This window comes from Benincasa hispida, chromosome 12 (genome assembly GCF_009727055.1).
Source record: "Benincasa hispida cultivar B227 chromosome 12, ASM972705v1, whole genome shotgun sequence".
Classification (NCBI taxonomy): domain Eukaryota; kingdom Viridiplantae; phylum Streptophyta; class Magnoliopsida; order Cucurbitales; family Cucurbitaceae; genus Benincasa; species Benincasa hispida.
Genome location: NC_052360.1, coordinates 58409074 through 58478055, shown reverse-complemented (window position 1 = coordinate 58478055; position 68982 = coordinate 58409074). Strand labels below are relative to the sequence as shown.

Sequence of the window (68982 nt, the reverse complement as noted above, 5' to 3'; positions counted from 1 at the left end):
TGAAAGTTCATGCCTCAAACCAAGAAAATCAAGAATTCGACCTAATCTAAACGAGATTAAGCCTAATCTAAACAAAAAAAAAAAATAAAGATTAAGCCTAATCAAACCAAGAAAATGAAGATTTAAACCCAATGTCAACAAGAAAATCAAGATTAAGCCTAATCAATGTAGAAAAACCAAGACTTAAATCCAATCTAAACAAGAAAATCAAGATTAATCCTAATCAAACTAAAAAAATCAAGACGTAAACCCAATCTAAACAAGAAAATCAAGATTAAGCCTTAACTTTGAAAGTTCATGCCTCAAATCTACTTACCTCAATGAAGAATCTCTTCAAGATTGATGGAATAACAAAAAACCAAGAAGATTTCGAGTGTTTTGCGCAAAATCTCAATTGCATAGACTGCAAATCGACTGCTGAAATTTCTTTTCAATCTGTTTGATAGTGTCGCGACGGTACTAAAGGAGCGTTGCAATGCTGTTCAAGAGGCGCACAATTTTACTGTCAAAACCTGTAGCATTGCAACGCTATTGAGAGCGTTGCAATGCTACTCGTGAGTCGTGTGCGTTTTTCATTTTTCCGTCAAAATCCGTAGCGCTGTCTCTTATACACATCTAGATGTGTATAAGAGACAGGTTTTTTATTGTGTTCTAAGCATGCCGATAATTAGAATAATATACATAACTATATGTGTTGAATGTATGACGTTTATGTTTTGGTCACTGTGAAATCGGAGCAATCTAAGCCCTCTCATAGAACTCTCGGTATGAGATCCTTCATATCTAACTTTGGCAAGCATTTAATTAAAGAAAAGTAGCAAGTTCTCTAAAATTAAAGCCCTAACTCTGCCAAACTGACAATCCCAACTATGGAAAGTTCTTTAAAATTCAATCTCATTCAAGAACAATATGAAACAAGAGTTTATTATGAGATTCAAGAATATACATGAGATTAAACCCTAACTATGAAAGTTCAAGCCTCAAACAAAAAAATCAAGCCCTAACTTTGAAAGTTCATGCCTCAAACCAAGAAAATCAAGAATTCGACCTAATCTAAACGAGATTAAGCCTAATCTAAANCTCGTGAGTCGTGTGCGTTTTTCATTTTTCCGTCAAAATAGGTAGCGTTGCAACGCCACCCTGTATATTTTACAATTCTTCACATGTTTAAAACATCAAGAATCCATTAATTGAACTTGACATTTTTAAAATGTCAAGTACTGTATTTTCTACGAAAAATGCACAACTCCCACTTTTTAAAACAAATTCTTGACTTTTTTTCTTTAAAATCGCCTATTTCTTGACATTTTTTCATAAAAATGTTAAGTATTTAAAATTGAAAACGTCAAGAAATGTGGTTTTTCTTGTAGTGACTTTCTAATACAAATACAATATTTTGATGATGGTGTTACCATGAAAAACATTACAAAATTAGAATTCGCTACCGTTGACATTAATGGCAATAAATATTTGTCATGAGTGCTCGATGCAAAAATCCACTTGGATGCTATGAAATGGAGAGAAACAATTAAATAAGGAAATACGACATTTAATCAGGACAAATAAAAATCAATATTTTCCTTCATCATCATTTCCATGGGGGATTGAAAATGGAGTATCTTATAGTAAAAGATCCTCGAATCTTGTAGAAAAATTAAAAAAAAAAGGTATGATCATAAAAAAAACAATTATTCTTCTCAAAGCTCGTTATGAGTGGATATATTTAAGGCTACAAAATTTTGAATCAGTAAGTGATTACAATTATGTATTACTTAAAATCAATTCAAAATTGTTGTTACGCAAAGAAAAAATACTGATGTTTTTATGTTAGAGAATACATTTTTTACATTTCATGTCTCGAATATGCTACTGCAATAGCAATATCGAAAGAAATGTTTTAAACAGTATTCTGAACTAATTTCATCTCTTTTCGTGGCCGAACAAAATGATGAGTTATTGATGAAGAACAACAAATCTCGACCAACTTAAACAACACCATTTCTTGAAGTGAAGTGTTGTGAGTGTTAATAACCATTGTTGAGGTTGTAGTATGGTCGAGGATAGTCGTGGCCGAGGATATGATCGTGGCAGAGGAAGAAATAATTATTATTTTTGTGGTGGTCGTTCTAATCATTCAAATTTCAAAAGAACCACACGAAATGATAATCACAAAGGAAAATTGGCTCCACAAGATAAGCGTTCAAAGAGTGTTGAAAATAAATGCACCAGTTGATAGGACATCAAGTATTTCTTTTGACTTTAAGAATATCTAGACTTAATGTTGTTGTTTTCTTTTATCTATCTTCATGTTTTTTAAGTAAATGTTATCTTTTGTGTATTCCAAGTTTTTTTTTCTTATTATAATTATTCTCTTTTTATGAAGAAACATGGATCATTTCCATATGTTAGGTGATTAAAAAATGAGCAAAGAAGATTTATGTTTAGCAGACAGTGCAACTGCACACACAATACTTACAAATAAAAATTATTTTTCAAAATTTACAATGCTAAATGCAAAAGTAAATACAATATCAGATTCTACAAACTTAATTGAAGGTTTTGGAAAAAAAATATTTTGCCTAAAGGGACATAATTTACAATTTATAATGGATTGTTCTCTAGTCAATCAAAGAGAAATCTTCTAAGTTTTAAAGATATATGTTGTAATGGTTATCATATAGAGACTAATAGTAAGAATAATGTGGAATAGATATATATTATCTCTACTCTATCAAATGAAAAACATATATTGGAAAAGTTGTTTGCTTTATCTTTTAGATTGTACTATACTCATATACGAGTAATTGAAACATATGTAACAATGAACCTGAAGTTCATGAATCCAGGTATATTTGCTATTTGGCACGAAGTTGGGTCATCTAAGGTCTATAATAATGTGAAGAATTATTGAGAATTCAAATGGATATCTATTGAAGAATCAGAACATTCTTCAATATAATGAATTATCATGCAATGCTTACTCTCAAGGCAAATCAATTAGATCATCATCAGATAAAGTGGGAACTTAATCACCTGCATTTTTAAAACGAATTCATGGTGAAATATGTGGACTTATTAACCATAATTTAGATATTTTATGGTATTAATAGATGCTTGAAGTAGATGGTCACACGTATGCTTATTATCAAGTCGAAATCTTACATTTGCAAATTACTTGCTCAATTAATTAAGTTAAGATCATAAATTCTTGATTATACAATTAAGATCATTCGTCTTGATAATGCTGGTGAATTTACACCACAAGCTTTTGATAATTATTGTACATTAATTGGAATAAGTATTGAACATCCTGTAGCTCATGTTCATACACAAAATGGTTTATCACAATCATTTATAAAACGTTTGCAATTAATTGCAAGGCCATTATTTATTAGAGTTAAGCTTCCTACATCTGTACGGGGACATGCTATTTTGTATATAGTGTCACTTATATGCATTAAGCCAATAGCTTATCATAAGTACTCAGCATTACAATTAGCCTATTACTATGAGTCCTTGTCTAAGAATTTTTTAATGTACAATGTATGTTCCAATTGCATCAACACAACGTACTAAGATTCATCCTCATAGGAGGTCAGGAATATATGTTGGATATGATTCCCCATCAATTATTAAATACCTTGAACCCTTGATGGGTGATGTATTTATTGTTAGGTTTATTTATTGTCAATTTAATGAGACAAATTTTCCAACAATACGAGAAGGAATTAAGAAGTTGGAAAAAGAAATTACATGGAATGTATCGTTATTGTCTCATTTAGATCCCCGAACAAATCACTGTGAACTTGAAGTTTAGAAAATAATTAATTTGCAAAATATAGAAAATCAATTACCAAATTCATTTATAAATGTAAAGAAAGTAACTAAGTCACATATACCAGCTGCAAATGTCCCATGGAAAATTGATATCCTAACACAACAAGTTATTACTAATGAATCTATAACACACTAGAAGCGTGGTAGACCAATGAGTTCCAAAGAAAAAAATCCTCAAAAACGAGAAATAAATAATAGCAAAATGGATTTGGTTGAAGATGTAAAAATCCATGAAAAAAATCCTTAATATGACTAGTGAGGAAGGTGAAATATCTGAAGATAATAATAAGATTTTAATAAACTGTGTCATGTCAGGAAAAAGATAAAATCAAACAAATGTAGTTATTGACAACATTTTTTCATATAATGTTGCTCTTGATATTTTATCTGAAAATGAGGATCATGAATCAAAATCTGTTGAAGAATATCGACATTGAAAAAATTTGCTTCAGTGGAAAGAAGCAATTATGGCAAAATTAAACTCACTTTCAAAATGTTAAGTTTTTGGACAAGTAGTTCAAACATCAGAAGATGTCAAACCTGTGGGATACAAATGGGTATTTGTGGAAAAAAATAAATGCAAATAATGAGGTCATAAGATATAAAGCAAGACTAGTTGCACAAGTTTTTTCACAAAGACCTGGTATTGATTATGAGGTGACATATTCTCTAGTGGAGGATGCAATTATACTAAGTTATTTAATTGGTCTAACTGTGTACGAAATTCTGGATATGCATCTGACGGATGTAGTCACAATATATTTATGGATCTCTTGATAATTATATTTATATGAGAATTCCATAAGGACTTAAGGTACCTAAAACATATAGATCAAATTTCTGGAAATTATATTCAATAAAGTTAAATAGATCACTATATAGATTGAAACAATCTGGACAGATGTGGTACAATCACCTGGGTGGATATTTGTTGAAAAAAAGATATCAAAATAATCTAATATGTCCGTGTGATTTTATAAAAAAAATCACAATCAGGATTCGCTATTATTACTGTATAAGTGGATGATGAAAATATAATTGGAACTCCTGAAGAACTTTCAAAGTCAATAGAATATCTTATGAAAGAATTTGAGATGAAAGGTCTTGGAAAAACAAAATTTTGCCTTGTTTTGCAAATTGAGCATTTAGCAGATGAGATATTTATTCATCAGTCAAGTTATACAGGAAAAAATTTGAAAATATTTTATATGGACAAAGCACATCCATTGAACATTTTAATGGATGTTCGTTCACTAGATGTGAAGAAAGATATATTTTGTCCTCGAGATAATAATGAAGAACTTCTTGGTCCTGAAGTACCATATCTTAGTGCAATCGGTGCACTTATGTATCTTTCTAATAATACAAGACCAAATATTGCATTTTCAGTAAATTAATTAGTTGTATATAGTTCTTCTCCAATAAAAAGACGTTGAAATGGAATTAAGCATATGCTTCGTTATCTCCAAGGAACAATCGATATGGGCTTGTTTTAGTCAAATAAATCAAATTTTGATCTAGTTGGTTATGCAGATTCTAGATATTTATCTGATCTACATAAAGCTTGATCTCAAATCATGTTGAAATTCTTGCAATTTATGAGGCTAGTCAAGATTTGTATGGTTAAGATTAATGACACAGTACATTCGTGAAATATGTTGCTTGTCTTCTAGTAAATCTTCCAACGATATTATACGGAGACAACACAACATGTATAGCCTAAATCAAAGGAAGGTATATTAAAGGAGATAGAACAAAACATATTTCGTCAAAACTTTTGTACACTCATGATCTCGGAGAAAATGGTGACATCACTGTACAACAAATTTGTTCTTGTTGAAAAAAACAGCATGCATAGTGAAAGCAAATGATCAATCACACTCTAATTACAGTAATAAACTAGGATTAAGCATGCAAAAGGGTTAGAAATGAAGGATCTCATACCGAGAGTTCCATGAGCGGGTTCAGATCGCTCCAATTTCACAGTGACTGAAACATAAAAGATATACATTCAACATGAATAGTTATGCATATAAACCTAATTATAGGCATGCTCATAGCACAATGAATAACAGGGAAAGGGTTCATACCAATTGAAGACTCTCTTCGCACGTCTGAACCTTAAGCAGTGGAAACCTTCCAACAGTTCTACCAACACCTGACGGGTATATCACTACAACAGCACGAACACTACAGTAGGGATGACGACACCACCACTAGTGAAACCCAGGTATCCGTGGCATGAAAACCCAAAGAGTGGGCTTTGGTGAGGTTGGTAGAGGACGAAGGACAACATTCGTGTAGACGATAAGCAAGTGGGAGATTAAAGTGTGCTATCATATAGCGGAAGTGCTTATCGTATAGAAGAGCTACACGATCGTGTATGAAAAGTTAAACGATCATTTAAAAAAAACGTATATGATCATTTTGAGAAATCGTGCGGTAGACGATTGTTTAGACGGAAGAGCTTCTATCGCATAGGTTCTCGCGATCGTTTTCACGAATTCTTTTGGGCGGACGAAAATTATGAATTCACGATATGAAAAATGAAAACGATTTTCATTTTTTAACCCACCGGTTACCATAACCAACGTAGCCCACTTCCCACGTCCGAAAGTGGACAAATTAGTTAATTATCATATAATTAATCAATTAATTTGATTAATAAATATAATAATATTATATTTATATCCTATAGTTTGATATCACATATTTACTATAGTATTTTCTCCTATACTTGATATAAATCGTATTTATATCTAATTTCCTCCAAATTAATGTATCTCATACATTTAGCCAATTATATCATATATAATTAACAAGTCCAATTATATCATATATAATTGAACTTCCTCTTGTCAATTTGAACATTTCAAATTAACCCAAACACTGGTTCTTAACTTATCCAAGCTACCCAGGTGACCTAATGAACCTATGGCTCGAAGCTTCAATGGTATGTGAATAGCTGACTAAACTCTTTAGCCACGAGATCCACCATCCATTAACTGTCAGTAATTCCACTAAAGAACAACAGCTGAACTCTTCTTACCATATATATATTTCTGTGTCCATCGGATATAACCAATCATGAGTACGATGACCCTTCACAGATGCTCGTAAGTACAGTTGGCCCAATTTACCGTTTTGCCCCTATAGTTACATCTCACTCCTTAAGTACCACTAGTTCCTCTAATGAACAATACAACATAGTCCAACTATGTGTTAACATCTCTTGGGCCAAGAGAAGGTGTGTGGCATCACATCGTTCAAGCCCCGGAATCAGCCCTTAAGGGAACCATCTATCTAATTACCCCTGCCTCGAGGAAGAAGTGAATTAGATCTTGTGTAGCTAAGTTCCTAGCTCCCAAATCAGACAAATCCCCAAAATGGTAGGTTTGAATCGGCAACCTGGTCACTCACACCCATACAAATCAAAGGATTGCCCTTAATGGCAGGAGTTCCCAACTCACTCAGGATTGAGGTTATGTTACCTATGGTCATCCTAGTGAAGTGAAGTCTCTGTCATGAACGATGTTATATAACGAGACGTTAATACTTCGTGGTCAGGTTTTATACAAACTCTTTGTATAGAACGCCCCTGCTCGCATGTCCCTAATACGAATGATAAGGATCAGACCATCTGTGACAAGTCACAACACTTGTGATCGTTCCACAAAGCGGGTCCTGCCCGTAGTATTACCAGGATAAGGATTCCCTCCTTTATCCATTTACTACAGACTATTTTGGTTATCACTCAAGACATAATCCACTTGTATGTCACCACATACATGCTTGAGTCATATACAGATAACTAGGGATTTTATGTTTATTGGTTTGTGGTAAAGCAAATAAAAGAATTAACCGAGCAAAAAACAAGATGTGAAGTAAATATCATATATTAACAACACAAGTGTTCGTACATACTGTTTACAAACTATAGGACACGAGACTTTATGGTTGAAGAACACGACTGTGAGATGTCGGCAACACCAATGAAAAATCCTCGTTATTCTCAGGTTGAAGAACACGACTGTGGGACCAAATATTAAGTGAAAGATAGGGAATTTCACTTATTAATTTGGAAAGTAAAATAGATTTCATGCAAGATTATGGTTAAAAATCAAGGAAGCATAAGTTTTTCTAACATTTGAAAAACAAAAACTATTTATAAACCAAAATACATGGAAAAACTCTTCTTGTATGACCTCCATCTAAAACTCCATTTGATTTTTCCACTAACTACTTTTTTATTAAAATTATTTCCATGAAACAAAAACTATTTGCATGAAACACTTCGTATCCCACTTAGTTAGTGGGAAAATCCAACAATTTGATTTTTCCACTAACTAATTTTTTATTAAAATAAATTTATAATAAATCAATTTTTCTGACAAAATATGAAAAACATTTTTCATATATTAGAAATTACATAATTAAAATAGTTTTAATTAAATAAAATAAGTAATTTAATAATACATATTAAATTGGTTTTGACACTTAATTTTTATTAATCATATTAATTAATTTTTTTATTTAATATCTTATAAAATATACTCCCCAAAAAATAAATAAATAATTATTTAATTGTAAATTATATCTTATATAAAATACAATTTTTCCTAAAGACCGAATTTGAACATTTCAAATTTTCACTTTACTAGTTCTTCAATTGTCCGTAGTGAGCTAGCAAAGAGACCCGATGGACCTACAGATCATGGACTTCAACGATCTGAGACTAACCAGTCAAACTCTTTAACCTAGTTAATCAACATTCATTAACTAATAGGATTGTCCATTATAGCCTGTACTTGTACTCCACTCACTGTAGATATATTTTGTGTCCATTTGATATAACCGTCATTGATAACTTGATCCTTCATAGGTTGTTCGTAACCTCAGCTAGGTCAATTACTGTATGTACCCCTAAGTTACATTTTTTCTCTTTAAGTAATATTGTCCCTCTAATGAACAATTAATTTAGGATCTTAATCACTAAATCCATTCCCTCTCAGGCCAGTGAGAGGATGGGGCCCCTTGTTCAAGACTCGAGATTAGCCCTTAAGGGAACAACCTTGCTGAGCCGTTCATAACATTTTTTGAAATTTCTTCTAATACCACTTTACTGCGGGGTTTATGATCTCGTATGTGGTCTTCCTCTAGGAATATGGCATTTATCGATACAATTACCTTATCATCTTGAGGATCATAAACAAGACCATCTCTCGTTCCTTTAGGGTAACCCACAAACAGGCATAATTTTGAGCAATGTTCCAATTTCTCTGGATTTTACACCAACACGTGTGTTGGGCAACTATAGATCCAGAAATGATGTAAACTAGCTTTACGCCCTATCCAAAACTCATATGGTGTTTCTGAAATACTCTTAGAGGGAATGTTATTCAAAATGTAAGATGCAGTCTCTACTTCATACCCCCACAACGAGTTAGGCAACCGAGCATAACTCATCATGGACAGAACCATGTCTTATAAGGTTCTGTTTCTCTGTTCAGATACACTGTTCTACTGAGACGTTCCCGGTGCAGAGTTATGACTGAATCTCGTGTTCTATCATATAGTCCTAGAATTTCAAGTCCAAATACTCCCTACCTCTATCTGATCGAAGTGTTTTAATTGATTTACCTACTTGGCTTTCAACATTGGTCTTAAATTCCTTGAAGTTTTCAAGAGCTTCAAACTTATAATGAATTAGGTAAATGTAACCATACCTTGAATAATCATCAATAAAGCTAATGAAGTATTCATAACCTCCCCGTGCTTTAACATTCATTGGTCCACAGATGTAACGACCCGACCCCCTAGGACTTAAGTTAGGCCAATACTAAATACATGCATGCATGGAACTCAAAACGACACTCGGTTATGGCGAAATAAATTCTAATTAAATAAGGTAAGTTCAAAGACTTTCATTAATTTCAAATATTAAAACAATAGTAGGGTACCCATAAATCATAAAGGATAATAAATAAGTCTGAAAAACGATTCTTAAAAATAAGTTTTAAACATCAAAACTAAAAGTTGAGAGAAACATGAAAAAAACTCTAAATTTCATGATGCGGAAGCATAAAAACTAGTCCCAGTGGCTCGATCACAAATTCCGTTTGTCCATCGCCAGTGCATCTCTACCCTTACCTGAAACAACATGAGAAAAAATGAGTATAAAATACTCTGTAAGTAACCCTACTACTGGGGTCAGGCTGGGCATCTATGTCCTCTAGATACCCACCTCTAGTGAAACATATAAAGTCTCTAGTCCTTATGGGACACATATGCACATGAAACAAGAAGGAGACTGAGTCCTATCCTACTGTAGTTAAGTATGCCCACTACCTCTGGTGAATCCCGAATGAGACACAAACTGGTGAATCCCGAAGGGGACACAAACTGGTGAATTCCGAAGGAGACACAATCTAGTGAGTCCTGAAGGAGACACAATCTGGTGAATCCCGAAGGAGATACAATCTTATAAATCCCGAAGGAGAAACAAACTGGTGAATCCCGAAGGAGACACAAACTGGTGAATCCCGAAGGAGACACACACTGGTGAATCCCGAAGGAAACACAGACTAGTGAATCCTGAAGGAAACACAAAATCTAATGGGCATCTAATTAATCAGTAAGGACATTTGCACAGTCTCAACATCATAATCATCACTGTACAAATCATGACATACATATAAACCTCAACATCATGGCTCTACAACATTCACATACCTCAACATCTTGGTTCTACAACATACATGTATACCTCAACATCATCAGATCAAATACAACCATGGAAGCACATACCATCTCATACTAGCATTCAAGTGTCTATGTGCATAAATAAATAATTCGGATCTCGTAACAGAACATACTTTAATCATGTTATACTATCAATCTTTCATGCTGCCATTCTGCCATAACCTTCATTTAACATGCTAACATACATCTAATGCCTGGCCCGTGGGCAGTTCTAGTAGTAAGATTACTTACCTTGATATTAGGTCGAACCAAAAAGCAATTGAATCTTTGTGAAATTCTTGAATCCTTAATCAAGCCTAAACATAAACGAAGCTTTAAAATTAATAATTAAGGCCAAATTCCAAACACCCAAATATTACAAAATATTTCCATATAACCTTACCTAAGGTGTGGTCTAATTCGAATTCACCTTCTAAACCTTTAAGTCCAAATAATTAGCAAACCAAACTCTTCTTCATCTTGAATGAAATTCTTGAATCAACCCTCTAATCATAATTTGAAATTAGGCTTACATGATTAAAACTTGAATCAAATACATACTTCACTACCAATGTCTCGAATAAATTATCCATATGTAGCTTCGTCAAAAAATCACTTCCAAATGACTTTACCAAAATTTCTCAACAACCAAAATTAATCCACAAGAGGGTAATCAAAGTATAAAACTTACCAAAACTCGCTAAAACGAACTCCAACTTCATTGAAAAACACCTCAATACCTTCACAAACTTGAATCCAAAGTTGAAACACAATGGGTATCAACCAATTGATGCCAAAAGTAAATAATATTCAAGAATCAACCCAAAACAAACCCCAACGGCATAAATCTTACCCAAATCGATAGATCCAGTGACGGCAAAAGCGAACAACGCTTGAGTAGTGGTGGACGGAGGTCATGAAAAAGAAACTAACGTGACGGCTTTGGGGGGCGTCGGATGGGCTCACGAACGTGAGGAAGAAAATGGGGGGTGGGGTTTGACTTTTATAAAAAACAATAATAATAATAATAATATTAATAATAATAATAATAATAAAACAAAAAAGGAATTAAATATAATTACATTTAATTTCTTTCTATTTTATACTATTAAATTCCTTTCCGTTTCAAAAGAAAATTAATTTCTGTCATCAATTTTCAATTTAAATTTCAAATTGAATAATTTCAAGCCAACAATTAAATTCTCGTACTTATACTTGAAGTCCAAAATTCCAAAAATTCCCTCCAACTAATGACAATTACTGAAATTCCAAATCATGAAGTTACTGAAATTATATTATTACTAAAAAAATATGTGGGGTGTTATAGCAGAGGTCTGGATGCATGAGCTCTAAGGTTTCTTTGGCTCGAAGACCTTTTCCAGAAAAAGATCTTTTTGTCATTTTTCATTCGAGACATGACTCACACGGTGGAAAAGAGATTATTCTAACTTGTTTAGAAGTCCACTTTTAAACAATCTCTCAATTTGAGATTAATTTGACCAAGTCTCAAGTCCCAAAGATAGATACTTTGAGAAATGTGTTGCCTTTTTCTTTGAGTTTCAGCTATTTTAGACATTTCTGTGTTATATACAACTTCAATTTTATATGGTTTAACTTGTATAAGTTACTTTCTATGTTTGTAGAACAGATTTGCACACCTCTTTTTGTAATGAACGCTTCATTATGACTAAAATTTACATTGTACAGACGTTCCAACAAATAAGAAATATATATCAAATTACTTCATAAAGAACATTTTCTAAATACAGATATCTATTTCCAAAAATTAACTTAATTTCTCCCACTGCTTTCGCTGAGATGCACTCCCCTGAACCCACCCGGAGAGTAATCACATCTATTTCAAGCTGCCTCCAGGAACTAGTTTCCTGAGAAGAAAAACATACATGATTAGTGGCTCCTGAATCCAATATCCAGGTAGAATCTTCACTCTCCACTATACATGTTTCAATAACTAGTAAAACTAATTTACCTTGTTTTTCTTTTTCAGCTTTCTTCTCGGTAAGATATTTAGGGCAATTTCTTTTTCCAATGCCCATTTTCATTGCAATGGAAACATATTCCTTTAGTAACTACCTTCTTCTTCCCTTTTTGTGCAGTTGGAGCCTTCCCCTTCCCAATTTCCTTCTTTTTCTTTTTAATATCTTTATTCTTGGAAAAATAAGGGCCAGATTTACTCCCAGAAGATGATTCTTTTCAGGGTATCCTTTGAACCTTTATTTTTCAATAAAAGATCGTAAATCTAGAGTGCATTGAGAAGCGTCGTCAGATTGTACTCTATCTTATTCATCATAACATTTTTTTTTAATTGAAAAATGCTCTTCGGAAGAAATTGCATGATGAATCCAACTTAACTCTTCTCATTCATGACAACTTCGTTCACTTTGGCAATATCAAAGTGAACCACCATGTTCAAAACATGTTCCCTTACAGAGGTTCCTTCATTCTGCAGTTGTTAATGAATTTAATTACGTTATGCATGATAGAGTGGACGGTTGTCCAAACAGGCCCTGCAAAGAGTCCATGATCTGTCTTGTAGTAGCTAACTTCTCATGTTTCTTAGATAGTACATCAGATATACTAGCTAAAATATAAACCCGAGCCTTCTCATTAGCTTTGAACCATCTGTCATACGCATCCCGAACTGTTCCATTTGCATTGGGACTAGGGGTTGGAGGATATTTCTTCATTAAAATGAATCAGAGATTATCTATTACTAATATCGTGTTCATATTTGATTTCCATGTTCTGTAATTATCACCATTATGTTTTTCTGAAGCTACCAGTTGTATAATTGATGTTGTCATTGTTGAAAAGTAAACAAATTATTAGTGAATTGATCAACTCTAGTTTTTAATCCAATTTATTAAGCAAATAATAATTTAGCCATACTCATTATTCTTTTGCTATGATACTTTAGTGAGTCAGAATAGCTCTTACCGAAGGATAGTCGTCTACTCCATCATTAAATCAAGACATTCTTCACTACATACTAATACCAGAATAACTCTTATCCTTATAGTACTTAGTCTTCGTTTATTTGATAAATAACTTTACTAACACTTAGTAAGTTTTGTAAGTGTAAACCCGCCATTTTCGAATTACAGAGATCGGAATCAAACAACCCATCGAAGGAAAAACAATTGTTTGGAAATGGACCTAAGTAACCCTATCCATTTTTGGAGTTCACTATGTTCCAAATCCTATGTTACAACCCTCCGAAGGGATCACCATGGTTAACGACTAGCTAGTGCCACCTAAAAACAATAGCAAACGCAAGATAGAAATCTCACGATGTGACCTAATGGAAGAGGCCATAGGACGTGTTGACACACACCCTTCACCTACTTACTATGAACTACTTGTCACACCCCCTCCCAAGCCTTAAACCCCTAAGACCGGGAAGGGAGCGTGAAGGTAATTAATAGCCTTCTAAGAAAATACTCATGGTCAATATTTTCCCCATATTTATTATAAATTTTAATAGGTTCACAGTATTCCCCCTATCCATCTATACATATAATTAAATTTTCTTTCTATTCTTTGTTACATGGTCTGAGTCGTGCCTTGAGAGTTTACCAAATTCTTAGATGGTGGTGGTGGGTGGTAGACTCTTTCCTCGAATGCTCCGCTTTGCTACCTGGTGGGGGAATAAGAAAACATTTTGAAGAGTGTGAGCTACTAAGCTCAGTGAGTGGTTCTTTTAAGACAGAAATCACTTTGAAAATCATCATTTTTGGGAAATCAATCTTATGATAACACTCACATTGTAACTCACGCATAGTCATGCAATGATTAACCTTTATTCCAAAATGCTATACGTGGCATGCACATCATATCATCAATCATCACAATCGCCTATGGAAACCTCCTATGACCCAATTCTCGCCAATGTGCGCACTGACTATTTTATTTATCCCGGTAGTCATGCTTAGGTACTTGAATATATTTCCCACCGGTCATCACCGACTATTATTTCCCGCCGACCGAAGCCGACTATTATTTTCCACCGACCGAGGCCGACTATATTTTCCTGCCAAGCACCTTTTTGTTAAGCATGCTAACTATATCCCGGGCATAATCTCAGTTTCCATAGTCATTACACAGAAAATATCACGGCGATCATCATATCATCAAAAGCATGTAGTTTCCATCTACATATGCATATATTTCTATATCAGAGTATAAAGCTAATATATTTCTATATTAGAGTATAAAGCTAAGTAAATACTCATAACATGCATTTATTATCAAAGCTGTATAAACACTCACAATATACTTTATTTATCAAAGCTATATAATATAATATTCACAATATGCTTTTATTTATTAAAGTTGTATAACATTAACAATATTTACCAAAGCTATATACTACTCATGATATATCACAACTATATCACATTCACAATACGTATCAAGCTATAATAACACTCCTATTATGAATTTAATTATTAAAACTATATAAACAGTCACAGTATATCAAAGCTATAATAACACTCACAATACGTCAAAACTATAAAGCTATGTAACACTCACAGTTTGCTAGTTCCCCTTTCGTAATTTGTCCCTGCATTTTCGTAGTAGCAAGGAAAATTTCCCAATTAATATTATTTTTTAAATATAATTAAAAATACTTTTTAAAGAAACTACCGGCTTACCCTACTCAAACCGAATATGAATTTGTGCAGCACCTCCTTCGAATTCCTTGCCTCCAAGAGCAAGGGCAGCCTACCCACTAAAATACTCACTCTCTACTTAAGATTTTTACTACTGGAATTGTTTGGAATGAGTTTAACCTTCATGCCGAGGCCTTCTATTTATAGTTGTTCCTAGCTTCTTTCCGTGCGAAAACTCACCATACAAATGGCTCTTTCTTAAGCTGCCCACGCTAACATAGGCTAACCGAGCTTTGAGTTTTCTAATTCTGGGTTTGCCAGCCAAAATTATCTTAATTTGCATATAATCTCAACCGTACACCACCTACTTAAGTTGATAAAAAACTTCTTGCATGTAATCTCCTTTTGCCACTTCATCTGCTTAATTTTTGAATTATTTATCCAAATCACTAATGAACGCATCCAGCTCTTCTTCTAATGCGTCCATCTGTCCTAATCTCGCTGGTTTCGCTCTCGTGGCTCTCGCTCTCTCCAACTTTTTGGTTTTGCTCTCGTGGCTCTCGCTCTCTCCCACTTTCTCGCTGGTCTCGCTCTCTCCATTCTCGCTTTCTCCCACTTTCTCGCTCAAAATCTCGCTCTCTCCACTCTCACTAAAACTGCTCTCTCCAATCTCGCTCTCTCCCATTTTCTCTCCAAAATCTCATTCTCTTCAATCTTGCTTGGCATCATGCGTAGGACAGTGGTTTGGTCTAATGCTTCCTTTACCGCATGCAACACGTGGACTTAAACCATCGCGTCATTTCGTACTTAATTCATTTTTCTTTGGTTTTGCCACGTCTAAATTCCTCTTAATTTAATTATATTTCTTGTTTTTAATATCCTATTTCCTCATGCCTTCCAAATTAGAGTTAGGGTATTACATTTACCACCCCCTTAAATAAAATTTCGTCCTCGAAATTTGAACGAAACTTATTCCACAACAGGGTTTTTATTTAATAATTTACAGTTTTATTATACCACAATCTTTATTCTACTCTCCAAAAACTTTTTCTTTCTCTTTTCCTACCACTGACATATTGCCTTCTCTTTCTTGATTTAATCCAGATAGTTGTCCCGACGTCGTTTTCCCCGTTTCTTCTTTTCTTCCTCCCACAATTCGTCCTCCGTCATTGGTCATTGATTTTCCTCCTAGGTTGTTGGATTGTTGTATATTTCTAGTATCCATCAATTGAGGGCATTCTCGTTTAAAGTGTCCTGGTTTGCCACATTTGAAACAAATGTGTGGCCGCTCTTGGGTTTGTTCCCAACATCTGCCCCGGTGATATTTATTACAAACTGGGCATCTTGGTCTTTGATTAACGCTCATCATTGATTCCCTTAATTGGCTCTCCCATTCAGGGTCTGCTTTGGTGTTGGTGACTCCTCTTCTTTTCCATCCACTCCTATTTTCCACCCTGGGGACAAAATTTCTTGATTCTTCTTTCCGCCATCGACTCACTAAGGATTCTTTTTCCGGTTCTATTTCTTCTGCTGTTAAACTTCTTTCTAGTCACGTTGCAGCTTCTGTTAATTTGGAAAACTGTCCCCATTCTACTGTTGCTATAACCAGAGTTCAAATTTCTTGCTTCAATCCTGTTTCAAACCTCCGATAGCGTTCCTTTTCGTCCGCTACTATGTTTAAAGCATACTTAGATAATTCTATATACTTTAATTCATACTTTGCTACAATCATATTCCCTTGCATGAGCTACAGGAATTTATCTTGCTTCATATCCCTGTACGATCGGGGATAAAATATTTCGAAAAATGCTTTTCAAAATTCTTCCCAACATATCTCCTCCTGCTCGCCCCTTCTATTCTTCAGTAGCTTCCACCAATCTTCTGCCTGTTTTTGCAGTAAGAATGTGGCAAGACTTACCTTACGGTTTTCAGGACATCTCATCACCTGAAAACATTTTTCTAGTTGTTTCATCTAAGTTTCTGCATCTACAGGGTCTTTAGTTCCTTCAAAGTTTGTGGCCCTCAAAGCTTTTAATCGTTCTATCCCATAGTTCTTTTCGGGATCAGGTCGTATAAGTTATAAGCTTGTCTGAAGTTTTTGGGTAAATTTTTCCATTTGTTCCTCCTCTCTAGATTTTCTTTTGGGTGACTCGAGGTACTTTCATTCTCGTTTCCAGAAGGTTGTCTGATTCCACGTTTCCCACTTCTCGGCATTTTGTTTACAATCATTCATATATAGGTTAAACACATGTTATTAACATACAATTTTATTTATAAACATCAGTCATATTTACATATTATTTACAGTGGTAGATTTCTTTTTCTCAGGTTTCTGTTTTTTTTTCCTAGTGATATACGTATTTCTAGATAATCCTAGGTTCTGAAAATTTTGTTGGATTCTTTCATTTCTCCAGATACACCATTCCTAAACATGCCCTAGCTGCTTGCAGAAGATGCAGAATTTGTAAGTTTCTTCTTCTTGCAACTTATAGGGGGATTGTTCCTCAAACTCTATCACAATTCTCCGTGGGATATTTTGCTTTCCTGCACGGGCCCACTCCTGATCTTCTGTTAGTTTAGGCAGTACATTGCTACTCGCCAAACTTGACTTGCCAGTTAGCTTCCGTCGATATCTCGCTTCTCTCGATCTCTTTTGGAAGGTATAACAATTTTTACGGATATGGTTTATCTTGCCACACCCGTAGCAGATTTTGGTTCCTCTCAAAAATATTCCTCCATGTTTTTTTCCACAACGTGGACATCCCATATCAGATTGGGATACCACTAGATTTTTATTGTTCACAGTAATAGTACTATTATTTATGCTATTCTCAAAGTTTTCATGGTTATCCCCTGAGCTAGCATCGTGGTTTCCATTATGCATTCTAGAGTCGTTTCCCCACCAATTGCTTATGCTCAGATTCATTTCCTACAGTAGACATTTTTCAGGTTGTTACTTACTAGTTATTTTTCCACTTCTCCCTTTTTCCAAGTTTTCCTATGACCACTTATTATTTCTTTTTCCCTAACCTTTTCCCATTTTATCCTAGGTTCTCCTAGTATAGTTTATCACACACACACACACACCACCACACACATTCACACACATATTATATATAATATAATATATATATTCAAGGGTGGTGATTACCCTAACTTCTATTAATTGGCTTTCTCTACCTTAGGTAAGCCTTTTCTTGAGACCGTTGTGGCTATAAACTTATCCCCTTTTATTATATTTTTGTCCTATTTTCCTAGACCCATTTATACCTAGGCTAGACTCAACTTCCATTTTTAATCCTTTCCCAAGTTTTACATAAATCTTTTGCCCTGATATCAAGTTGGTATCAACTTAAATTTTATACTCAACCTCCTCCCAGGTGTTACGTATACCTTTGCTATGATACCAAACTGTCACACCCCCTCCCAAGCCTTAAACCCCTAAGACCGAGAATGGAGCGTGAAGGTAATTAATAGCCTTCTAAGATAATACTCATGGTCAATATTTCCCCCATATTTATTATAAATTTTAATAGGTTCACAGTACTCCCCCTATCCATCTATACATATAATTAAATTTTCTTTCTATTCTTTGTTACATGGTCTGAGTCGTGCCCTGAGAGTTTACCGAATTCTTAGATGGTAGTGGTGGGTGGTGGACTCTTTCCTCGAATGCTCTGTTTTGCTACCTGATGGGGGAATAAGAAAACATTTTGAAGAGTGTGAGCTACTAAGCCCAGTGAGTGGTTCTTTTAAGACAAAAATCACTTTGAAAATCATCATTTTTAAGAAATCAATCTTATGATAACACTCACATTGTAACTCACGCATGGTCAAAGACATAGTCATTCAATGATTAACCTTTATTTCAAAATGCTATACGTGGCATGCACATCATATCATCAATCATCACAATCACCTAACGAAACCTCCTATGACTCAATTCCCACCAATGTGCACACTGACTATTTATTTATCCCGCTAGTCATGCTTAGGTACTTGACTATATTTCCCACCGGTCGTCACCGACTATTATTTTTCACCGACCGAAGCCGACTATTATTTTCCACCGACCGAGGTCAACTATATTTTCCTGCCAAGCACCTTTTTGTTAAGCATGCTAACTATATCCCGGGCATAATCTCAGTTCCCATAGTCATTACATAGACAATATCATGGCGATCATCATATCATCAAAACCATGTAGTTTCCATCATATATTTTTATATCAAAGTATAAAGATAAGTAAATACTCATAACATGCATTTATTATCAAAGCTGTATAAACACTCACAATATACTTTATTTATCAAAGCTATATAATAAAATATTCACAATATGCTTTTATTAATTAAAGTTGTATAACATTCACAATACGTACCAAAGCTATATACTACTCATGATATATCACAACTATATCACATTCACAATACGTATCAAGCTATAATAACACTCCTATTATGCATTTAGTTACTAAAACTATATAAACAGTAACAGTATATCAAAGCTATAATAACACTCACAATACGTCAAAACTATAAAGCTACATAACGCTCACAGTTTGTTAGTTCGCTTTTCGTAATTTGTCCCTGTCATTTTTGTAGTAGCAAGGAAAATTTCCCAATTAATATTATTTTTTAAATATAATTAAAAATACTTTTTAAAGAAACTACCGGCTTACCCTACTCAAACCGAATATGAATTTGTGCAGCACCTCCTTCGAATTCCTTGCCTCCAAGAGCAAGGGCAGCCTACCCACTAAAATACTCACTCTCTACTTAAGATTTTTACTACTGGAATTGTTTGGAATGAGTTTAACCTTCATGCCGAGGCCTCCTATTTATAGTTGTTCCTAGCTTCTTTCCGTGCGAAAACTCACCATACAAATGGCTCTTCCTTAAGCTGCCCACACTAACTTAGGATAATCGAGCTTTGTGTTTTCTAATTCGGGGTTTGCCAGCCAAAATTATCTTAATTTGCATATAATCTCAACCGTACACCACCTACTTAAGTTGATAAAAATCTTCTTGCATGTAATCTCCTTTTGCCACTTCATCTGCTTAATTTTTGAATTATTTATCCAAATCACTAATGAACGCATCCAGCTCTTCTTCAAATGCGTCCATCTGTCCCAATCTCGTTGGTTTTGCTCTCGTGGCTCTCGCTCTTTCCAACTTTCTGGTTTTGCTCTCGTGGCTCTCGCTCTCTCCCACTTTCTCGCTGGTCTCGCTCTCTCCACTCTCGCTCTCTCCCATTTTCTCTCCAAAATCTCATTCTCTCCAATCTTGCTTGGCATCAAGCGTAGGATAGTGGTTTGGTCCAATGCTTCCTTTACCGCATGCAACACGTGGACTTAAACCATCGTGTCATTTCATACTTAATTCATTTTTCTTTGGTTTTCCCACATCTAAATTCCTCTTAATTTAATTATTTTCTTGTTTTTAATATCCTATTTCCTCATGCCTTCCAAATTAGGGTTAGGGTATTACACTACTTCCCCTATTCACCTTTATATTAACCCATGCAAACACTTTCCGAACGGAGGTTGCCCAAATAGCTACTCAAAACCGAGCATGGATCTAACGATGTGAACTCTTAGGAACGTGAGAGCCAGAAACGATATATGTCATATATTATTAATCTTCGACTGAAGTGTTCTATTTTATAAATTGGGTACCGACTTGGTTATTAACCAGCTAATTTTATAGAACATAAGTCTAGGTAAATTTTCCTAGTATAACTCTTATACCAGGATTTAACCTACGATGTTTAGGTGATAAACCAATTTAATTACCTTAAATCACTCATGCATGCTCATAAAACTAGGGTTATTGACTTAGATGCCAATTTGATTTCAAGGTAGGCGCATCGTAAACCATCAACTGTACCCCCAACCATAGACAAGATCTCCTCGGGTAAGTAAACAACTCTTGTTTTACAAGTAATTTACCTATTTTAATTCTTTAAAAAATCGATTGAATTGCACCAATTAACCCTAGATGAGCATGCAATGTATCTTTCTTTAATAGTCTAGGTTATTTTATAACAATTATAAAATAAAAAACAACAATTATAATCCTAAAACATTCATCTATAACATCTGTCTTTAATAAAAAATCATGCTTTAATATAACACTTATATAAAATTATGAAAAATTGAGCATGAATACTATATACATTATAACACATAACATATAACAAATGCATGCCACATGCTTATCCTATGATGGGATTTTTTTTTTAAAAAAAAAAAAAAACTATATGACATACTTTATGCACACATATTAAAAACAATATCATACATCACATGCATAATAATTAAACACTAAATGGGACCAGTTTTGGCATTAAAACAAACATTATTACTTAATTCAACAAACAACTCCCTCAAAATGGCTACAATCTTTTGAACCAACCTAAATTGGCAAAAAAAAAAAAAAAAACACTCAAACCGGCTTGGATGCGAAGCGGGTCGAGTACATGGGTCTGGGAGGCTGAATCGGTTTTGAAGCTCAAATTCTTCTCCAATTTTCATGGCCGGCTTGAGTTCTATCACTTCTTTTGAACAATTGAATGCCTAAAAGAACCCTAATGACACCATAAAATTACAGACCCTTTGCAACAAATTAATTCTCTTATACATGTGAGCAATTACAATTTTAACAATAATATAATGACAAAACTATTGCCAAAACCGTAGTATATCCACTTTAGCCCACAAAGCATTCATCATATGAAAAACACTCACCAAATGCAACAGAACATTATAATCATGCTCGGATACCAATTGTTGGAAAAAATAGCATGCACAACAGAAGTACTTGATCAATAACGCTCTAATTACAATAACAAACTAGGATTAAACATGCGAAAGGGTTAGAAATACAACCTTTGTTGTTTCCACAAGGATCTTCCTCTCCGTGAGTAGTCGGCACCACACCAACGGAAAATCTTCGCTGTTCTCGGGTTGAAGAACACGGTTGTGGGGCCGAATATTTAGTGAAAGATAGGAAATTTCACTTAATAATTTGGAGAGTAAAAGATATTTTGTGGAAGATTATGGTAAAAAAAAATCAAGGAAGCATAAGTTTTTTTAGCATTTGAAAAATAAAAACTATTTTAAACCAAAACACATGCAAAAATTCTTCTTTGCATGGCCTCCACCTCAACCTCCATTAGCATGAAAAATTAGATGTCATGTTTTACATGAAACACTTCATAGCCCACTTAATTAGTGGAAAAATCAAACAATTGAATTTTTCTTCCACTAACTAAATTTTTATTAAAATAAATTTATAATAAATCAAATCTTTTGACAAAATATGAAATACATTTTTCATATTTTAGAAATTATTTAATTAAAATAATTTTTTTTAAATTAAATTAATAATTTAATATCACATATTGAATTGTCTTTGACACTTAATTTTGATTAATCACATTAATCATTTAAAACATTTTATGCTAATATTTTATTTAATGTCTTATAAAATATACTCTCTAAAAAATAATTAATTAATTATGTAATTGTAAATTATATCTTATATAAAATACAATTTATTTCTAAAGACCGAATTTGGATATTTCAAATTCTCACTTCACCTAGTTTTTCAATTTTGTCCATTGTGAGCTAGCAAGACCCGATGGACCTACAGATCATGAGCTTCAACGATCCAAGACTAACCGGTCAAACTCTTTAACCTAGTTAATCGACATTCATTGACTAACAGGACTGTCAACTATAGCCTGTAGTTGCACTTCACTCACTGTAGAATATTTTATGTCCATTTGATATAACTGTCATTGATGAGTTAACATTCACAAGTTGTTCGTAAACTCAACTAGGTCAATTACCGTTTTACTCCTGGGTTACATCTTTTCTCCTTAAGTACCACTGTTCCTTTGATGAACAATTGATTTAGGATCTTAATCACTAAATCCATTCCCTCTAAGGCCAGCGAGAGGATGGGATGTGTATTCAAAACCCAAGATCAGCCCTTAAGGGAAGGGCCATTCTACTATCCCTAAAATGGGTAGGAGTGAATTCTATCTTGCAAATTCTATGTCCCCAGCTATCTACCCGATCTTATCCTTGAAATGGGAGGCATCTTGAGCAGCATTGTGGAGCTTACCCTCACCTATAAAGATCAAGGGACAATACCAAATAAATAGGAGGTCATAGACAGCTCAGGATTCAGATCAAATCATCTAGGTCATCAAGAAGTGAAATTAATCAGTGTTAATAATAAACGGTATTAATACGTAACAGTGATTATTTCGTGGTCAGTCTTACACAATCTAGAACACCCCCGCTCACATGTCTCTACATGAACGAACTGATCATATTATTTATGACACTTTACAACATTTGTAACAATCATAAAACAGAGCATATTCAATAGTATCTCCAGAAATAGGTACCCAACCTAATTCAAGTGCTACGAACTTGATCCAGTTTTTGTCTCCACATAAAATCTAAGTATTCATGACAATAGTCAAAGGTTCGTAGTTTATGGGATTTAGAGTTATCAAGCAATCAATTCATTTTTATTTAACAACATTTGTCTAAAAAAACTTCATATATGTTTACTATTTACAAATTACAAGTTTTAGGACATACAACCCAACAGTTCGAATCAAAACCTAGCCGGCATATTTACAAAGGCATTACCTACAGTAACCTTCTGAAAAATTGGTGTGCAAAATTGGAATGTGGTGATTCAGAGATCTCAATTGATGTTTCCACGAGGGGAAGAAAATATATTGTTTCTTTTAAGATTATTGAATGGTATGAAATAGGTACTTTTCTTCCTTCACTAGGATTTTTTTTTAGTAAGGTTTTCAATGAGGCATATTTTATATATATGGACATCTAATAGGGAGTATTATGAATAATATAGAAATAGATGTCCAATGCTTAGTATCTTAAAAGTCATGTGTTCCCCCACCCCGGATATACTACTGTTTCATAAAGATATATATTGTTTTTTAATAAATTATTTACATACCGAATATATGTATATTCGTGCCCCCCAAAAGATAACCACTTCGGCCCTTCCTTCAGCGGTGGAGGTGATGTTCTGCAAATGTTTGAATCCCCTGGTAGGTTTTAGTATTATCTTTTATTTATTTATTTATTTTATTAAATGTTACCAATTTTTGCTGCTTAAAATTTTATTCATTCATATATATCAAAAACTTCATTTTATTTTTATTTTTTTCACATATGTGATCAGATTTATATACACATGTTTTTTAAATTTTAGACTTGTTTAGTAATTATTTGGGTCTGTTTGATAAACATTTCGGTTTTATTTTTTTATTTTTGAAAACTAAGCCTATTTTCTTCCAACTTTTTACCATAATTTGCATATTTTTGAAATATAATTGTTGAACTCTTAGCCGACTTCCAAAAATCAAAAAAAGGTTTTAAAAAAATAGTTAACAAATAAAGAAATTTAGATGTGAAAGTATTATCTACAGGCTTAATTTTCAAAAACCAAAATCTAAAAAGGAAATGGTTACCAAATGGAGCCTTCATTATTGACTTTTAGGTTTTTTGAAAACTAAGGTATATAAACACCATTTTCACATACGCATATAAACGCCATTTTCATAAACAAATTTTTTTGCTTTGTTATTTACTAATTACTCTACCATTATTCTAAAATTACATTCAAGTCAGTACAAGTTTAATTATTCGTTTTTACAATTATGACTAATAAGTATCTAAACTTTTTAATTTAACGTTGATAAGTTCCTTAAAAATGTCTAAAAAATATAAAGACTTTCGATTTAGTATCTAAAAGTGTCATAAAGTATTAAAATTTTTAAAAAAATTATTGATCGTATTAGACAAAAAGATTATTTTTGTTTCTAATTAACCTTACAATATCAATTTTGTAGCCAATAGTTACATTTTTTTTAATGTATGGTACAACGGTATATAGTTTTTAAACTTCAAGAACTATATATGACACAAATGTTGATGTTTTATGGACTAAAATTCATGTTAGTTAGCATGCAGTTAGTTATGATCCTTTTGAGGATATTATATTATCTGAACATTATATCGATGCATCTAAAAATTATATTCATATGAACTTGTGCCTCCCATACATAAAATCCTAACTCCACCATTGCTTGGAGTTTTTCATGCTTGGTGTCCATGTAAGACCACATCCTACATGGTGTCCATAATTAGACCACATCCTACTTGGTGTCCATGATCAGACCACATCCTACTTGGACACATCCTACTTGGTGTCCATGGTCAGACCACGTCCTACTTGGTGTCCATTTATGAGACCACATCCTACTTGGTGTCCATTGTCAGACCACATTTTTTAGACACTTCAACATTCCACTCAAAACTTCATATTATCCAATTTTCATAATAACTATTTTATATTTTATTTATCTATTTATTATTATATTTATATATTATTATATGGTATTTTCTCTAAGTTGCTGTTATCTTTCATTGTGCTCCTCAATTTCAAAACAAATTGCAAATTTTTTAAAAGTTAACCCTCTTCTTTTGCTTTAAACCAAAACATCAAAAATAATAATAATAATAAAAAAAAAAAAAAACTAATTCTAAGCCCTAATCTCACATATTTTGTTCAACGATAATATTATATCCAAAGTGATTAACTAAACGAAGAATGTCGTATCTTAAATCTAAAATTTTATAAAATTGGTGGTACAAATATTTTTGTGTTCTATTTGCAAGATACGATATTTAATGTTCCACTACTTGTAAAAATTAAAGGACAAGTTGCAAAAATCATTCTAAGCTATGGTAATAATTATAATTATAATCAAATTTTCAATTGTAAAAATGATAATATAATAACAAAAGTAATTCAAAATCCTACCTTCCTTTTATTTGGAGATATAGCTAAAACTATATTATATGAGATATTTAAAGATTTGCTTGGTTAATTGCAAATGAATTGATGTCTTTCTTTGTTTTGAAGCTGAAATTTAGAAAATGGGAATTTAAATTAAAGAGTAAACGTCAGAAGCTTAATTTCATTTTCACTTGTTGATCATAAGTCAAATGTTTTGGAAAGAATTTTTCACAAAAAGGAAAAAAATAGAAAAAATAGAAAAAATGAATGGACAGAAAATTCTAATTATAATTAAGGTGTTCTATATAAGTTTGTTTTAATTTTTTTTTATTTATTGTAATTGATTCTAAAAAGAAAAGTTGAAAATTTTGGTCAAATGTTCCTAAAATAAATCTAAATAGTTTTTGAAATTTTAATTATCCTTTCATTTTTATTTTAAAAGTATAATAAATTCTATATCGAAATAGATCCGAATTAATATATTTAGGAGATTTTGACTTTAATTGCGTATCAAAATTTCTATCAAAGCTTAAGTTAAATAATAATAATAATATAATAATAGTAATAACTGAACTTCTAAAATATAAAGCTAAAAAACATTATAAATTTTATGAACTTCTCATTCCTTCCAAAACTTCGGGGAGAGATACGAAATTCAAAGATTCTATTTGACAAATATATCTAGACTTTTTTTTATTCTTCGATATAATCTTCTTTTTCTTGGTGAAAAGATTATAGAAACAAAAAAAATCCTTATTGATCATACATAATATCTCTCCATCTTCAAATGTTTTGATAAGCTCAAGCCACTTCCAATCATTTGGTATATCATCAATAACAAATACTCTAATCCATGATTCATTCTCTCGCATCCTCCAAACTTGAAAGGTCTTACTAACGGTTGCCCAGTTAATGTGGAAAGTTGCATAAATGGTACCATTAAATTGATATAGCCTGCCACGCCCTACCTCCACGTCAATTACTTCTTGCAAGACAGCACTTAATTCAATTTGTTCAGTTTCAACATCAAGAGCATATATAACATACATTAATTTATTATCTTTTCCTTTTTCTCTTACCAACCAGTAGATGACTCCATTCAAGTAAGCACCATTACAAACCTTTTCTGTTTCAAAAGAAAGGGTGTGAAGATGCCTCCATTGATAAGGATTAGGGTTAGTTCCACTTCTACCAAAAGTCAAAACATCCATTATGGACTTAGATTCTTGGGTGTTAGGGACAATGGTCCTAGAGCTTTCTGAGTAAGCAATTGAGTCAGCAACTCTAAATAGTTTGTATTGTTTGGTAGTAGGGCTGAAACCAAATCCGAAGTCATAAATATCATCATAAAACTCAGGAACCTGGATGAACTCATTAGTCATGGGGTTGAATATGCCATCGCATTTACAGTAAAAAGTATTTTTGGAAATAAACACCAAGCCATTACATTGATTCCTCAGTATGACATAGGACCAGCCCCCATCAAATTGCAATGAGCCTGATTTGGTAAATTCCAATTCAAAATCAAAATCTACATTTAGAAGTTTTTTAGTATCAAGATTAATACAATGCATCTTGAAATTGCGTGTACCAGTAAACTGGCAATTGGGGACTCGATCTGAGGTAAACAAAAGAAAAGCATTTGTAAGGAATTGAAATTTAGAAGACGAAGCGTAACCTAAAACTATTTCATTCCAAGTCTTACAAACAAGCCTACAGGAAGGAAGATTAGAGATAACAAGTTTAGAGAAGATTGTTTTACCAATTAAAGATGGAAGATCCCTTCCCCACTTCATAATCATTCTCCTCTTGCTCATATCCACATTCTCCATGGGACACATCTAATGCGAACTAAGCTCTGGTTTTTCTTTGTTAAGAAAATGGCTATATATGCGGAAATATAATCCCACAAACCCGGATTTCAGTTTTAATTTTAAAAATGGGTATTAGATTGAAAATTATTTAGTTCCTACGTTTTAGTAAAACCATCCTAAAAATAAAACATCCATTTATTATTATTATTTTTTAAATTCCTTTATTTATTTTTTTTTAAATCTGGGGAAATCGTTAAAATTATTTATGTTTAAATTTTTGTTTTATAATTGGATTTTTATAGATTATTTATAATTTGTTTTTTTAGGAATTATTTTTTAATTTATTGAATGCACAAAAAAATATCTCGAACATAAATAAGATTTAATAGATAAGCCTTCTTATAGAAAATATTATCTAAATTTTATTTTTCTTGCTTTTTGACATGCAAAATTATGTATTAAACTTTGATAAACCAAGTCCATTAATATATCATTTTCAATGAATAATATCATTAATCCTTTTAATCTTTTTTGCGACATATAGTTGAGTTGACATTTAATTAATTTAAAATTTAAAAAGCTTATTTTAGCAAAATCAAATTAGTATTGTTAATAATATTGTGGAAGCAATATATGCATTTGGAAAAACATTTACTTTTTAAATATAATTTAATATTTCAATAGGACAATTAATTTCATTTTGCAAGATTTCCCTCTTAGTATTTTTAACTCAAAAAATAAATCTAAACCATTAATATCAGAAAATGTATCTAATGTATTTTATAGATTAATACAATATTTACCATTTTTGTTTCACCTTTCGATTTGTCTATATCTATGATTTCTTCTATTATTTCATGAGTTTTATTATTTTTACTTTTAATAATTTATCAAAAGCACATTTTTTAGATTCAATCAATTTTTCTTCTCTTCTCTTCTTTTGGAATTTTTTTGTATCCATATTCATATTTTACAATAGACATATTCATATTCTAAGTACGCAAATATAAACAAATCTTAGATTTTAAGAGTTAATCAAACTTGAACATGTGAGGCCATACAAAATATCCATTAAAATCTGAGAGTTGAGAGAGATTTAGAGAAGGAGTGTATTCAACTTAAAATGTTTTAATTCTGAAAAAATAAATAAATAAGAAATATAAAAAGTATTCAACTCTCTCGATGTAAACTTAGAGTTTTGATGGAGTTATATTAATGGTTGAGATTTTTAAAAAAATTTAAAATGAATTTTGAATAAAAAGATAAAAAAAATTAATAATTTTGAAATGTAAGAGTGTTCGTTATGGTTTTCAAAATTATAAGAAAAATTTTATGAAAAGTAATAAGTTTATTATTTTATATTTTAAATTTAATTTCATTCAAAATTAAATTAAATATATACCAATATTCTTATTTATATATAAATGTATATGTATGTATATATATACAACATATTAGATTTTACTAAAATGGGAGCCTTAAGCGATCGCCTCAATCGCCTATAACTTAAGTTGGCAGTGTTTGGCCCTTCACCTCTTAAACTTGGTCAAATCCGTGAATTCAAAGCTACCAGTAAAAACATTACTGTAGAAATCTTTTATATAGCCACATTCTAATATACATTCAAATATTATTTGACATTTCATAATTTACTTTTGAACCAGAGTTCAAAACTAATCAACACAATAATAAGTTATAATATCATTTTGGAAATTTAATCAACACAATAATAGGTTATAATATCATTTTGGTCTGTGTACTTTAAAGTTTATTAAAATTTAGTTCTTACACTTTCAAATGTCCAATTTAGTTCATGCACTTTAAAAAAAAAATCTTAAGTGTAGTCCCTACAATTAATTTATTGTTGACTTTTGCAAAAACATTTAATTATATATATCTAACAGAAACTAATAATGAATTATTTCTCTATCCCAACTCTCTATCTTTGTCTCTAACACATTCGACATTGTACTTTTGGAGGAAGTAGACATTAAACTAAAAGAAAGTAACAAAGCTGAAAATGGAACTTAGAACTTGAAAGTCCATCAGTCTAGTACGTACTTGTTGACTTACCTTGACCCTTTGTTTCTTTATGCTTGACTTGAAGAAGAAAAGCACCGAACATTCTTGAAGTAGAATGGAACTTAGAACTTGAAAGTCCATCATTCTAATACATACTCGTTGACATACCTTGATCCTCTGCTTCTCTCTTGGTTGAGTGGATTATTCTTGAAGTAGAAGTTTTGGAATGTTCTTTGTGTAGTCGCTTGTTGATGAATTATCTATCGTTGGCCGTTAGAATGAGCAGAACTTCTTTATTTATAGATATCTCTAATGGGCTTCATAGGCTTGGACCTGACCCATGGGTCTAGGCTTGGTTGGCCCATTGCCCTGGCCTTTGGGCCTAATTAATTGGACTTGAGTCTGATCTTTGGGCTCAATTAATTGGATTTGGGTTTATTTTGGCATTCCCAAATTAAGGTCATATTTGGGCATTGGTCATATAATATCAAATTGGGCGAAATTAATTTTCTTCAACCCAATATTCGTGATGAAAACACATGAGGTTATCAGAATTCATCTTCAATTTCATTTTGGGACACATGTTAACTCTTAACTGGTTCCAAATTTAATTTGGTCTTGACTTTGATGCTCCCAGTTTAATTAAACGGTGAATTTAGTGCACAAGTTTGACTAAATTTTGTAATAGAGGACGACCAAACTTTTAATTTAAGAAAAATCTCAACATTTATCTTAGACTTAATTTGATTTGGAGAGATAAAACATAGAAATTTTTAAATTTTTAAAAAAGAAAATTCAAGTTTCATCCCTAATTTAATTTGAGTTTGAAGATTAAAACTTAAAAAATTTGGTTCTAAGAAAGAAATTTAGGATATGGCCACATTTACGAAAAACTTTGAGCTTTGTCTCCAATTTAATTTAATTTTAAAGAGAAAATTAAAAAATTTTGGATTTAAAATGAAAATTCAAGTTTCATCCCCAATTTAATTCGATTTGGAGGTAAAACTTAGAAATTTGGAATTAAAAATGAAAATTCAAGTTTCACCCCAATTTAATTTTACTTGGAGATGAAAACTTAAAAATTTTGAATTTAAATGGAAATTCAAGTTTCATCCTCATTTTAATTTGATTTGGAGATTAAAACTTAAAAACTTGGTTCTAAGAAAGAAATTTAGGATATGACCAAATTTATGAAAAACTTTGAGCTTTGTCCTCAATTTAATTTGATTTTAGGGATGAAATTAAAAAATTTGGATTTAAAATGAAAATTTAAGTTTCATCCTCGATTTAATTTGGTTTGGAGATAAAACTTAAACTTTGGAATTAAAAATAAAAATTCAAGTTTCACTCCAATTTAATTTGATTTGGAAATGAAAACTTAAAAATTTTGAATTTAAAATTAAAATTAAAATTTCATTCCCACGTTAATTTGATTTAGAGATGTAACTTAATCAATGAAAAGGGTTTGGTACATGGCCAACGGTTTTAGAAATAGGAGGAAGAAAAATAATAAAAAAAGGAATAGGACTCAAAGCCTTATCTCATCCCAATCAATTGAGGTAAAGAAATCCTCTCTCTTTTTTTCTATTCTTTTTGTTCACTGCCCGAGCCGCCGGAGCCACGAGCCGCCACGTCGTTCACGAAGCCCAGCCGCTTCATGCAGTCGCTTGATGGAGTTGAACCGATCCACGAGTCCAGTCGCATTGGACGATCATCTGCCAACTGTTGAACGCCTCCACATCGTTCGCGAAGCCCAGCCGCCTATCGCCACTCGACGCATCCGTTGTTCATCTCGTCGTCTGCCAGCCGTCATTTGCCGGGCTCGTGGGTTCTAGCGCCCCATCCTAATCCTTTTTCCCTTTTTTTTTTTTTTTTTCTTTTTTCTTTTCAACAGAAATTCTCTGTTTCCTTTTTCTTTTTCTTTTTTTCTTTTTTTCAATTTTTTTTTTGTTTTCTTTTTTTTCCAACAATTTTTTTTTGTTTTTTTCTCTTTTTTTCAGCAATTTTTTTTCCAGTTTTTTTTCCCTTTTTCTTCTCTTTTTTTTAATGGAAAAATTTTTCCCTTCCATTTTTTCTTTTATTTCAGAGAACTTTTGTCTTTATTTTATTTTATTTTTGTCTTTTTTTTTTTTCGTTTTTTCTTTCTTTTTTTAATTATTCAAAATTCCAAATGAAAATTATCTTCTTACTAACTTGCCTTTATTTTTGTTTTTTAGGAACCCCAGTCACCTATAACTTGCAATTCGAGGGAGCAACACCCTTTTGTAGTGACCAAAACGCCAGGTGGTATGAGGGGTTGATCTCAACATCCTTTCCACAAATCCAATCTCAGTCCGTGACCTGAAGACTCAACCCTAAGTCCTTGAGGACTTCGATACTTTGTTGACTTCGATCTTAGTATGCGGCTTGAGGGTTCCGTCTTAGCCTCAGTCTTTGACTTGGGCATTCTGTTGGTTTTCAACTCAGTGCTCTAATGGCTCTGATCTCTGCCCCTTCTTGGCTTCGATCTTAGTACACGGCCTGAGGATTCCATCGGTCCCAGCCTCAGTCTTTGACTTGAGAATCCCGTGGGTTTCCAACTCACTGCTGTAACGGCTCGAATCTCTGCCCCTTATTGGCTTTGATCCTTGTACACAACTTGAGGATTCCGTCGGTCCTAGCCTCAGTCTTTGACTTGAGCATTTTGCCGGTTTCCAACTCAGTGCTCTAATAGCTCTGATCTCCGCCCCCTAATGGCTTCGATCATAGTACGCGACCTGATGGTTCCATCGGTCCTAGCATCAGTCTTTGACTTGAGCATTCCATCAGTTTCCAACTCAATGCTCTAACGGCTCTGATCTTCGCCCCTTATTTATTTATATATTCATTTATTATTATCATAATTATTATTATTTTGAAATTTATGCGGTCGAGACTCACCCACTTTTTTTAAAGAACTCTTATTCAAGAGTACTTATGAGCGGAAGCGAATCTTTCCAATTCATTGTGACATAATATCCACATATACATTCAAACATACTAATATGCATTCATAATGTGAAATTATTGACATGCTCAAAGGAACAATAAATAAGAGATCGAGAGATTATACCGGTTGAAGACTTATTCTTTACAACAAATCTTGTTTTTGCTGAGACGGTAAGAAATCTAGCAAAACCCAATCATCTACCCAGAACAGTCTCCACACGAATAGAAGGAAACAGGGAAGACACAACCACTAAGAGCCCTCAGTATTATTTGTATAAGAATCCAAAGGGTGGGCTTTGTTCGGATTTGGTAGAGGGAAGGAGGAAGGGAGATTGTATACAACGTTCAAGCAAGTGGGAGATAGGCTCGTCTATCGTATAGACAAAAATACTTGATCGTTTAGGTGAAGTATACGATCGTGTAGGAAAAGGTAAGCAATCGTCTAAACGATCGTTTAGGAAAAGCTAAACAATTGTCTATTCGATCGTTTAGTAAATATCGGATGCTAAACGATCGCTTAGGAAAAGGTAAACGATCGTTTAGTAAATAGCGCGTGCGGGTGTAATCGTTAAGTGATCACTTAGCACTATCGTATAGGTAAGCGATCATTTAAGCAATATCGTATAGGCACAGGTTTTGCTCTGGGCATGCAATCTTAACACACCGTGCGCTATTTAAGCGTCTCAAAGTGATTTTTCAACTACTCATTTGTTATGAAAACAGAAGAGACACTGTCCTATTACCCCTTTAACCGTCCAATTAATAGACAATGAATATCAATAAATTATATTCATTACCTATGAATTAATATCATATATTAATCATAGTATTTTCCCTTCACTAGATATAAATCATATTTATATCCAATTCCTGCAAATTAATGTATCTCATACATAAAGTTAATTATATAATTAACTAGTTAAATTATATCATATATAATCAAACTCCCCTTGTCAATTTGAAAATTTCAAACTGACCGAAGAACTGACTCTCAACTTGTATCCAAGTTACTAAGGGGACCTTATGGACCTATGGCTCGAAGCTCCAACCGTACGTGAATAGTTGACCAAACTCTTTAGCCACGATATCCACCATCCGTTAACTTCCAAGCATTCCACTAAAGACCGACAATTGAACTCTTCTTACCATATATATATTTCTATGTCCATTGGATATATCCAATCATCAGTACGATGACCCTTCAAAGATGCTTGTAAGTACAATTGGCCAGTTTACTATTTTGCCTCTGTAGTTACATCTTACTCCTTAAGTACCATTGATCCCTCTAATGAACAATACAACATAGTCCTACTATGTGTGAACACCTCTCAGGCCATGAGAAGATGTGTGGCGTCACATCATTCAAGCCCTGAAATCAGCCTTGAAGAGAGCAATCTATCTACTTACCCCTGCTTTGGGGAACGAGCGAACTCCATCTTGCAAAGCTAAGTTCCTTACTCCCAAATCAGACGAATCCCCAAAGTGGTAGGTTTGAGTTGACGCTCTGGCCACTCGCACCCATGCAAATCAAAGGACCACCCTCAATGGCAGGAGTTTCCAACTCACTTAGGATTGAGATCATGTTACCTACGGTCATCCTAATGAAGTGAAGTCTCTGTCATGAACGGAGTTATATGACGAGACGTTAACACTTCGAGGTCAAGTCTTATACAAACTCTTTTATAGGATGCCTAATGCTTGATTTTATTAGGTGAATTATGGATGATATGCGATGGTGAAATTGCGTTGAACATTCAAGTTTCCTCAGCGGAATCCAAGTGTAAACTTCACTGAGTTTCCTGGTAAGTCTAGAGTTGAACTAAGGGACTTGTGAAAACCGGTTGCGTTGGTAACTTTTAGGAAACTTTGCAGTAACCAAATAAATCAGTAATTGTTGAAGTTGTTGTTTGCGTTAATGAAAAATAAACAAATCCGGTGGAGTTTGAAAAGAGTAGATAAACGGAAGATACGATGAATATGCGGTGAACGGGTTGAGAAAGGGTTTAGCTAACACTTCCTACTTTGCAATCATGCAACATGCGTACAATAGTAAACCACCTCTCGATGCGAATGCCACGACTTCTAAGGCTAGAACGCATGCGATGTACGTGCAAAGGTGTCTATAGGACCTACACATAAACCTCTAATTCTTGTCTATGCGATGATGCACAAATAAGGCGACCACATATCATCATTCCTATCTTTAGGATGCATGCGATGCAAGTTGGCAAATAGAGCTTATCTCTAAGTCCCTATCTCTTGTTTATGCAGTTCTAATCTGACTCTCCCGAGCCTATATTCTGACCTGACCTTCTCAAGCCTAGATTCCATCCTTAGACTACCCTCCCGAGTATCTCTAATGGACAAAGATAAGCTCTTGCTTAGTTCTTCTTTTTTATGAAATGAAGATCCTAGGTCATGCTAGTTTAGTTCTTCTCAACCCATTCGATTAATTTAGCTACTCATGCATGCTAAGAGAATGAACAACTGTAGAATAAGAACTTCCATTGTATAGATATAAAGATGAAGTACAAGACAAAAATGCATTAATAGAATAAAGAGCCTGGTAGCAATCTCTTACTTCCCCGGCTTTTACACCGTCTTTTGTACTCGTGTTCAAAAGATAGTCTCGCTCTCGCGAGAGTCAGCCCACTCTCTGCTTCTTCGCCTTAAGGTTCTCTCCCAAGCTGTACTGAGTGATCTTCCTGCGTATCGACTCTTCCCTTGCTCTACCCTTAAAGATAAAAGAAAACTATGGACAAGGCTACATTCTATAGAAAATTTTCTAAGTAACCGAACTGCTTTTCTGAAGGATGCCTTCTGTATTTATAGGGCTTCGGGGTGAAGGCAGCTTCTTTCTTGTGATTGCACAGATGGGATGGGTTTAATTCCCTGACTGATGCGCCAAATATTTGTCACCGAAAAGCTAAATGTACTTGTTATCATTAGCGATTGTCAGCTTAATTCGGATTCGAACGGCATCAGCTTTCTATCCCATTGTGATTAATTATGCCTTTCACCCAGATGCGCCCATCAAGTTGTGCCGACCAAGTTGCGGCAATCCTTCTCGAGCAAATGTTTGTGAATAGGATCACCACAAAGCCTTGCGGTAATGCTGCGCTCGGCCAATGATTTCCTATGATCGCAATTTTTACTTTACGTCAACGCATATTCTGCACAAAAATACAAAAATCAACTGTTTCTATGCAATGAACGCATGCGACTGTAATATTATGAATTTTATGCTTTTTTGACGCAATTTAACATGTTTTATCAATGCAAGCCAACATTGTTTAAGAACTTAGTACTTTGATAACGTGCATTTCTGCCCGTATCAACGCCCCCGCTCGCATGTCCCCTACACGAATGATCAGGATCAGACCATCTGTGACAAGCCACAACACTTGTAACTATTCCACAAAGCGGGCCGCGTCCGTAGGGTTACCAAGATAAAGTTTCTCTCCTATATCCATATACTACATACCATTTTGGTTGTCACTTAAGACATGATCCACTTGTATGTCACTACATATATGCTTAAGTTACATAAAGACAACCAAGGATATTGAGTTTATTGGTTTGTAGTAAAATAAAAACATCTAAAAGTGCAAAGTCAAGAAGTGAAGTAAATATCATATATACCATACATCACAAGTGTTTGCACAAAGTTGTTTACAAACTATAGGACACGAGACTTTAGGGCACAAACCCTAAATTTTTTATGCAGCATCATGGTCTACTTTATCGAGCGCGTTTTTTCTAGAAAGCGGTATCTCGTGTTCTTTTCAAATAGAGAGTAACCTAATGAGGATGGACTTAGCCTTTCTGTGGAGGAGTAATTGATGGTCCCTTTGCGAATATTTGGCCTAATTTGAATGACGATGCGATAGCTACTGAACTATCGGTGGAGTTGTCTTTGACTTCAGATAAGAAAGTGTGGACTTAAAAGTCTACCATCCACAGCGAGGCTCTTAACTATGATAGAGTGTTAAATCTCGGGTGTCGTTTGATTGAAAATGAAGTTCGTTGGAATGCGGTAACAAAGGTCCCTAGAGGGTTTACCTTTACTGATTACTACTGGAAGTGGCTAGAGTTTGTCGTTGGTCGAAAATAATGACGCCTTTATGACACTCATTTATCCATTGCAGTGATGGCCTCTTTGTACACGTATGACGGCAATAGCGATGTTGCGTAAGCATTTTGCGAAGACTGATGCCCATCCACCAACACCTTTCACACCATGATGGGTGAATTGTTAATATCTTTGTAGGATTTATGGTCCTTCGAGGGTCTTCCTATTAAAGGAAGGTTCTACGAGGAAGTTATCTCAAGCTTCAAGGAATTAACTGGCTCACGAAAGATATCTGTCAAAGACCTGCAAGCATTTTTTTCGTGCGTACTACTTGATAGTTTGTTAAGAAAGGATCGTACGAAGTATTCCAAAAATGACCGTGGGACACGCACCAAAAGTGATTCTCTGGTGACCATCAGTGCATGGATTTCGTTTTGGTTCCTTGGTACTCGAAAGCACGACAGGCCTCCAAACAGAAAGCAAAAGAGAGCCTCTCATCCCCAATCTACTCATAATCCAAGTGGTGTAGTGATCACATTTCGAGCATGGTCAGCTACAGAGAGCATTTTTTTAGGAACTCGGGGTGGAAGATAATCTGTGAGACAAAACGTACCTAGTAGCTTTTTTGTCTTGTTGGCTATGTTTTTTTGTGTTTCCCCAGAAAAGGGCCTATCTTCATCCCGATGTCTTCAAAATTGCCAATTTAATGGCTGATAGGAATATCTTTGCCATTCCCATCCTAGCAAACATATATCATGGATTAGAAGTGATAACCGAAGCTTCAAACCCAAACAGGCGCAAGAATTTCTGCTTCCCTATGCACTATGTCCATGGTTGGGCTGCCAATTATTTTAACACTCACTACCCTAGAAATTCGGGGTCCTAAGATGTCCAAATTTTCTTGTGAAGGTGGGGCGATCTACTTTGGGGAATATGAAGCTCGAGATTTGATCCACAAGGGGGCAAGCATTCAGTGGCATGTGAATATTTAGGGCAGGAATAAACACGAGCAAGTAATTGATAATGAGTGTCTCTCGTTTAGTGGGTCTTCAAATTTTCAAGTATGTGTTCCTGTTACGTATCATCACAATGTGGAAGCATCTCAATTATTGAATCGTATAGCCCTTACCGTTTCGACAAACAATTTGGCTTCTACAAAGACCTTTCTAACGACATTGGGGAATCCCTCCTATTGCCACCCTCCGGAATGTACTTGATGTGTAAAATTATGATGTGATGATGTGAGATTGCGATGATGTGTGTTATGTGGTGACCATGCAAGTTTTCCCAACAAAAGCCAAGTATAAGCCTTCTTAGGTTTCCTGGTAAGTCCAAGGTCGAACACAGAGACTACTAAGTAGATATGCGACAAACTTTTTTAATTCTATGCAGTGGTGAAACAAATAGAATGGATAGTGTTTTGTTTTAGATTTTTCCTATGCGACGGAGTTGAACGCGGAGTGATGAAAGCGTAGAGTTACAAAAGGTATGAGATGAAGTGTTTGAGAAGGGGTTTAGCTCACATTTCTTAAGATTGTGCACAAGTTATGCGATCATGCTACACACAAATATCAGTACTACATCTCTCAATGCAGAATGCTCTAATTCCTATTTCTAGGACGCATGCGATGCATATGCAAAAATGTCGATAGAAATTATTTCTAAGTTTCTATTCTTGCTTTTGCGATCTAACCCGACTCTCTCAAGCCTAGATACTATCTTTAGACTACTCTCTCAAGTATGTCCAAATGATGAATGACGCACACATAAGACAAGGTGATTGCATACCACCAATCCTATTTCTACTCTCTCAAGTATGTCCAAATGATGTGTAAATAGCAGATAGAACTTATGTCTAAGTTTCTACTCTTGCTTATACGATCTAATATGACTATTTCAAGCCTAGATTCTATCTTTAGACTACTCTCTCAAGTACGTCCAAAGGTAATGATGCATACATAAGACAAGATGATCGCATAAAATGTAAATCTTAAGTCATGCTAGCTAAGTACTTCTCACCCCATTCAAAAGTTTAGCTACTTATGCATGGTGTGGAGAGATTGAACATAAATCGAAATGAAGATTCCATTTTCTGCAAATAAAGTACTGCATACAAAATAACAAATGGATTTGATAGATAACAAGTCCGATGAGCAATGTCTTGCTTCCTGTGTCCTTTTACACTGCTTTTTATCACTTCAACTCTGTTCTAGTTGTGGATTCTTGCTCTCGCAAGGGTTGGCCCTCTCTCTTTTGTATTGCTTTCCGAAAATCTCTCGATCTGTCCGGGAGCGGCTTCTTTCGGCTTCGCCTTGTCTCTTTGCTCTCTCCATCCTCTATGTATATGTATATGTATGTGCGTGAATCGATTAACTCCTTTCTCTCTAGTGGCCTTCGGTATTTATAGATTTCAAGGTGAAGCAGCGTTTCTTACAAATGATTGCAATGATGGGTGACATTAATTTTCCTACTCTGTTGCGCCGTTTAAAAGTCACCGAAAGTTCAATGTACTTGCTACAGTGTGGCTTTTAACGGCTTGCCAACTAAATTTGGAATCAACCATTATCAGCTTTACGTCCCATTAAGATTTATTTTGTTTTCGCCTTGATGCAAGGTCTTTATGCGATCACCTTTTCAAGAAAACTTTTCACGATCGCATGACTTTCGTTCGCAACTACAAGCGCGTTGATGCATTGTGCCTTTGGATCGCAATTTCATATGCACCATTGCTTTTTACCTGCACAAAATAGGTAAATTAACTGCTTTTATGCGATGCACGCTCGCGATCGCAATTCCTTTCGGACATGGTATTTTGTATTTTACCATCACATTCTCTCATTGTTTTACTTATTTGAGTTGTAATAACTTGTATTTCTACCAGTTATCACACCCCCAAATTTAAAACAATGCTTGTCCTCAAGCATAAACTAAAGATTTTCTTTAAAATTTCAACTGCCTTTACCCTACTAGACTTCTCAAGGTGCCTTATTCAAATTTCATGAACCAATGCCTTCTTAATTTCTATTCTGATCACTTCCTAAAATATTTCTAATCTTTAGGGACCGCAAATTTAACCTTAAAAAAACTTTACTCGTTTCCAGGACATCGCATGATTTATTTCAAACTTTCTCAAACCAGGGTGTTCAAGTGATTTTCACCCTTGCGCGATTCAGATATTCGTTTTGTGATCTTGTGCTGATCCGAGTGCCCAGCCTTCGTTTTGGCTTGCCCCCATAGGTGTCATGCGTGAAGGAAATCGGAAGCGAGATTTCCATGAGAAGCGGAACAAGACTATTCCAAATTATTATCATGAATTAACATAACATTTACAGTCGACTTCAAACATAAATGGTTATGCAAATCATACCGAAATTACAGCATGAAAGTCCCAAAAGCACAAAGGGAAAACTATACAAACAATGGCAGAAGCATTTCCACGCTTCGTTGCGCAATAGCTCGAACAATCAGCAATCACGAACGCTTGATCTACACGACCGCAACACCGCAACGAACACAGCACGAACACTTCGCGTTCGTCCTCAACGATCTCCTCGGTCACGAACTTTTTCAAAACACGAACAGCCTCCACAACACCATGATTGACCTCCAAAAAACTTCGACGGTGTCGAGTTGAGTCTGACACCACTAACAAGGCTACCTTGGTATTCTTAGTGTGAGAATCTAGAGGGTGGGCTCTGTTCGGACTTGGTATGAGGCTGACGAAGATAGAAACAACGATCACATACACGACTGGGCAAGTGGGAGATGGAGGAGACCTATCGTATAGGTCGATGCCCAATCGTTTAGAGAAAGCTATGCCATCATCTAGTAAAAGCAATGTGATCATTTAGTCTATTGTTTAGCTCAGTCTGTCGCCTACAAGCACTACACGACCGTTTACCTTGGGCCAGCAACCATTTAGCAAAGCTATGCGATCGTTTAGTAAACACTGCACGATCGTTTAGCTCGCCCAGCTGTCGTTTAGTAAATCTAAATTTACTTAACGACTACGTGAGTTTCTTTTGTGTGAAGAGAAAACTCAAAACCTTTTCAAACTTTTGTAAAAACTTGTCTTTTTTTTTTTTTTCTTTTTTGAAAATAGGAAACCACTTTCCTTTTAAACTCACGGTTACCATGATCCAATAACCACTCACTACTTTGGTTATTTAAAAGAAAAAGAATTAATTATTCAATAATTAATATTATTATAAACATAAATGATAACCAACTTATCCTACTATATTTATAACCTGTAGTTTTAATATTTCATCTCATGAAACATATAAACCATAGTTCTTTTTCTATTCCATGGTACATAATGTAAATTTCATTTACATCAATCCTCCACTAGATGTATCTCATACATCATACCTATTATATCATATATAATCTAAATACCTCTTGTCAATTTGAACATTTCAAATCAACACCAAGAACTGATCCTCAACTGAATCCATTGAGCTACCAAGGGGATCTCATGGACATGTAGCTCAAAGCTCCAACGGTACGTGAATAACTGACTAAACTCTTCAGTCACGGGATCCACCACCCGTTAACTGGCAGGCACTCCACTTAAGACCGACAGTTGAACTCTCCTTCCCATAGATATATTATGTGTCCATCTTAACCAATCAGCAGTGCGACAACCCTTCACAGATCGCTCGTAAGTATAGCTGGGCCAATAACCATTATGCCCTTGTAGTTACATCTATCTCCTTAACTACCACTGATCCCTCTAATGAACATAAGTCATAGTCTTACTATGACTGAGTCTTCTCTTCCAAAGAGAAGTTGTGGCCACTATGTTCAAGCCCCAGAATCAACCCTTAGGGAGCAATCTCTCTACTTATCCCTACTTTAGGAAACGAGTGAATTCCATCTTGTGGATTGAGTTCCCAGCTCCCAGATCAGATAAGTCCCCAAAAAGGTAGTCATATTGAGTTGGCAATTTGGCCACTCTCACCCACACTAATCAAAGGACCGCCCTCAAAGGCATGAGTTTCCAAACCACTCAGGATTGAGGTCGTGTCACCTAGGTCGTTTAGGTGAGATGCAAGTCTCTAGTATCAACGACATTATATACAGAATCTAGTCATCTCGTGGTTTAGGTCTTAGACAAACTCTTTGTTTATGACACCTCCGCTCCACATCTCCACGTGAATGGTCAAGATCTACCATCTGTAGTAGTTTACAACACTTGTAAACCTCTACAAAGTGGGCCGTATCCATAGTGTCACCGGGATCAAGTATCCCACCTTAATTCTTATACTAAAGACCTATTTAGGTTATCACTTAAGGCATGATCCACTTGTATATCACATATACATGCTTAAGTTCACATAAAATAACCAAGGAGCTTTATTTATTGGATATCAGTAAATGCCATAATTAAATAACATTTATTTATTCATTGAACAATGTGTATCTTTACAAAACAACAATACTCCGGGAGAATTAGGACACCAATTCCAACAATGCAGACATCCAACTACGAGCAAGGCATTCTTTCTCAGTAAAAAATTATGCCCATCTCTTTATTTGGCAGTGGAGTTACAATCACTTAGTTTATGCGTTGATCACGATTCCCATCTTCGTTTTGGCTTGCCCCCACGAGTTTCATGCGGACATCCTACTACGAGTAGGATCCGAAATCAACGTTATATAAATTTTTTTTTTTATTGAAATTGAATTTCTAAAAGTAACAAGGCTAAAAATAACATTATTAGTACCCCCAAATTTACACACAGCAATGTCCTCATTGCTGAGAGTCAAAATAACTCATGCGATGGGCTTAGGAAATTTCATCAAAATAGTTTTGAAGGAAAGCTGGTAGACCGCTAAATTTCAGAAATGTTTCATGTCCTAAAATTAATTTGACTCTAGTACATGCGGTAAGAAATAAAGGCATGAATTTCATCATTGAAGTCATAATTGGCACAGGGTGAATGCGATGACTAAATAAAGTAATAAAAAATTCCAGATTGAGTCAAACTAAAGAGGATGCGATAGTACAATTTAGCAATATTAAATTGAAATGCGGGAAGTGCTAAATTGAAATAAGATGAGGCAAGAAAAGACACAACCCCTAGATTTGCTTTGTCGTCCGCATCATTTTTTTTATCGCATCCTTTCTTGTGGTAGGTTGATTCCTTGATTGCGATGGGTTGTTTGAACCAATCGCGTGTTTGAGGTTATCGCATTGCTCCATCACAATCATTTACTACGATCAATGATAAATATCAAGAGGATAAAAAGTATGAAAGAAAGAGTTGGAAATTCTAAAGAGTAGTGATCATGTAAAAAGTAAGATAGTTTCATGAAAGAAAAACAAAAAGAAGGATACTCAAAAAAGGATATATTTCGTCCTTGATGAATGTGTGTCGCTTATCAACGTAGGGACTACATGTTTCTTCTTCATTCTGGCTTCCTCAGGTCCATAGAGGTTTTCTCGCATTGAAAATCTCCTCCATGATACATCTTGACTTTTTGTCCATTTACCTTAAATGCGTCGGTCCCGTCTTCGTTTGTTAATTCTACCGCTCCATGCAGGAATACTTCTTTAATTATGAATGGTCCGGACTAGCATGATTTCAATATTCCCGGAAAGAGTCGTAGCCTAGAATTGAATAGTAAGATCTTCTAACCTGTTTGAAGATTCTTTTTACACAGTCGCTTATCATGCCAACGCTTTGTACGTTCTTTGTAGATTTTGGCATTTTCATACACTTGTGGTCTCCATTCTTCCAGCTTGAGTAACTGAAGTTTTCTCTCCTCCCCTGTAGCATTCAGATCAAAGTTAAGCTTCTTCACTGCCCACAACGCCTTATGCTCTAATTCCAATGGTAAATGACAAGCCTTCCAAAACATCAACACATACGGTGACATGCCTATGGGTGTTTTATAGGTAGTTCTATATGCCCACAAGGCATCGTCAAGCTTCATGGCCTAGTCCTTCCGTGAAGGATTCACCACCTTTTCTAAAATCAACTTGATTTCTCTGTTAGAAACCTTGATTTGTCCGTTTTTCTAGGGGTGATATGCAGTGGCGATCCTATGATGAACATTGTATTTGATCGGTAGTTTGTTAATGATATGATTGACAAAGTGGGTTCCTTCGTCACTTATTATGGCACATGGGGTGCCAAAACGAGTGAAGATGTTTTTCTGTAAGTATTTGGAGGCTGTTGTCGCATCATTTGCGATGCATGAAACTGCTTCAATCCACTTGGAAACATAGTCAGCGGCCAACAGAATGTATTTACGATCATTTGACGATGGAATTGGTCCCATGAAATCTATGCCCCAAACGTCGAAAAGTTGTAATTCCAATATGATGTTCATCGGCATGCATTTCTCTCTAAAATGTTACTAGTGCCTTGGCACTTATCACATTTCATAGAATAGTTTCGTGCGTCCTTAAACAAAGTTGGCCAGTAATACCCGCTTTGCAAAACTTTTGCTAATGTGCATTGTCCCCCGAAATGTCCTCCATAGGGCGAGTCATGACATTGAAAAGGTTGTAGGATTTACATGAATGAGCCGCTTCTTTTAGTGGGATGTGTAATTTTCCGAAAATTGTTTGCAGACTAAGAAGTTGACAATATCTGCATACCAGGGTAGTTCTTCAATTTTAAGAAACTGTTCGTCTAGGAAGGATGCGTTCACCTACGTCTGAATGCGATCCACTTTAGGATTTTCTAATCTGGATAAATGGACAGCGACCTGGTTCTCTATTCCTTTACAGTCGATTATCTCCATATTAAATTCTTGGAGTAGGAGAACCCATCAGATTAGCCTCAACTTTGCATCTTTTTTGGTCATTAAATATCTTATTATCGACTGGTCGGTGTGGACTGTAACTTTGGATCCCAACAAGTAAGGTCTGAATTTTTCAATTGCAAAGATTACCGCTAGAAGCTCCTTCTCTGTGGTGGTGTAGTTCGCCTGCGTGGAGTTCAATGCTTTGCTCGCATATGCAATGAGGTGTCATTGTTTTTTCCTTCTATGCTAAAACTGCACCCATCGCATATTCGCTGGCATCACACATCAGCTCGAATGGCTTTGTCCAATCAAGTGCGATCAAAATAGGCACTTGAGTCAATGTGTCCTTCAGTACTTTGAATGCGATGAGGCATGGTGAGTCAAAGTCAAAAGGTGTGTCAGCTTCTAGCAACGCATTCAACGGCCAAGATATTTTGGAGAAGTCCTTCACAAATCGTCTTTAGAACCCTGCATGTCCTAAGAAACTCCTTAAAGCTTTCACATTTACAAGAGGTGGAAGATTTTCTATGGCCTCAACTTTTTCTTTATCCACCTCTAGCCCATCCTTTGAAACCTTGTGACCGAGTATAATTCCTTCTTTAACCTTGAAATGGCACTTTTCCCAATTCAGCACCAGATTAGTCTCTTTGCATCTTTTCAATATTCTCTCCAAGTAATTCAGATAGACTTCATACGTTTGCCCATAGACTGAGAAATCGTCCATAAAGATTTCAACTAAGTCTTCTAGGTACTCGGAGAAGATTGCCATCAGACACCTTTGAAACGTGGTCGGCGTATTGCATAGTCCAAAAGGCATGCAACGAAAAGAGAACGTTTCATATGGGCAAGTGAATGTGGTCTTTTCTTGATCTTCTGGTGCGATCATAATCTTGTTATAGCCTGCATACTCATTAAGAAAACACCCTACTAGTCGCTCGAACATTTGATCAATGAAAGGTAAAGGAAAATGATCCTGCTTTGTCATCGCATTGAGCTTCCGGTAGTCCATACAAATCCACCATCCAGTGACAGTCATCATGAGGATTAACTCGTTGTTTGCATTGGGGACTATTATCATCCCACCCTTCTTGGGAACGTATTGCACGGGGCTAACCTATGTGCTATCGGCGATTGGGTATATAATGTCGGCGTCTAACCATTTAATGATTTCTTTTTTAACAACCTCTTTCATCGTAGAGTTCAATCTGCATTGAGGTTCTATAGAGCCTTTCTGGTTTTCATCGAGTCGAATTCTGTGCATGTAGTACGTCGGGCTAATACCTCTGATATCTCTGAGCGTCCATCCGATGGTTTTAATATATTTCTTCAGAATACTGAGCAGCACATTTTCTTTTTCTTCCGATAATGCAGAGGATATTATTACTGGCAAGGTTTCATTTTGGCCAAGGAAAACGTGCTTCAAGTGATTTAGTAGAGTTTTCAGCTTCAGTGTAGGTGGTTGCTTTTAGGAGGGTTCTTGTGTTTTTCTCTCTTCATTCAAATTCAACTTTTCTTCATTGTTCATTGTCTCTGTTATTACATGGCAGTTTTTTAAGGATGTTGTCACTTCCTTTCTTTCTTCATTTTCTTCTTTGGACTCCAAATCTCCATCGCAAGTGTGTTCATCGTCAGAATCTGATAGGCCTTTATATTCTGGAAACTTCATTGCCTTGATAATATTAAACTTGAGCTTTTTTCCATTGATGCTCATTGTGATTTCTCCCTTGTGCACATCTATTTGAGCATGACCAGTAGACAAGAATGGTCGTCTCAATATGGTTCTCACATCTTTATCCGCTTCATAGTCTAGAATGATGAATTCTACAGGTAGAATGAATTTATCGATTGTGACCAAGACATCCTTCAATTTTCCTTCAGGGTGTACCAATGACCTATCTGCAAGTTAGAGAGTTACCGTCATGGGTGTTAGCTTTCCTACATTCAATTGTTTGAAGATTGAAAGAGACATTAAATTTATGCTTGCCCCAAGATCACATAATGCTTGACCGATGTAGATCCCTCCTATTGAGCAAGGTATCGTAAAGCTGCCTCGGTCGCACATCTTCAATGGGATTATAGTGTTTGATTTTTGTGTTAATGCCACCGTGGCGAATTTTCATGTGCTTCTCTTCTTCGACACCATATCCTTCAAAAACTTGGCACATCTCGGCATCTTCTCTATTACTTCTGTAAATGGGATATTTATGTGTAGTTGTTTCAATATTTCCAGGAAGAGATAATACTGACCTTCATTGTTTTGCTTCTATTTCAGTCTTTGAGGGAATGGAGGTAGCTATACTTTCACTGTTCCATGGTTTGGAGGCTTAGAGATGGTTGCAACTTCAGGTTCCATAATCTCAAGCTCTTCTGACTCAGTTTGCGTCAATGGTTTCTTTGATTCCATCGGATTTGAATCGGTCTTGGTAGGCTTCTTCCTAACTTCCATAGTCACCTTTCAAATTCTCAGGGTAGTGCTTGGCAGTGTTCTTTCCCTGTGTTCCCCGGGTTGCGTGGGAGCTCAGTTCAGCTCATTAGTATCCCTTACGGTCTTTTCTTCAGCTCTCCCGCAATCTATCCTATTTGGATTTCCATGTTGCGGATGGAAGTCGTCTGGTCCTAGAGGACCTTCTCATTCTTTTCGATGTACTGTTTTAACAGGTTCTACAGAAAGGATGATGGCGGTGTTTGAAAGTTGCTGGTTTGTTGTTGCTATTGAACGTTAGTTCTTTGAAAAAATCCTGGTGGTCCTTCTTTTTGCGCAATAGGTTGATAGCAAACCACCCAGGGTTGTACTTGTTTGAAAAAGAGTTGTTCTTGAAAAAGTAGATTGACTGCGGATTGTGTGGACACTCTTCAACCGAATGCAATTCTCCACATGTAGCACAATTGGTGCTTGTCTGTTCTATCACTGACTTGCCCTCTTTGCGCTTCGTGATTGTTTATTGCGATGTCCTATAATAAATTTATCATTGCATTCATCTGATTTTGCAAATATGCGATGGAACCATTATTTGCGTTACCTTCTTTGGGTTTTACTCATTGATCGCTTTCTTGCTAATCTTCATGGTTTTTCGAGATCCGATCAAGAATATTCTTTGCCTCGTCATAAGTTTTATCCAGTAGACTTCCTGCTGCTGCCGCATTGGCAGCTGTCTGCGATGTAGGATTTAGTCTATGATAGAAAATCTCCATTTGGAGGCAATCCGACAATCCATTGTGAGGGCAGTCACTGAACGATTCATCTTTTTATTGTTTAAAATTTGTGATTATCTTCCTCCTTCTGGCATTCTCTATAGGAGGGAAATACTTTTTCATAAAATTCTCCACAAATTGTTCCCATGAAGTTATCTCTCCTGGTTTGAGGGAGTATGCCCATTTTCTTGCTTTATTGCATATAGAAAATGGAAATAGCGTGAGTCAAACTTCTTCAGTGGAAATATTATGGGACACAGAAGTGTTACAAATTTCAATGAAGCTTCGTAGATGGGCGTGTGGATCTTCACCACGCCGTCCTCCGAACTGTCATGTTGTTTGTATCATTTGTAACATTACCAGCTTCATCTCGAACCTTGATCCATCCAATGCTAGTCTCATGATTCCTGGGGAGAAATCATACAAGTTTGGTGACGAATACTCTCGGATGGGTCTGTTGCGATCATTTGTCAGTAGGATAGGATTTGTCATTATATTGTTTACATTTGCAGCTCTTTCTTCCGGTTGTTCAGCCATTCTGTGAGTTCTTCCTTGTTGTCTACGTCTGTTTTTCTGTCTTATGCGAAATGTTCTTTTGATATTAAGGTCATAGTTGGGCTCAGAAGGGTGTCCTTCGCTCATGCGACGCTTGCTTCTTCCTTTACCGAAGGAATGGCAATACACAGAGGTCGAAAGCTGCAAAGATCAAAGAGGTTTGATGTGAGCGCAATCTATACCGTAGTCCATGCCAACAACGCCAACAACTTGTTGCATAAAATTATGATGTGATGGTGTGAGATTGCGATGATGTGTGTTATGTGGTGATTGTGCAAGTTTTCCTAACAAAGCCCAAGTATTAGCCGTCTTAGGTTTTCTGGTAAGTCCAGGGTTGAACATAGGGACTACTAAGTAGATATGTGATAGACTCTTTGATTCTATTGCGGTGGTGAAACAAATGGAGTGGATAGTGTTATGTTTTAGATTTTTCCTATGCGACAGAGTTGAACGCGGAGTGACGAAAGCATAGAGTTACAATAAGTATGCGATGAAGGGGTTGAGAAGGGGTTTAGCTAACATTTCTTAAGATTGTGCACAAGTTAAGCGATCATGCTACACACAAATATCAGTACTATATCTCTCAATGTAGAATGCCCTAATTCCTATTTCTAGGATGCATATGCGAAAATGTCGATAGAACTTATTTCTATGTTTCTATTCTTGCTTTTGTGATCTAATCTGACTCTCTTAAGCCTAGATTCTATCTTTAGACTACTCTCTTAAGTATGTCCAAATGATGAATGACGCACACATAAGACAAGGTGACTGCATACCACCAATCCTATTTCTAGGGCACATGCGATGTGTAAATAGCAGATAGAACTTATGTCTATGTTTCTAATCTTGCTTATGCGATCTAATCCAACTCTTTCAAGCCTAGATTCTATCTTTAGAATACTCTCTCAAGTACGTTCAAAGGTGAATGATCCATACACAAAACAAGATGATTGCATAAAATGTAAATATTAATTCATGCTAGCTAAGTACTTCTCACCCTATTCAGAAGTTTAGCTACTCATGCATGGTATGGAGAGATTGAAAATATATCGAAATGAAGATTCCATTTTCTGCAAATAAAGTACTGCATACAAAATAACAAATGGATTTGAGAGATAACAAGCCTGGTGAGCAATGTCTTGCTTCTCGTGGCCTTTTACACTGCTCTTTATCACTTCAACTCTGTTCTAGTTGTGGATTCTTGCTCTCGCAAGGGTTGACCCTCTCTCCTTTGTATTGCTTTCTGGCATTCTTTTGATCTGTTTGGGAGCGACTTCTCTTGGCTTCGCCTCGTCTCCTTGCTCTCTCCGTCCTCTATCTATATGTATATGTACGTGCGTGAATTGACTAACTCTTTTATCTCTGGTGGCCTTTGATATTTATAGATTTCAAGGTAAAACAACTTTTCTTACAAATAATTGCAATGATGGGCGGCATTAATTTCCCTAATCTGTTGCACTGTTTAAAAGTCACTGAAAGTTCAATGTACTTGCTACAGTGTGGTTTTTAACGGTTTGTCAACTAAATTTAGAATCGACTGTTTTCAGCTTTACGTCCCATCATGATTTTTTATGTTGTCGCCTTGATGCGAGGTCTTTATGTGATCACCTTTTCAAGAAAACTTCTCACGATCACATGGCTTATGATCGCAACTTTAAGAGCATTGACGCATTGTGCCTTTGGATCGCAATTTCATATGCGCCATCGCATTGTGCCTACACAAAATAGGTAAATTAACTGCTTTTATGCGATGAGTGCTCACGGTCGCAATTTATTTTAGTTTAGTGCTTTCGGACATGATATTGCCTATTTTAGCATCGCATTCTCTCATTGTTTTACTTATTTGAGCTATAATAACTTGTATTTCTATCAAGGCTTGGTAGAAATACAAGTTAATAACTCCAAAGCATTCTTGCATGCCCGCACGTTAAACCTGCATAATCACACCACCCCGCGTTTTAAGGCCTGATGGGGGGGAGAAACATGGAAGCTAGTTTGAGAAGAACATGCATCATTTGGTATCCAGTGCCATTCCTCCTCCGGCATAACCCAAACTGCCCAAAAGCAAAGGGACCACCGAGGGAAGCAAACAACTTCGTTTGGCTGAAGAGTCAACCTCAGTCCCACGAAAGAATGCTCCACATTCAACGAAAGAGAAGAGTCATAGAAGCACTAGTGATCGTCATTAGATGAGGACCTCCAAGAAGCCAAAGGCGTCATACCATGATTCTTTAGCAAGGGATCAAAAAAATCTTGGAGTCTCCGATTCTCCTAACTTACTGGTACAATTTTTTTCTCTTTTTTTGTTTTTTTAATTATTTTTTTTATATAACCCATGCTATGTGGTCTTTTTAGTCACCTTTGAGTGCCTCACTCCAAAAGCTGGTAAGGCCATAAAGTGAAGAATTTTTAATGAGCCCCTTCGTTACGATACAGTCGCTAAGGGTACCAGAACTTTAGAGATGCTGCCTGAAAAACTTGCTACTCCTAAACATATTCACCACGTCGAGAAAGGAACAGGTAGAGGGTGCATCAAAGCTTTGGCTTTTCAAGTCAGGAAAGCTATTTTCCCCAACACTCCTTTAGCAGAGAGAGAGTCTTGCAACTTGGGGAAGCTTCAAAAACCCTAGAAAGCCTAAACAGACACAAGCGCACTTTTGCGTGTACAAATTGAAGGACTATAACAATATGCATCGGAAGTATCAAGGATCTATAAGCTTTCTAATTCACTAATTTTAGCAAAAACTAAAACATGCTCTTCTCAAAAAATTGATTTTCTGAACATACCTCTGATGAACTGTTCAAGATAACGTTTGTTCAGCTGCTGTCTACTCTTGTTATCAATGTGAACCACCTCAAATCCTTCCTACTATGCTCTTGGATATTTAGGTAGAGATATGGGACTCAAGAACAGCTTGAAGAAGTGAAGAAACCATATAAACTCACAGCAGCACCGCTGAAGAAGATAACTTCTTCAGAGAAAATTCTTTCGGAATTATGATCATTATATTCCCTTCTCCAATAACTCCATTCTACTTTATATAATAGATGAACATGCAAAGTTATGGAGTGCATGGCTTGCAGCTCATGCTTGGAGAATCAAGATCAAGAAGATAATGCTTTTTGTGTGAGCATAAAGATGATGGTAGTGGAAAATACCCATTTTCCATTTTTGTGCAACATTCGAAAAGGATTCTTCATTTTCTTTTTAAAACAAAAGCAAAAATGATATTAAATAATTTTAATACAAAATTTAATTTTCTTAAATTAATTTCATAAATTAACTTAAAAAATTAATTAATTTAATATCAAATATTAAATTAATTTTTGCACAATAATCATCTTTATATATTTAAACCATATTTAAATATTTCTTCTCTTGTTCCGTTTAATTTGAACGTTTCAAATTAATCTCTCAACCTACCCTATAGCTTATCCATTTACGAGTTAGTAGGGGGACCTCGCGGACCTACAGATCATGGGCTCCAACGATTCGAGATTAATCGACTAAACTCATTATTCCGATCTAACCCCCATTCGTTAACTAATGGGACACTCCACTATAGCCCATAGTTGAACTCCCCTCATTGTAGATATATTATGTCCACTTAATAACCATAATCAATAAGTCGATCCTTCACAGGTTGTTCGTAATCACAACTAGGTCAAAAATACCGTATTACCCTTGTGACTACATCTGGTTCTTTAAGTTCCAACTGATCCTCTAATGAACAATTCTGATTCATAATCTCTATGAATCAAATCCTTTCTCTATCATGAGAAGGGGGGCCTTGATTATTCAAGACCTGGAGTCGATACTTAAAAGAACAACCTATCTACTAACCCTAAATAGGGTAGGAGTGAATTTCATCTTGTAAGGCTGTGTCTCCAACTATTCATTTAGTCTTTAGAATAGTCAGTTTTAAATGAAATAGTCAGTTTTAATAGTAAACGGTCGTTAGAAAGAAAATTAACTATTTTCGTGGTCCAGTCTATATGCAAACTCATTGCATAGAATGCTCCCTCTCATGTCTCAACATGAACGATTTTTGGATCACATCGTTTGTAGCACCTTACAACTTCTTGTAACAACTACAAAGTCGGCCGCATCCAATAGTGTTACCAGGATAAGATATCCAATTTCATCCATATACTTATTAGACCATTCAGGCTATATACTGTCTACTTGATCTTGTTTATGTCACTAGATAAAGTTACAGCATTCAGACTATATCCAATGATGCGTTTATTGGATTTTCATAATAAGATGCAAAATCAACAAGTCATTGTTATTGATAAAGTAGAATGTTTAACACGAACTCCGAGTTCTAGGACATTACCAACAATCTCCCACTTGGACTAAAACTCCAGTGAGAACAAATATATACAATATAATGTTGTGATATATAATGGGAAAAATACAATAAACTAGGGCATCTACAATACCATAGACATTCTCCCACTTGCCCTAGATTACACTACTCGAAGTCCTAGTCCCACTAGGTGGCCCTCGAAACTTTAGTCGAGAGGGCCTTGGTGAATAGATCAGCAAAGTTGTCTTTAAAGGCTATCTTAATGATGAGCACATCTTCTCTATGTACAATCTCCCGGATGAGATGGTACTTTCGTTCAATGTGTTTTTCACGCTTGTGACTCCTGGGTTCCTTTGAGTTAACAACAACACCACTGTTGTCACAATACAGTGTGATAGGTAGGTGCATATTCGGAACAACTTTCAAATCAGCTAAGAATTTGCATAGCTGTACTACTTCCTTAGCAGCTTCGTATGCAGCCACGTATTCCGCTTCCATGGTGGAGTCAGCGATACAACTTTGCTTGATGTTTTTCCAAACTATAGCTCCTTCATTAAGAGTGAAAACTGACCCTGAAGTAGACTTCCTAGAATCTACGTCAGTCTGAAAATCAGAATCAGTGTATCCCGTAAGGATCAAATCGTTAGGTCCATACACAAGCATATTTTCCCTCGTTCAACTAAGATACTTGAGGATATTTTTTACAACGGTCTAATGACCGTGTCCAGGATTGGATTGGAACTTGCTGACGATTCCAACTATAAAACATATGTCGGGACGTGTACACAACATAGCGTACATCAAACTCCCAACTGTAGAAGCATATGGAATTCTGTTCATCTCCTCAACCTCTTGAGGTGTCTTAGGACCTTGTTCCTTCGACAAATGAATTCCATGCCTGAAAGGTAATAAAACTTTCTTGGAATTTTGCATATTATACCTTGACAACATCTTGTCAATATAAGATGCTTTAGACAATGATAATGTTCTATTCTTTCGGTCTCGAAAGATCTATATTCCTAGAACATACTGCGCATCACCCAAATCTTCCATTTGGAACTGTGATGCAAACCATCTCTTTACATCAGCAAGAAAGCTTATCTCATTCCTATGAGCAAGATATCATCAACATACAGAACCAAGAATGCTACAGTTTTGTTGATTATCTTCTAGTATACACAAGGTTCATCAACGTTCTGTTCAAAGCCATAAGATTTGATCGCAGTGTAAAATCTTATATTCCAGGATCTGGATGCTTGTTTCAATCCATAAATGGATCGATTAAGCTTACAGACTTTCTGTTCCTGTCCTGTTTCGACAACCCCTCCGGTTGAGACATAAAAATACTTTCATCAAGATAGCCATTCAAAAAAGCTGTCTTGACATCCATTTGCCATATTTCATAGTCATAATATGTGGCAATAGCTAGACGTATTTTTATTGGTTTAAACATAGCAACAGGAGAAAAAGTTTCTTTATAATCAACTCCTTCTCTTTGGATAAAATCTTTTGTCACAAGCCTGGCTTTATAGGTCTGTACCTTGCCAGTTTGGTCTCGTTTTCTGTTGTAGATCCACTTACAACCTATAAGTGTAACACCTTGTGGTTGATCTACAAGCTCCCAAACTGAGTTGAAGTACATTGACTCAATTTCATCGTCCATGGCTTTTATCCATTGTTCCCTGTCAACATCTTCCATTACCTTCTTAAAGGTTAATGGATCCTCTACACCATCATTTTGTATGATGTTTTGAGTTTTTGTTAAACCCATGTAGCATTCAGGTTGATGAATAACCCTCCCACTACGATGAGGCATCCCCAACTCTTAGGATGGACGTGACGGGACAACAACCATTATTGATAGACCAGCTTGATCAGCAACTCTTGTTGATTTATTCATAGAAGCAAGACAGTTCTTGACCAAATACTATTATCTAGAATAACTCATATCCCAATAGTTCTTTTGTTTATTGTTTTCGGTCAAGATCGTTACTAACACTTAGTAATTCTTGTAAGTGTGACCCGCCATTTTCAGATCTTATAGGATGGTATGAATATGCCTTCAAGAGAGAAGACAATATCCAAGATGAAACTATAAGACCCAATTCATTTTACCAAAGCTTGTGTTGTTCTGAATCCTATGTTACAACCCTCCGTAGGGATCGCCCCGGTTAACGACTAGCTAGTGCCGCATAAAAACGACAACAAGCACAACATAGGAATCTCATGGTTCAAAGTAATGGAGGAGACAATAGGACAATGTTGACACATTTCCTTCACCAACTTACTATGAACCACTTCCCTTATTCACCTTGTTATTGAACCATGCAAACACTTTCCGTATGGAGCAATCGAGGTAAAATCGACAAGAAGCCAAGCATGGATATCACGGTGTGAACTCTTGAGAACGTGAGAGCTAATAACAATATATCAAATATATTGTTAATCTCCCACTGAAGTGTTCTAAATGTTTGGTTAATTTACTTAGGCATGGCGACTAATTTCATACAACCTAAATCTAAGCAGTTTTTCCAAATATAACTCTTATAATTGGATTTAACTATTTTATTACCTCACATCACTCACGCAAGCTCATAAAATTAGTTAACAACTCTCAATTGTTCGGTCATAATCCCCAGGTAGAAGGTGTTCCGTAAACCATCAACTTAAGTACCCCTAGCCTTAGACAGGTTTATGAACCGATATGAGTTTATAACTATATTTTATAAGGTAAAAATCTATTTTAACGATTAAAATTAGTTGTTAACCTAAGTGAGCATACAACCGTTCTTTGTTATGGATTTTAAATGTCTAACCAATTTTATAACAACTTACAAAATTTAGACATGCTTAAACATCCACAACATTCAACAAAGGTATTTAATATAACTATTATATTAAACATAACCCTAACATGCATACTATATATTATAACAATTATAACATTCTGTCAATGGATGTGACATGCTTCCTACGGTGGGGTTTTAAATCTACATGGCATATTGTATGCATATACATGAATTTATTTAATTATCACATACATCTCATGCATAAACAATTAAATATTAACTGTTATAGTTTTAGTTTTGGCATAAACAAGCAAACAGATAGCTAACTATTACAAATAGCTTTAAAATCATCTTTGAACCACTCGAACCGCTTCAAACCGAATCCAAAACAACTTGAACCGAGCTCGATGAGTCTGAACCAGACCAACAAAGCCTGAACCGACCAACCACAACCATTTAAGGCTGAACCGGATTGATTCTTGAGTAAACTGGTCGAATCGGTTGCTCTCAATCCAACCTCAATATGCTGCTAAGGCCGATCATATAATGCCTGGATGTAATCATCTAGTGTCATCGCCTGGAGTTGTGAAGAAGTCCACGATTGTACAGTGTTTCCTAAAACCTCAACAATCGTTTAGCTCTATCGCATAGGACTAGACGATCGTTTAGTTCCATCGTAGTGCAATCGTTTAGCTCCATCGCATAGTACTAAACGATCGCATAACACCATCGCCCAGCGCATTTAAGTCGTTGTTTAGTATTCGCCTACAGCTAAACGATCGCATAGCTCCATCGTATAGGATATCATCGCATCGTGTAGCATTTATCTACACGATCGCTTAGCTCCGTGACCAAACGAATGCTCAGTGCTATCGCGTACCATTTCATCGCATTGTTTAGCATGCATCATTGCTGAACGATCGTATAGCGCCATCATTTAGCAAAATCAACAAATCGTCTAGTTCCCACGACAAAAGCTAAACGATCACGTAATGCTATTGTATAGTAAATGAATGCATCACTTAGCTCCCGTAGGTACACGATCGTTTAGCATTCAACATCACAATGACGAGCGCATATTACTAAATGATCATATAGCTTTTCTTCTCATCATGTAGCGTCAGGAGCTAAACGATCGTTTAGCAACTAGACCTCAGCAACAGATTGAAGCAAAAGCTGAAAAATCTAAAACAGCAGCTCAATCTCCTTCGCTTCTTTCTTCAATTACATCTTAATTTTAAATCTAATAACTTCAAATAAATTACAGACTCTTGCTAACACATAAATGCTCATCAAACAAAAGCCAATTACAAATTTAATTGAGAAATTAAAGAGAATTAAAATGCCAAAACAGAGAAAACCATAGCAGTATAACAGTTTCATATATCTCATGAAAAAACACCCACCTTGCCAAAATTAGACAGAATTGAAAGCTTAAAAGATGCTCTGATACCAATTGAAAGAGTATAACAACATGCAGCAAAAGTATATGGGATTCATAAGCTTTCTAATTCACTAATTTCAGTTTAGCGCTTTCGGACATGATATTGCCTATTTTACCATCACATTCTTTCATTGTTTTACTTATTTGAGCTGTAAGAATTTTTATTTCTACCAGTTATCAGCACTGTATCACTAGAGGATTTGTACGAGGAGCAGGACCTCCTTCAAAGTATTCTTGCATGCCCGCACGCTAAACCTGCATAATCACACCAGCCCACGTTTCAAGGCTTGATGGGGGGAGAAACATGGAAGCTAGTTTGAGGAAAACAGGCATCATTTGGTATCCAGCGCCATTCCTCCTCCGGTACAACCCAAACTGCCCAAAAGCAAAGGGACCACCGAGGGAGGCAAACAACTTCATTTGGTTAAAGAGACAAATTCAGTCCCACGAAAGAATGCTCCATATTCAACGAAAGAGGAGAATCATAGCAGCACTAGTGATCGTCATTGGATGAGGCCCTCCAAGAAGCCAAAGGCGTCAGACCATGATTCTTTAGCAAGGGATCAAAAAAATCTTGGAGTCCCCGATGCTCTTAACTTATTGGAACAATGTTTTTCTCTTTTTTTTTTTGTTTTTTTAATTATTTTTTTTTATATAATCCATGTTGTGTTGTTTTTTTTAGTCGCCTCTGAGTGCCTTACTCCAAGAGCTGGTAAGGCCGTAAAGTGAAGAATTCTTAATGAGCCCCTTTGCTATCGATACAGACGCTGAAGGTACCGGAACTTTAGAGATGCTGCCTTAAAAACTTGCTACACCTAAACATATTCACCATGTCGAGAAGGGAACAGGTAGAGGGTGCATCAAAGCTTTGGCTTCTCAAGTTAGGGAAGCTATTTTCCCCAACACTCCTTCAGCGGAGAGAGTCTTGCAACTTGGGGAAGCTTAAAAAACCCTAGAGAGCCCAAACAGACATAAGCCCACTTTTGCGTGTACAAACTGAATGACTATAACAACATGTAGCGGAAGTATCAAAGATCCAAAAGCTTTCTAATTCACTAGTTTTAGCAAAAACTAAAACATGCTCTTCTCAAAAAATCGGTTTTCTGAACATACCTCTGATGAACTCTTCAAGATAACGCCTGTTCAACTGTTGTCTACTCTTGTTATCAACGTGAACCACCTTAAAGCCTTCCCTACTATGCTCTTGGAGCTTTAGGTAGAGTTTTGGGACTCAAGAACAACTTGAAAAAGTGAAGAAACTAGAGAAACTCACAGCAACACAGTTGAAGAAGACAACTTCTTCTTCAGAGAAAATTCTTTCGAAATTTTGATCATTATATTCCCTTCTTCAATAACTCCATTCTACTTTATATAATAGATGAAAATTCAAAGTGATCGAGTGCATGGCTTGCAGCTCATGCTTGGAGAATCAAGGTCAAGAAGATAATGCATTTTGTGTGAGCATAAAGATGATGTTAATGGAAAATACCCATTTTCTATTTTTGTGCAACATGCAAAAACGATTTTTCATGTTCTTTTTAAAACAAAAGCAAAAATGATATTAAATCATTTTAATACAAAATTTAATTTTCTTAAATTATTTTCATAAATTAACTTAAAAAATTAATTAATTTAATATCAAATATTAAATTAATTTTTACACAATAATCATCTTTATATATTTAAACCATATTTAAATATTTATTCTCTTGTTCTGTTTAATTTGAACGTTTCAAATTAATCTCTCAAGCTACCCTAAAGCTTATCCATTTACGAGCTAGTAGGGGGACTTCGCGGACCTACAAATCATGGGCTCCAACGATTCGAGATTAATCTGCTAAACTCATTAGTCCGATGTAACCCCCATTCGTTAACTAATGGGACACTCCCATATAGCCCATAGTTGAACTCCCCTCACTGTAGATATATTATGTCCACTTAATAGCCATAATCAGTAAGTTGATCCTTCACAGATTGTTCGTAATCACAGCTAGGTCAAAAATACCGTATTACCCCTGTGACTACATCTTGTTCCTTAAGTTTCTACTGATCCTTTAATGAACAATTCTGATTCATAATCTTTATGAATCAAATCCTTTCTCTATCATAAGAAGGCGGGGCCCCGATTGTTCAAGACCTGAAGTTAGTATGTAAGAGAACAACCTATCTGCTAACCCTAAATAGGGTAGGAGTGAATTCTATCTTATAACGCTATGTCCCCAGCTATTCATCTGGTCTTATCCCCAAAATGGTAAGCTTATTGAGTAGTGCTATTGGACTACTCTCACCGTTTTCAGATCAAAGGAAAATCCCGAGCAAACTGGAGTTCATAGCTAGCTTAGGATTAAGATCGAGTTAACCTAGGTTATATAATAAATGAAATAGTTAGTTTTAATAGTAAACGGTCGTTTGAAAGAAAATTGGTTATTTTCGTTGTCTAGTATATATGCAAACTCATTGCATAGGATGTCCCCACTCTCATGCCTCAACATGAATGATTTATGGATCACATCGTTTGTAGCACCTTACAACTTCTTGTAACAACTACAGAGTGGGCTGCATCCAATAGTGTTACCAAGATGAGATATCTAATTTCATCCATATACTTATTAGACCATTTAGGCTATATACTGTCAACTTGATCTTGTTTATGTCACTACATAAAGTTACAGCATTCAGACTATAGCCAAAGATGCGTTTATTAGATTTTCATAATAAGATGCAAAATCAACAAGTCATTGTTATTGATAAAATAGAATGTTTAACACGAACTGCAAGTTCTAGGACATTCCCAACACGAACAACTCTGGGGCCTTTGTTGGAAGAACGACGACTTTGGCTCATCCTTTTGCAGCCTAGGAACTCCCCAAACATGTGAACAAATGAATTTCTACGGTTGTTTTTGGGGTGTCTGAATTTTTCGCTGCCAACGTAGTTTTTTATGTTTCGTACCATGTTATCTTGGCTATATGGGAAACTATATAGAAGAAAATCATACGTACACTCTTCGAGAAGGTCCTTTGTCTAGAAAAGGAAACTCATAAGATATTTGTAGCAATTTCTTACATTTGTGGAACCAATCTTCCCCCACTTAGAAAGCTCGTAGATGACTATTATTGAAACGTGGAGAGGTACAATCAATTCCAATCATCATTTTCTTCTCAATCGACCCAAGCAAATAAGAACCAACGTCTAAAGGAGGCCAAGTTTCACTTGGAGAAGATACTATATGACGAAAGTAGTGCCCTCGCTAAAAGAAAAGCACTATTAGAGCGTGATTCTCGAGCTTTGCAAGAAGAGGAAGAGTTGTTAGTGAAGCTAGCAGCCATCGAAGCTGAACGAGACGAAATATCGAAGCAACTTTTGGAGAATGAGAATCTTCTGAATCAACGCAAGCTTGACGCTTCAAACACGAGATGGGCCATAAACAACATAGAGACTACTCCTGCTATTTCTGACAAGGATGTTAAAGCCTTGAAGTTGCTCCACCAAATTTTAGAGGCTGTGCAACAGGAGCTGAAAGACTACAATTGAGTACCATGATCCAACCTTGTACACCTTGCTTAGCTAGCCATGTGTTGGTCATTGGGGGATCCAAGAATTTTGTAATCTCTAGGCCTCTTTTATTGCTATATTTATTTATCGTATTGTAATGTTGAAACTTTCTTATATTGAAGACATTTCTCTTTTTTTTTTTTTTTTCTTTTTATCATTTCACAACTTCCAGTGCTTGTAGTTTCTTTTAAGTTCCCATTTTCTTTATGCGCTTAAACTCATTTTTTCTTTTCACGGGACTGAACTTAAATTGCTTTAAGCTGCCTATGTACCTTTTATAATGACAGGGATCAAGTCATAACGTAGTTCAATTGTTTTTTTTTCTCATTTTGTAAGCGTAAAACTTCTTGAGAAACTTGCCATTGATTAGGTCGATTCTTAGTTCGTCCTGACCAACAATCTTGTATGCTCCATTTGTATAGACTTCCTTGACAATGTAGGGCCCATCTCATTTAGGCATGAACTTATTTCTCGTATGTCTTGTCATGATAATAGGTCTTCTTACAGTGAGAACTAGATCCCCAACTTGAAAAGACTGAGGCTTTACGTGCTTATCAAAAGCTTTATACATTTGTGCTTGGTAACACTCCAACACTTGTTTAGCTTCTAGTCGTTTCTCGTCCAATGCTTCCAATTCTTGGAGATGCAGCTTAGCATTGCCTTCTGTAGTCAACCCTTCTTATACCGCCATTCTTAGCGATGGAATTTCTCTTTCCAAGGGAAGGACAACCTCTACCCTGTAAACAAAAGAGTATGGAGTGACTCCTATAGGGGTAGGATGAGTGGTGCGATAAGCCCACGACGTTTCACCAATCTCTTCTTGCCAATCTCTTTTCGACTTGGAGAATTTTCTTTAGCAAGTTGCACAACGTCTTGTTGAATGCCTCTGCCAACCCATTCGCGGCGGCATTATACATGGATGACTTGTACTGCTTGAATTTGAATTTCTCACACAATCTATCCATCAAGCTATTGGAGAACTGTCTCCCATTGTTTGTCACGATTCGCTGGGGGATACCATACCGATAGATGATATGATTGCGGATAAAGTCCACCACATTCTCTTTCTTAGCCTCCCTTAAAGCGATAGCCTCAGCCCATCTAAGTAATCAGTGGTTGCAGGGATATAAGAATGCTCTGCTGATGACTTTGGCCTGGATTGATGCGCGCCATATACGCCTAAATGCGCTTCTTCCAAAGTCTTAATCGGCTCCTCTTTTCCAAGGCATCGTAGAAAGAGTCCTTCAAGGAATCGGTGATACAAAACCCCTTCATAGTAAAGGATATAATCAGCCTCCTTTCAATCTCGATTTTATGGCGAGGGTTTTCGATAAGCCTTCCATGCCCAAGATAATCTACAATAGGCCGCCGTCAGTCCTCCTTGTCAATTAAGTAACTGATATCACATTCATTTCGTCATATGCAGTCTCGAGCAGAGGCACAACCTACTTTCGACAAAGCAATATACTAAGAAATACGTCATTCAAAACCGACAAGGTAGTAGCCAAGTTTGCGAAAGTGTCCACCTTCTTATTTTTCGTCCTCGGGACATGCTTCAATATCACGTTTTCAAATTTTCCCATCAACTGTCGAGCATAAATGAAGTAAGGCTTCAAGTCGTCATGCTTCACATCGTACTGGCATAAGAGTTGATTGATTATCAACTTTGAGTCACCGAAAATATCTATGTAAAATACCCTAATCTCCAAAGCCGTTTGGAGGCCAATTATCAAGGCTTGGTATTCGGTGACGTTGTTCGAGCATAATTTCGCAAGCGAGACGCTATAAGGTAGCATGTGCTTTTTTGGCGAAATGAGGACAATGTCTGCACCCGCACCCCTTCTTCGGGTTGCCCCATTGAAGAACATGACCAGGGCTTTGGTGGAGTGACCCATTAGTTAATGAATGGGGGTTAGATCGGTCTAATGAGTTTAGTCGATTAATCTCGGATCATTGAATTCCATGATCTGTAGGTCCATGAGGTCCCCCTACTAGCTCATAAATGGATTAGCTCTAGAGTAGCGTGATAAGTTAATTTGAAATGTTCAAATTAGAATCAAAGGGAATATGGAGAAAGCTCACTGAACCAACCCATTGAAGAACACCTTCTTCATCTGAATTTTTCAGCAAAAATTCAGTCGGTTCATCCTAGTTTTCTTCACTCCAATCTCTTCAATATATTGCAGACTATCATACAAAGAGATGTGCTGCATGGGATGCATCTCAAGCTTGGAGTAAACCAAAGAAGAGGTGATGGGTTCCTTGTGAGCAAGTTAAAGATGACTTGAAAAACCCATTTTCAAATTTGTGTGATTTTTCAATTTCCAAAAAACCATTTTGATTTTAAAATCATATTTTATTTCTAAAATCAAAATTTATTAATTTTACAAATTAATTTCATATATTAATTATCTAATAAAATTAATAAATAAATATTTAAACAATTTATAATTCTAATTAATTTAATATCCAATATTAAATTAATTTTTACACAAATTCATCTTCATGTATTTAAATAATATTTAAATATATTTTNTAATTTAATATCCAATATTAAATTAATTTTTACACAAATTCATCTTCATGTATTTAAATAATATTTAAATATATTTTCTCTAATTCTGTTTGATTCTAATTTGAACGTTTCAAATTAACTTATCACACTACTCTAGAGCTAATCCATTTATGAGCTAGTAGGGGGACCTCATGAACCTACAGATCATGGGCTCCAACGATCCGAGATTAATCGACTAAACTCATTAGACCGATCTAACCCCCATTTGTTAACTGATGGGTCACTCCACTAAAGTCCATAGTTGAATTCCCCTCACTATAGATATATTATGTTCACTCGATACAACCATGATTAATAAGTTAACCCTTCACAGGTTGTTCACAATAATGGTTGGGTCAAATTTCTGTTTTACCCCCGAAATTATCTCTTGTTTCTTAAGTCCCCACTGATCCCCTAATGAACAATTGTTTTGTGATCCAATCACAAAATCGAGTCCCTCTCATACCAAATGATAGGATGACATCTCTTGTTCAAGCCCAAGAATCAGCACTTAAAGGAACAACCTCTCTACTGTCTCTAAAGCGGGTAGGAGTGAATTCCCTCTTTCACCCTATGTCCCCAGCTATCTATCCAGTCTTACCCCTGAAATGGCAATCATATTGAGCCGGCGCTGTTGAGCCAACCCTCACCTATGCAAATCTAAGGGCAGTCCCAAATAAATAGGAGTTCATAGTTAGCTCAGGATTAAGGTTAAGTTACCTAGGCCATCGCTTTAAAATATTCAATCATAAACAGTAAACAACGTTATAAAGTAAGAGTGACTCATTTCGTGGTCCAATCTTGTACGAACTCTTTTGCACAAAGACACCCCCACTCCTCATGTCCAACATGAACGAATTAGGATGACTTCGTTTGTAGCACTTTACAACTCTTTGTAACAACTACAGAGCAGGTCGTATCGAATAGTGTTACCAAAGTAAGCTACCCAACCTTATCCATGTACTATAGATCATTTTGACTATTTACTCGAACCTGATCGACCTTTATGTCTCCACATAAAGTTCAAGTCCTCATCCAATAGTCAAAGGACTTTTAGGTTTATTGGATTTCTATTCAAGCAATAAATCTATTCAATAACACCTTTGTTGAATTTTCAGAATAAGCTCCATTGTTTACATACCATGAGTTTTAGGACATAAAACCCAACAAATTTCCATTTGGACTAAAACTCCAGTAGTAACTTATACTTCCAATATATAAGATTGAGTTTCTGTGTTTTATAGAGAAATACAATAAACTAGAGCATCTCATACCCATCTTTTATCATTTGATATCTCTATACCCGATATTTCTCCCACTTGCCCTAGGTTATATGATATTCCTAGTTCTACTAAGTAATTCTCAAACACTTTTGCCGAGAGAATTATTGTAAACTTTAGCCGAAGGTTGAAGGTCACGCCACCACTGGTGGCTGACAGATGATTTCCTCTTTTCTTTCATTTGGAAGAGTCAACCTTCAAAGGACTGAGTGTCGAGTAACTCTAGGAATCATATGTAGACTTCCCTTTTCTGCTTCTATCATGTTCAATCTCTCGAAGACTAAAGCGTGTGCGGCAGACGGCCTAATTCGGTCGAAGGCTGAGGGTCTTTTAACTTTGCCCTCCCTTTCCCCTGCATCATCGACTTCTTCTGCAGTGATATGATCGTTGTTGGCCACTTTTCCCTTCGCCTTTCTGGTTATACGAACTGGCTCTGACAATTCATACCCAGACTCTGGTTATGCGATTCACGTGTCCCTCTTGCAAAAGCTTCTTTTGGGTCGACGAGAGTCTGGGTTGCTCGCAAATCTTCAAGCTCTTGAACTCAGTGTGAGTTGTGCAGTCATAACCCACCTTCGCCAATAACTTGTAAGCCTTAGGATCGAATCCGTCTTTAGTTTGCTTCTTGAGTAGATTTAACTTCGTTATTGGCGTGAGAGGTGTGACGAAACTCTCCTTTAGAATTTATATATCGCTGACCTGCAAACCTTTAGAGCATTCCATAAAAGGTGACTCACCTTTCTTCCGTCTCGACAAAGGGACATAGCGTAGAATCAGAGGCTTTGAGGATTTTTTGTCCCTCACCACGGGTGTCTCTCCAACACTGGGGGATGTCCCATTCTCTTTTGGACTGTACGCTTGTCTACTGGTGATTTCAATAGGCTTCGTAAGATATCTTCATCTTCTGTGGTGCTGACAGCATGACATGTATCAGCTTTTGGCATTTCTCCTAAACCTCAATCGCAGAAGTTCTTTGGAAGGAAATCCACCAATGTCACCTGTCGCTTGGGACAAGGAACATCCTCATCTCTCACATCAATAGCCTTGGGCTTCCGGGCCTTCTTTTTACCCTTCCTTTTTTGTGTCTTTCTCCCTCTCCTATAACTTCGATAGGAGCATGACTCTTTTTGGGTAGAGTTTGACCCTTTCTTCTTACGGCGTGTCACAAGCATCTAGCCTTCGTTACCATCATCACCAACGCGTTCTCCTCTATTTTGAGGATTCGTGGCTTGGACCTCCCGCTGAAACCGCACAACCTTCGCACAACCTTTGGTACGAGGATTCGTGGCTTGGACCTCCCGAAACAAGCTGTTTTGAGGATTGATGCCAGTGTGCTTGGAGTTACCATCACCGCAACATGATTTGTTTGGACCACCTCATCTAGATCCAACTCTATCTTTCTCTTACGAGCCAACTTGAGGATCAGCTCCTTCAATACAAAACATTTTTCAACCAAGTGACTAATGACCCTGTCATACTTGCAGTAGTTGGGATCATCCACTTTGCCAGTTTGTTCCGGTCGTTTACATTCTAGTAACTGGATAAGGTTGTTCTCCAATAGTTTCTTAAGCATATCCACAACGTCGGAGTCGGGGAACGCGTAGACTTTTTCTTTTCGCTCCTTCAGAGTTAGGCAACGTCTTTCGCTTCCTTCATCTTTCTTTTCCATCTTTTTCCTTTTCGAGGACAACGTCAGCAGGGTCATATTAACGACCATTGATTCCTTCGTGGCCCTTTCACAATTTTCTCGATGCCCTTTACTTCCTTCTTGTCCTTCTTCAACTCAAGGATCAAAAAATCCTTTGTTCCCCTATTGACGATGCTTAGCTTCATGTCTTGGATACAAGTCGCCAATTATTCAGAGGGAAATTTCAACGTTTCCTTGGAGTGTTGAAACAACTATATATCAACATTCCACTAATTGATGCATTGGATCAAATGCCATCTTATGCAAAAAAATTTAAAGATATTCTCTCAAAGAAAAGAAAGATGGGCAACCATGAAACTATAGCACTGACGAAGGAGTGTAGTGCCATTATACAAGAGAATGTTCTACCTAAGATGAAAGATCAAAGAAGTTTTACTATTCCTTGTTCAATCGGAGGAGTCCACAAAGGGCAACCCTTATGCGACTTCAGACCCAGTATCAATCATATGTCATTATCAGTGTACAATCGATTGGGTATAGGAAAGCTTGCACCCATAATGGTCACTCTACAATTGGCTAACCATTCATTAGTTCATCCGAAAGGGAAATTGGAAGATGTGTTGGTTAAGATGGATAAATTTATTCTACCTACCGACTTCATATTAGACTACCAAGCTGACAAGAATGTACCCATCATTTTGGAAAGACCTTTTCTATCCACGGGAAGGATGCAATTCGATATGGACAAAGAAGAGATCATCATACAGGTGAACGACCAGAAGATGAAGTTTAATATTCTCAAAGCGATGGAATATCCTGATGAATCCAACACATGTCATGCAATTGAATGGAAGAAAGTTGGCCTTATATGCTTGAATTCGAAATCAATAAGGTGATGGAGGAAGAGAAAGATGAGATGAATGCTTAGCAGCTTAAATCGTGTCATGCGACAAAAGAAATTCAGAGGAATTTTGAACCTCTGAAATTAGAATCAAGAAAGCAAGATCGAGCCATCGCTTGAGCAATAGCCTGTATTGGAATTAAAAGCACTCCCTACTCATTTAAAGTATGCGTTTCTCGATAAACATGACACTCTACTTGTCATCATCTCAACAAAACTCTCTGAAGAAAACGAAGATGCAATCATAAAGATTTTGAAGAAGTATATTAAGGGAATAGGATGGACCCTAGTAGATATTAGAGGAAACAGTCCCTTCTATTGCATGCATAAAATTCGACTCGAAGATGGAAAGAACGACTCTATTAACCATCACTGCAGGCTCAATTATGCGATGAAGGAAGTTGTAAAAAAAGAAATCATTAAGTGGTTAGATGTAGTGGTTATTTTCCCATTGCAGACAGTAAATGGGTAAGCCCCGTACAATGTGTTCCCAAACAAGACAATATCATTGTAGTCCCTAATCAGAACAATGAACTTATCCCTACATGCATCATCATAAGATGGAGGATTTGTATGGACTATAGAATGCTTAACGCAACGACAAAAAAGGACCACTTCCCTCTATCTTTTATTGATCGGATGCTAGATAGATTAGCAAAGAATGACGTATTCTACTTTCTGGACGCTATGCAAGGTACAACCAAGTCATGATTCTGCCTGACGATCAAGAAAAAACATTCTTTACCTACCCATATGCGACATTCATCTTCCAAAGCATGCCCTTTGTACTATATAACACCACCAGCACCTTTTAGTGGTGCATGATGGCCATCTTCTCTCATTATCTCGAAGAATCAGTAAAAATTTTTATGGATGATTTATCAGTTTGAGGGGAAACCTATGAAGTATGCTTGGCCAATCTTCAAACAATATTAAGAAGATGTAAAGACACCAATCTAGTTCTGAATTGAGAAAAAATCCATTTTATGGTAATAGAAGGGATTATGCTTGGGCACATGGTGTCCAAAGTGGGGTTAGAGCTTGATAAAGAAAAAATAGAAGTCACGAAAAAACTGCCACCGTCTACCACCATCAAGACACTAAGAATCTTTATATGACATGCCAGGTTCTATTGCTGGTATGTCAAAGACTTCTTAAAAATTGCATATCCTTTGAACATACTGTTGGAAGTTAATACCTTTTGAATTCGACTAAGATTGTTTGAGAGCATTCAAGACACTAAAGCAAGGTGACATCTTTTCAAGGACGTATCGCATCCTTTTGTATTTTATTTTATTAGCTTGAATTTTACTTTTTATTTATTTAATTATTTCTGCTTTAAGTTTTTGTGGAATATAGTTGCTTTCCTTGTTTGGGATTATTTTGGGAATCGTTTAGAATTAAGGTTGGAAAAACAAATGAGCATTCTGATGCGTATGGGATGTATAGTTCAATACATCTTATATGCTCATCACATGAAAGGTACCTAAAACGTCTAAATCTGACAGTTAGTTGTAGGTGAAAGGATATCCATGACGTGTGCCATTTGACATTATGTCACATCACGCTTTAATTAAATGATTCATTATTAGGGTGACATCAACCTAAAAAAATGCGCCTTCCCACATTTATTTAAACACATTTTCTCTCATTTTTCATCCTCTCACGCTTTCAAAGAAAATCCTAAACCCTTTGACTTCCGGCAAAACTTCCGGTGACCCTCAGCCTTTCAAACCTTCAAACATCTTTCCTTTCTTCCCTAAATCTTTAAAATGGCCCACTAACTCAGCCCTACTTCAGCCAGCCCGGTGATAGCTTCATCGTCTTCATACGAAGTAGTAGTGTCGTCAATACATTTCAATCCTATCAAACTCTCTGTCGTGACCACACTTATCTATGCACCACCAAAAACGGTTGGAGCAATTCCACTGTTCAACCCCACCCTTCTTACACCTGTGACCATTGATCAACCCCATAAAGAGCAGGAATTTTCTCGATCGCCTTCCCAAACGTAAAGAGGTAATAACCAACTTCATGAACCAGCAAT

At 35.8% G+C, this 68982-nt stretch overlaps 2 protein-coding genes across 2 annotated transcripts; one reads left to right on the top strand and one right to left on the bottom strand.

Annotated features, from left to right (window-relative positions):
• Window positions 1-9943: 9943 nt before the first annotated feature.
• LOC120067578 (F-box protein At3g07870-like) lies at window positions 9944-43828 on the bottom strand. Its single transcript, XM_039019125.1, has 3 exons — window positions 43588-43828; window positions 26835-27599; window positions 9944-9987 (listed from the first exon to the last, which is right to left on the bottom strand). The coding sequence occupies exons 1-3, from the start codon at window positions 43826-43828 to the stop codon at window positions 9944-9946; spliced, it is 1050 nt and encodes a 349-aa protein (XP_038875053.1).
• Window positions 43829-66375: 22547 nt separating this feature from the next.
• LOC120067577 lies at window positions 66376-66930 on the top strand. The gene has a single exon (XM_039019122.1). It carries the CDS (start codon window positions 66376-66378, stop codon window positions 66928-66930), a length of 555 nt encoding a protein of 184 aa, XP_038875050.1.
• Window positions 66931-68982: the final 2052 nt, after the last annotated feature.

Bases quoted from the DNA above. Each gene is read 5' to 3' on its own strand.
- LOC120067578 (XM_039019125.1), bottom strand. From the start codon at position 43,828: ATGTCACCGTATGTGTTGATGTTTTGGAAGGCTTGTCATTTACCATTG. The intron at 27,600-43,587 runs GTTAGAAGATCT...TTCTAAATGTAG, and splicing joins TAAAAAGAATCTTCAAACAG to ATTTTGATTTTGAATTGGAA. The intron at 9,988-26,834 runs GTATGATCAATA...ATGTTGTTTCAG, and splicing joins TGAAGATGGAGAGATATTAT to GTAAGGGTAGAGATGCACTG.
- LOC120067577 (XM_039019122.1), top strand. From the start codon at position 66,376: ATGGGCAACCATGAAACTATAGCACTGACGAAGGAGTGTAGTGCCATT.